This window comes from Sceloporus occidentalis, unplaced genomic scaffold (assembly GCF_023333645.1).
Source record: "Sceloporus occidentalis isolate IW3139 unplaced genomic scaffold, rSceOcc1.0.p SCAF_189, whole genome shotgun sequence".
Taxonomy (NCBI): domain Eukaryota; kingdom Metazoa; phylum Chordata; class Lepidosauria; order Squamata; family Phrynosomatidae; genus Sceloporus; species Sceloporus occidentalis.
In genome coordinates, this window is record NW_028317169.1 from 1,353,535 (window position 1) to 1,425,623 (window position 72,089).

Genomic DNA, 72,089 nt, shown 5'->3' on the forward strand with positions numbered 1-72,089 from the left:
CGCCGAGCGGTCGCTCATGACAAAGTTTTTTTTAGCAACCGTTCGAAGCTGCCCTGACTGCAGCAGTGAGAGCGCAAAGCCTCTTTGGTCGCGGTGCCGTCATTTCATGCTGAGCGCCGGAATATTATGTCATACCCTAGTGCTCAGCAGTGAAGTAGTGTGCAACACGGCAGAGCAGCGAGACAGAGGCCTCACGCTCCCACTGCTGGACTTCAGCAGGGTAAGTAAACTACAAAGAAGGGGGGTAGATAGTGAGAAGGGGGAGACAGGAGATATAGTGAAAAGGGGGAGAGGTCAATAGTGAAGAGGTAGCTACTGAGAAAGGGGGTTCATGCATTAATGAATATGTGTAAATGATTTATGTGAATGAAAGAGTGACTGTATAAGTGTTTGTGTGTATCATAGATGTATAAGTGATTTGGGGAAAGATTGCACAGACAGCGTGTTTATGGGACAAAGATGTCTTATGCTGGTCTGTTTGAGGGCAAATATGGTTTAGGCTGGGCAGTTTGGGGACAAAGATAGCAAGTCCTATGTGTGTTATCTGCGTGCTGGCCAGGTTCTATGTGGGCAGTGTGGACGCCAGGGCTGGCTTTTGGGGTGTGCAACCTGTGATTTATTCCTATAATTTAGGGGGTATCTATACATTTAATGCTGAGTTTACATGTGGTTTCCAATTGATCAATACCTGCAAAACTGGGTTTGTGTGTTATTCTGTTGATCTGTATCTGCTATGCTGTTTCCGTACATTATTTATGTATACCTGCAAATACAGGGTTTGTATGTCTAATTCAGTTGATCCAGGCCTGCAGAGCTGTTTCCAGGTGTCAGGTGCCTTTTAACTTGTCTTATACCATGAAATCATTTTATACTGGACAGAGGGCTCATCATCTATGCTTCTGATCACTGGCTGTGACTTCAATCATAGCCGTTTTGAAAACTCATTGAAGCCAATAAGAGGAAAGTTAGATTTCAGATGAGTCAGTTAGTTATGTTTTACCTTCTTCATATGTCTCTCTTTACTTTTTGTTCAGAAACAAATAGACAAGCCAAAAGGTTCAGTATCTGGAAAAAGGGAGTTAAAAAGGGTAAGATGGTAGATGTGGATGCAGTGTATCTACACCATTTTTTCTAAAATAAATAAATGAATATATATATATATATATATATATATATATATATACACACCTTTCAAACTGATGGAATCTGGTGTGTCACACGGGCCTTCCTAGTCAGATGAATTCCATTTGCGAATCTCTAACAACTGCATTAGGTTAGCAAAACAGGAAAGACAAGAAATGAGGGAGAACAAGGAGTTGATTACATCAGATTGCATGTCTCTATGGCGGTATGTCACGCTTGCAAGTTCATGTCTTCTGGTAATGAGACCAAAGCACAAAAGAATGCCAGCTGGACTTAAACAAGAGATGGACTTCACTGGAATTCTGAGTCTCTTGAATTTAGTAATATATAACATCCACTAGCCCTGGATGTCAATCAAGACATTAACCCCTTCAGTACCGGGACGTACCTGGTACTTCCTGGTTAACAGTCACCGGTAGACCGGTGATCGTGGGGGCGCTGCTGCTGCTGTCTGCCCAGGAGTCCTGGGCAGACAGCACAGCCTGTCTAAGCCCGCCCCCAAGCCCATGATCACTCCCACGGAGTGATTTTGTAGGCAGAAACAGCGATTGCAGAAAAATCTGCAATCGCGGTTTCAGCTGCCACAGGCAGCTTCAGGGAAGGGGGGGTATTGAATGGGTCCCCACACAAGTGTGGGGACCTGACCCAACACCCCCCTGCTGCCTGATCGCTCCATGAGAGCGTCGGTGCAGCGTTAACCCCTTCAATGCCGCGATCGCGGCATTGAAGGGGTTAATTCCCGTTTTTTTTGTGGGTTCTGCTGCTGGTGGTCTGCCTGGAAGCCCAGGCAGACCAGCAACAGCAAAAACGAGCCCCCAGAAGTCCTCTGATCAGTCCTGTAGGACTGATCAGAGAGACTCCTCCCCTACAATCTCCAGTCTATTGGAGATTGTGTCCCAGCTGCCAGAGGCAGCTTCAGGGACAGGGAGACAGGGTTCTTTGGTCTCCACATGAGTGTGGAGACCAGACCCCCCCAACCCCCACCCTTCCTCAGTTAACCCCTACCCCCCTCTTCCTCAATTAACCCCTTCAATGCTGCGATTGTGTATGACCCCCATCGCAGCATTGCAGGGGTTAATATTAGTCCCCACAAGCTTGTGGGGACTAAATATCAATCAATGCTGTGCTTCAATGGAGCATCAGCATTGAAAGAGTTAAAAAAAATAATGTAAAATAATAATAATAATAATAATAATAATAAAAAAAATGTAAAAAATAAATAAATTAAAAAAAATTAATAAAATAATAATAATAATAAAAAAAAAATAACAACACTGACCTGAAAGTCCAGGGTGCTTCCAGGTCAAATGCTGGGCTGATCAGATCGCTCCTGGCCAATAGGAGTGATCGGATCATTATGGCAGCCCACGGATGACCCTGCTCTACAAAGAGAGAGGGGTCATCTAGGGTAATTATGAAAAAACACAAATTATTAATAAATGAAAAAATCATAATTATTACCTGATCACTTGTCGGTGACATTTTAAGTCGCTGATTATTGATCGGTCTCCCTGATTGATGTCAGCGGCCTAAACCTGTCACTTACAAGTAATCTGATGAAAAAAAATATTAAAAAAAAAATGTAAATGCACATGTTCCAGTTTTGCCCTCATAGCTTCCTCAAAAAATACATGAACCATGCATGTGAGGTCTTGTTGGAACCGGGGGGTGTTGGTGAACAAAATGTGGTGTTTCTTTCCAGTGTTACACATATGCTGTGCAAGAAATAAATTGCAACATTGAAATGTATGCGTTAAAAACGCAATAAAATAATTTCCCTGTGAAGTTTGGCAGACATCAGTGAAGAAATGGCTGGCTGAAAACTGTCAAAACTACCCTAGTTGAACACCTTGACTCGTCTACTGTTCATAAATATATACTTTTATGGGGTAATTTACAGTGGGGGGCTTCCAAAATGTCCCAAATGGGATATGGGCCCAGGAAACCAATTTCTGAAAACTTGCGCATGTTCCAGCTATGGCCTCATGGCTTCCTCAAAAAATGCATGAACCATGCATGTGAGGCCTTGTTGGAACCGGGGGGTGTTGGTGAACAAAATGTGGTGCTTTCTTCCACTGTTGCACATATGCTGTGCAAGAAATACATTTTAACATTGAAATGTATTTGTTAAAAACACAATAAAATAAATTTTCCGTGAACTTTGGCAGACATCAGTAAAGAAAAGGCTAGCTGAAAACTACCCTAGTTGAACACCTTGACTTGTCTACTGTTCATAAATATATACTTTTATGGGGTAATTTACAGCAGGGGGCTTCCAAAATGTCCCAAATGGGATATGGGCCCAGGAAACCAATTTCTGAAAATTCCAAATGTGAAAACAAAAATGCGCATGTTCCAGTTTTGCCCTCATAGCTTCCTCAAAAAATGCATGAACCATGCATGTGAGGCCTTGTTGGAACCGGGGGATGTTGGTGAACACAATTTGGTGTTTTGTTCTGCAGTTGCACATATTCTATACAAAATATAATATAAAATCTAAAGCAACATTGCAACATATGCAAAAAAAACCCCAAAAATATAAAAATACCTCAAAATTTGGCAGCAATTGGCAATAAAATCCCTGTTTGAAAAGTGTCAAAATGACCCTAGTTGTACACCTTGACTTATCTACTGTTCATAAACATATAATTTGGGGGGGGGGGGTAATCAGTATCTGTGACAACTATTGCAGTTATTAGACTACCATGCCAAATTTGAAAAAAATTACATTTCAAAAACGTGATGCATGCCTTGCAATATTTGCCCTATACTGGTCAAAATAGATAAAAATCCTGGCCATGTTGGGTGGTTTCCAAATCAGGACAAGTTAATGAATATATTTGGGATCATTTTTTCCCATTGGTTTAATGTGTGTACAATTTGTATGTATACAAAACTGTAAAAAAATGGGTTTTTTTTCATTTTTTCCCCACTTTTTCCAGTTTTTTTCAAACAAAACAATGTACTACCCAGCTTACTATGGTTTCAAATGAAAGCCCTACTTGTGCTGAAAAAAAACAATATATGATTTGTGTGGGTGCACCAATTGATAAGAGAGAAATTACAGTTGAAGAAAGACATGGCAAAAACACAAAAACGGCTCCGGTCCTTTAGCGACACCTTAGTATCAAAATCCCGGTCCTGAAGGGGTTAAATCAGTATTTGCTTCAGTCCCCTGCAAGGAAACAGGGACAGAGAAGTGAGGGGCAACATAGCAGACTTAGAAATAACAAAGTATGCTTGCAAAAAAGCAGCCTGCTGCCTGGCATTCACGGTCTGATACTAAACTTGTGGAGGATATGGCCTGGTTACCACGATAAAGAAACAGGCGCAGCTGTCTCCATCTACCCCTTTCTTTCAATGTCAGACTACCACTGAACATGCAAGGACAGAATAGCAGAACAACTGAGTGCGGGCTAGCAGTCAACTACATGGACCTGGCCAGGCGACTGGCCTCAACTAGATTGTCAAAGCTGAGGGAGCTGATGCAGTAAGTACTGTGTGAGTATATATGTGTATTATATATATATGTGTAAACGTGTATTATATGTGTGTATGTGTGTGTATATATGTATGTATGTGAGGGGCTGAAAACAAGTTAAAGGAAGAAAAATTTAATAGGCAGATAAAGCAAGATAAAAGAAAAATTGAAACAGAGAGAAAAAAGGTGAGGAAAATATGTCAGCAAGTAAGGTGCAAAAAATAGATGGAACAGAAAAAACAAATTGAAAACAAGGAGCAAAGCATTGAACAGAAAGAAAAAAGAGAGCAAGGGACAGAAAGCATAGAAAAGGCTTGCTAAAGACAGAGAGTCTAGAGAAGGGGCCCTTCCTGTACACTTGCTCCAGAGCCCAAAGCTCCCTGGCAGTATCTCTTCCCTACACCATCACGTCCGCCGCAGGTCCAGAATGTGCAATGCATGCAGGGAAATGTAGTCCTCAGAGCTTCGTCCGCCGCGCACTGTATGTCGGGAAATGTAGTTCAGTGCGGACCAAAACATACAACTGGCGGGCTGTGCTGGCGGTAGATCCGTCGGGGTTTCTCCGGTGGAAGCACTCGTATAGTCGCTTGTATCGCCCACTCTTGGACATGATTCACGAGCTGCTCCTTGCCCTGAGCGGATACCCTGGGAGTATTTTCACCTGGAACAAGCGGACGGGCCTGCAGGTAAGAGGCCATATCGTGACAGCAGGACTGTCATGTCGTGACGTCCAGACCTGTCAGCGCAGCCTCAGGCATCGCCAATATCTATAGCCTTGGGCAACCTGTTATCTTCTTAATCAAACACAATTATCAGTTGTCAAATGCTCCAGCTTGCTTCCAGCTTCCAGCTTGTAGGTTTATTTTAGTGGCATACACGATTTTATATGTGTATATATATATATATATATATATGTGTGTATATATATATATATTTTATAATTTTTTATTTTTATTTACAAACATGAATATATAGACATAAACTTGATGGTGTGTTTGTTTGTTTGTTTGTCTTTTCAGGTATCACAAGATCTGCCTTTCCTCCATCCAGGGGAAACCAGCGTCCTTAATCGCCTTTGTAAGCTGGGAACCGACTATATCCGCTTCACAGAGTTTATTGAGCAGTACACGGGACATGTACAGCAACAGGTACACTCAAAGCAGGGAGATTCGCTCTACGGAAATATCATACACTGTAATGCACACTAGGTGGAAATCACATGCTTTACCATTATAGAGCGATGTGTGCGGTAAACTTTAAAACCTGCAGAATATATAAAAAGTAAAGGGGCAAATTAGACCTAAATGTGATCTTAAAATGACAGCATCTCAGATTTGGTGCTCAAACTCACCCAAAGTTTTGCTAGGTTTTAAAATCATTAAAACTTTACAGTTGGTGGATGTTACAGTGTTACTATTTCTTTTTCTTTTTTTTCTTTCTTAAAATGTTTTATGTTTTCAAAGCGGTCAAAGCCTGAAACTGGGGAAAGAATCTGTACGTTGGATGTTTATAAGGTGGTGCTTTGTTCTTTCCTATAGGATCACCACCCCTCCCAGCAGGGACAGATCGGTCTGCACGGAATATACTTAAGAGCATTTTGCCGAGGCCTTGATTCAGTACTTCAGCCATATAGACAGGCTTTACTAGACTTGGAGCAAGAGGTAACGTAAAGTCTCCAAAGTCTGGAGCATAACAAACTGTGAACGATTTTTATTTTTTTTGCGATGTGTGTTTATTAAAAAAAAACAAAAAACAGTAGTTTGTATATCACTCAGTAGTGTAGCTACATATCAATAGAGCATAAATGTGCGTACACACACGCACTAGTGTCTCAGATTTCTGATTTAATTAAAGTGTAAATCGTTTAGCACTAGCTTAAACATGAATGCTTTTTATTGTTTAAATTCCAGGGTTTTTTTTGTTTTTTTTTCTTGTTTTATCATAATTGCAGTTCTTGGCTGATCCCCATCTTTCAATTTCACACGTTAACTACTCCCTAGATCAGGTATGTTTTCATTCTTTCATCATATCCTATGTCATTCTGTTTCAGTTAAGACCGGATTCGTAAACATGGTTATATATATGTCTTGTAGTACATTTTGAGGCATTGTACTCTGTATCTCATCGGTGAATAAGCAAATATGTACATTGTTCTTCTCAGGCTGGACATCTGCAGCAGCATAAGAAAATGTATTTACAATATAAACTTTTGTCTTCTAGTTTCATCTACTCTTCCCTTCATTGATGATTGTGGTGGAGCAGATTAAGAGCCAGAAGGTGGTATTATTGTTATTGTCATCTTATTATAAGTATATGTTTATAAAGCACCACAACATACAAAATATGGTACAGTGGGTCAGTAGGTAAATATAGACGCTAAAGCCTAAAAATAAAATATAAGCAAACGTACCTATGGCTGGCTTATCTTTAGAAAACATATAAAAGGACATTTCAAGGTGTAACATACAGTCTGTTTCACTTATAAATGCTGGGTCTGCTCTGCGTGGGGTGTGACATGGTATAAATTATATTCTTCCTAACATCTCGGAAGTTTAATATATTGGTGGTACATGGAAATACAAGTCAACAAGTGCTATTTTTTGTATATGTCAGATTCATTTGGGGAGGAAATATTGATTAAAATGTCATGTCTTCCTAACCTCTTAGGGGGAAAATAGAAGGTCAGATTTCATTGCCCTTGTCTAATGTTACAATGTGGTGATGAAGAATGATCCATGATATTATTTGGAAACCTGTTTTGGCTTGAATATCATAGGTTCAACAAGGTGGCCAAAGGGAAACCTTTTAACATTATCAACGTAGCTCATGTGTTAATATCACTGCTTTATCTATGTGTCAGTCACTGGCATTTATAAAAGGATTGTTTTTGTGTGCAGATTCATGGCTGCCAGATGTTGGAAACGGTTTACAAGCATAGCTGCGGAGGACTGCCCCCTGTCCGCAGTGCCCTTGAAAAGTATGTATGTGTGTGGGGCGTGTATGTATGTGTGTATAGTTCGATCAGCCATAACATTATGACCGCCTGTCTAATATTGTTTAGGTTCCCCTTTTGCCTCCAAAACAGCCCTGACAGGTTGAGGCATGAACTCCACTAGACCTCTGAAGGTGCGCTGTCTTGTCTGGCACCAAGATGTTAGCAGCTGATCCTTTTAAGTCTTGTGAGGTGGGGCCTCCATGGATCAGACATGTTTGTCCAGCACATCCCACAGATGCTCAATTTGATTGAGATCTGGGGAATTTGGTGGCCAAGTCAACACCTTGAACTCCTTGTGTTCCTCAAACCATTCCTGAACCATTTTGCTTTGTAGCATGTGTTCTCCAGGTAAGCGATGCACCCGGCCATCCATGTGATGGAAAACAAAAGGTGATTCACCAGACCAGGCCATCTTCTCCCATTACTGTGTGATTCAGTTCTTATGCTCACGTGCCCATTGTAGGTGCTTTTGGCAGTGGGCAGGGGTCAGAATTGGCACTCTGACTGGTCTACGGCTACTCGACCCCACAGGCAAGAAACTGCAATGCACTGTGTTCAGACACCTTTGCATCAGAACCAGGATTCACTTTTTTCAGCAATTTGAGCTACAGTAGCTAGTCTGTTGGATTTGACCACACGGGCCAACCTTCTCCCCCCTACGTGCATCAATGAGCCTTGACTGCCCATGATACTGTCGCCGGTTCAGCGTTTTTTCTTTTGTTGGACCACTGCAGACCGGGATCAACTCACAAGAGCTGCAGTGTTGGAGATGCTCTGACCCAGTCGTCTAGCCATCACAATTTGGCCCTTGTCAAAGTCACTCAGATCCTTATGCTTGCCTGTTTTTTTCCTACTTCTAACACATCAACTTTTAGGATGAATTCTTCACTTGCTGCCTAATATATTCCACCCACTGATAGATGCCATGATAACAAGATGATCGGTGCTATTCACTTCACCCATCGGTGGTCATAATGTAATGGCTGCTTGTTTGTGTTTACTTTTTTTATTATACATTACACTTTTTAGTTATCTGGAACGAATATTTCAAGGTGACATAACTCTGTCTTGTCTGACAAAATATTAAATGAGCAGGATCTGTTTTTTTTGTTTTTGTTTTTTTATGATCTCCTTAGCGGCTTTACATGCATCCAGATACCAGCATTTGCCACTCCCATGGCAATAAGTGCTTTTTACCTGTCGGTACCCTCTGCTTAGGTCATATGACACTGGCACTTAGTCTAGTGGAGGCAAAATATAGTCTTTGCAATATGTAACATTGCAGCATTTCACCTTTCACATAGAATGGCTTTGATGTGTGTGATGTTTTAATGCAAATGTGAACATGTTGTGTGTTTTGTACAGGATCCTGGCAGTGTGTCACGGTGTGATGTACAAACAGCTTTCAGCCTGGATGCTACACGGGCTGCTCTTGGATCAGTATGAGGAGTTCTTTGTTAGACAAGGATCAGCTTCTGGGAGTACATCAGCCCAGCTTGAAGAAGATGATGATGACTTGGGTATTGGTGGTTTAACAGGAAAGCAACTGCGAGAGTTGCAGGATCTGGTGAGTCCTTGTAATGGAAATGTTTATGTGTATGTGTGTAACATAAAAAGGGAGTTTAGTAAATATAGTTCATATACAGTTGAAATGTACAAAAATGTACCATGTCACTCTAAAAATAATAATAAAACATGTAGTGGAAATGAGAAGGACAATAGTCTGTATTCTAAAAGAAAGGAAATAAACTTAACACGGTTAGTCCCCACCGAGCTCCATGTACTTTACGACATATAATTATACTCCAAGAGCACTCTACATGGTGCCTACTAGTATTGGGAGCTGCATTGCATATTACTTACTACAGTAACCCCCGTAGTGCTGCCTGCAGTCCCTCCCCTTCTTAAAAGTGCCGGTCAAGCATCGCCTGTCCCTCTCTGACTTAGTCTGCCAATCCAGTTGTAGAGGATCCCTAGTTTTACACTATAAATTCTGCAGCAAGTGGCAAACACTGTCAGTTTTTTTTCCCCCCTTCCTTATAATATAGACTATTGCAGTTGCGTACCTAGCGGGAGGGGGGGGCGCCCCGGGTGCCGCTCGTGCCGCTCGTCAGGGGGGTGCCACGGGCTAGGGCGACCACGTGTCCCGGATCCCCGGCATCCTCGTCACTAGCAACCGCTCGGCACCCCCCAGTCTAACTCCGTCGCGGTGCGGGCATGTCATGCTGAGCACCGAAATATTTCGGCGGTCAGCAGTGAAGCAGCGGCAAAGCAGGAAGGTAAGTACAAAAACCTTTAACTACAAAGGGGGAGAGGCGGGGTAGATAGTGGGGAGGGGGAGAGGCGGGGTAGATAGTGGGGAGGGGGAGAGGCGGGGTAGATAGTGGGGAGGGGGGTAGATAGTAGGGAGGGGGGTAGATAGTGGGAGGGGAGGGGGGGAGATAGTGATGAGGGGTATAATATCCCTTTTAATGCTTAGGTATCTAATTAGCATGTTGTCTGGTGCGTGGCAAGTTTCCAGACACAGTAACGTGTAATGAAGTAACTGTGCCAATAAGGGCGCTAAACCCCAGATAAGAAGCGCAAATATTTACGCTGTGGCGGGAACAAAAAAAAGCTTAAGAGCGTAGTACTAAGCCTTGGATATCAAGTGCTAACACCTAGACTTAGCCAAGGCTTAGTACTACTCTCCAAACATGTATATAGTGAGGAGGGAGGGTAGATTGTGAGGAGGGGGGTAGATGTGAGAAGGGGTAGATGTGAGAATGAATGTGTGGATGAATTGTCTGAATGAGGGAGATAATTAATGAGGTGGTGAGAATGCATTAATGAATGTGTAAACTTGTGTGAATGAGAGAGAATAAATGATTGTGTGAAATAATTATGTGAATGAAAGTGTGAATTAGTGAGTGACTGTTAAAAGTGTTTGTGTGTATGGTAGATGTAAAATTGAAGTAGGATGTTTGAGCCTTGGGGACCAAGATGACACAGGCAGGGTGTTTATGGGACAAAGATGGCACAGGCCGGGCTGTTTAGGGACGAAGTTGACTCATGCTGGGCTGTTTGGGGACAAAAATGGTAAATCCTATGTGTGTAATCTGGGTGCTGGTCAGGTTCTATGTGGGCAGTGTGTACGCCAGAGCTGGCTTTGCTTTGTGCAACCTGTGATCTATGCCTGTAGTTTTATCTCTTGCTATGTTTCCATACATTATTATTGTATATACGGGATTTGTATGTCTGATTCTATGCCTCCAGTGCTGAGTTCACATGTGAACAATAATAACAATTTATATATACATATATATATATATATATATATATATATATATCATTGCTAACAGCAATCACACTCCTATCATGCCAAGTCAGCTAGTACATGCTGGAATCTGGGTATGCCTGGGCATGATAGGAGTATGATTGCTGTTAACAATTTATATATATATATGTAATTTAATATTGTTATTGAATTTTTTGTCCTATTTTGCTGTGTTACTTACTTTAAATAAAAGTGCGAGATTTTTTTTCTTTCGGTGCATCCCTAAGCCAGACAATGAAGTGGTAGGCCTACACCACATCAATGTTTGGGTTAGTATATAGTGATAGGAGTTATGCTGCACTATTATCAGTGTCTGGCTCAATGTATAGTGATAGGGATTACGCTGTACTACCGTCAATGTCTGCCTCAGTATATAGTGTTAGGTGTTATGCTGTACCCCGTCAATGTCGGTCTCAGTATATAGTGATAGGTGTTATGCTCTACCCCCATCAATGTCTGCCTCAGTATATAGTGATAGGTGTAATGCTGTACCACCGTCAATGTCTGCCTCAGTATATAATGATAACAGTAATGCTGTACCACCTTCAATGTCTGCACCAGTATATAACCATAGAAGCTATGCAGTTTTAAAGTGTTGGGGGGTGCCACATACAGGATCCGCCCCAGGTGCCAAATACTCTAGGTACGCCCCTGGACTATTGTCCTAATTTCTACTACATTTATTATTGTTACTATTCTTTAACCCCTTCAATCCCAGGGGTTTTTGGTACCTCAAAGCCCGGAGCAATTTTGCCATTTTTGCGCTATGTCGGTTCAGCGATTATTCACTTTTCCTGTGAATAGTGTACCCATGTAAACTATATATTGTTTTTTCAAGGAAAGATAGAGCTTTCTTTTGATTCCATAGTTGGAGGATTAGCTGAAAATTTAGAATTCGAAATTTAGTAAAAACTAGCAAAAAATCGAAAGATTCACCTAATTTTTTTTTTAATTTTCCCTCTGAATCCTCACAAAATTAGGTAAAGTGACAGAAAATTCCATCCAAATGTATCAATTCAGGTGTCCTGATTTCAGAAATACCTAATTTATATAGAATTTTCATACTTTTCCAGCACATAAAGCCAACATACTATAAGGTGTACATTACTTTATTCAAAGCCGTAAAATTTTTACATTAGGTATGATGGGACTGTAACTCTAATTTTAAACAAATAACACAAAAACACCCACAAATGTATATATTTCTGTAAAGCAGACAACCCAGGCTATCCTATCAGGGGTATTTGGGCATTCTACATGCAGGTATTTGGCTACCAATCACTGTCAAAAGTGGCCAGAGAAATTAGTTCCTGCACTTTTTTCAACAACGCGTCTTAGTATTTTGTAGTATTCTTAGGATTTTTTGTACAGGGTATGTGTTACGGCAGAGAAATCTATCCTAAATTGTTCAGGCGCCTCTCCTGATTACGGAAATACCCCACATGCCTAGTTTTTGTGTGGTTTTCTGGACATTACAGGGCATAAGTTGTAACGTGCCGGCATACTGGATCACTGATTACGGAAATACCCCACACGCATTGGTTTTTTTATGCATATGGTTATTTATGTTTTTTGGTTTTTTTTAATTTGCAGGGAAAAAACTTATGGAATTGTGCCAATTGAAAATACCCCCCTGTGGCTCACCCTAACACACACAAAAAAAAAAAGTATAACGGAAATTTAATAATCTACCTTGGTGTGGTAGATCATGAAGCACTCATCGATGCAGAGTCCTGGCAAAGAGGGACAGGAAGGGCAGTGGTACCTGGAGTCCCTCCTAATACCCTTTTTGTAACAGACTCTGCATCTTTTCTAAGGCTTCTGTTTGGCACCAATGGTGGGGATTGTAGAAGGAAAATGCCTGCCGGTAAGACGCAGGACATTCTCATCCTGCACATTAGGGATTGACTGCTCAGAGGATATCCCTCAGGATTTTCAACTGGAACTCTAGGAAGGTGTAGATCTTCCCAGTGGCACATTCTTGTACAACACATATGTGTTGTACATGGCAACCTGGGTGAGGTAAATGGCCACCTTTTTGTACCAGGTACGGCTGCAGAGACTGGTCAGAAAGATCTACACCCCCATGTTCTTGTTGTAATTGCTGATGCACTGAGGATTGAGCCCCTGAGCATCACCTTCCCCATGTACACTGACAGGTACCTCCTTCTCGTTGTGTATAGTGGAGAGGATATACACATCCTTCCTGTCAGTGTACCTGAGGGCCAACAGCTCCTGATTGCGCAGAGCACTGGTAGTGCCGCGCCTCTGCTTTGGGTATGTAAGGTTTTTAGGATAACCCTTGCTGGTTGGCCTAACAGTGCCACATGCCGGGGTCTGCTGTAAAAATAAAAAATGAAACAAATCTGGGCTGGTATAAAAGTTATCCACCCAGAGGTGGTAGCCCTTATTCAAATAGGGGGACAGCAGGTCCCACACTATCTTCCCATTAGTACCCACAGATTGTGGGCAGCCAGGGGGATCAAGGTGACTGTCCTTCCCTTCGTAGATTCTGAAGGAAACGGTATATCCCGTCCCACTCTCGCAAAGTTTATATAACTTTACACCGTACCTCGAGCGCTTGGACGGGATATACTGTTTGAAGTTCAGTCTACCCTTGAATAGGACCAGGGACTCGTCTATAGCCACATTTTTATCGGGGGTATAAATTTCAGGGAATTTACTTGAAAAATAATTAATAATGGGCCTCAATTTATATAAACGGTCAAATTGGGGGTGCTCTCTAGGGGGGCATAGGGAATTGTCACTAAAATGTAAAAATTTTAGGAGCCCAAAGTACCTGTTCCGGGGCATTATTTGGGAAAAAGCAGGGGTGGATATTATGGGATCTGTGCTCCAATAGGAGCGTATCGTGGGCTTTTTCACAATGCCCATCATAAGGGTCAGGGCCCAAAATGTTCTAATTTCATGGGAGTCAGTGGGGTACCAGGTCTGGCTTCTGTCTCCTTGGTCAGCTGCCTGACACTGGGCTGCATAGATGTTTGTTTGAGCTGCTAGCAGCTCAAAAAACTCGGGGGCAAACATTAAATTGAAAAATGACTTTGGCTCACTAGCATCAATGTCACATCTGATGCCAGGAGTCCCAGTAAAAGCAGCGATTACTGGGTCTATCATATTTGGGGGCACCCAATTATATTTAGAGTCAGGCTCTCCACGCCTGGCTTTAGCAGATGGACCCTGGCCATCATCTTCTTCCACTGACTCGTCATTCTCTGACGCACAGCTAGATTCATCAGATATTGGATCAATATCTGATGCAGTCAGAGTGGCTTCGTCATCAGACTGAGTGAGGAAGTCATAAGCCTCCTCAGCGCTGAAGACACGTTGCGCCATTGTACACGACACCTACCTACCCAATTTCTAAAACACTACACTATCCCCAATTCCCTCTAACCACCCACCAAACTAAACCCAATTTTTTTTATTTTTTTTTTTTTTTTTTTGAGGATTGTGGGGAGGAAAGGGTGGGTTGATTTTGGGTAAAACAGGTATTTGGGGGTTTATATATGATGTGGTTTTGCACTAAACACTGCAGCTCTGCAAGATGATCTCTCTGTCCGATCACAATAATGGAAGAGAGAAGAAGAGCATCTGCAGTAACGGTCACACGATCGCTGTGATTAGTCATCACAGCGATCATGTGACATTACTGCCGCATCGCGATCGCGCATTTCCAACTGTAACAGTTTACAATTGGATTCGTGCCGGAAACTGTTACAGCTCCCTCATCGGAGTGATCGAGTAGCCCAGCAGGGTCTAGACAGACCCTGCAGGGATACCCGATCCTCCCGTGAACTTCCAGGTGACGTCACCTGGCAGGGAAAGCCCGATCGGGCATTTCTATCTGTAACAGTTTTCCAGCTTCGCGCTGGAAGCTGTTACAGGAGATCGGGCAGCAGAAAGGCAGCAACGCTGGCTTCTGCTGCCAGGGGGGAGTCCAGGCTGTCAAACGACAGCCTGGTCTCCCGTGCAGCGGCAGGGATGTGTCCCTGACACTGCATGAAGGGCTAGACGTACCGGTACGTCCATAGGGGTTTCTTAGTGGGCGTTTTTTGGACGTCCCGGTACGTCTATAGGGGATTGAAGGGGTTAAAATTATTTTTAGTTATGTTACTCTGGCTCCCCCCAGTGCCTAACAGGACAGTTGTGGCTACACTAACAGCATAAGTAGATTTCTCTTATCAGCAAGTCTTGTGTGTATGTATATGTAATCTACATATATTATATACACACACCTATAATATAACTGTGATAAATTACTGTGATATAGTATATCTGGGGTTTTTTTAGAGTGTTTCAGACACTGTATACTTTGTTTTGCATGAAAATTCTCAGCAATTATCATTGTGTTTTACCTATTACCAGTGGAAGTCATGTAAAAACTTTTGCAAGCCAGTGGCACTTGTTGTTATTAATGTTATTTTATTACCATTGTTATAAGACTTGTGCATTTATATAATGTTTTATGAAATGTTTATTTTGTTTAGATTTCTTACAAAGCTATTTTGACAGGGTAGACATAATTTATGGGCTCCTTTATTTCCTCCTCTTTTCTCCCTCTTTAGCTTACTTTTTCTCGGTATCTTTCTTTGGTAAGACTCCAGCTTGTTCTCTTTACACATTACCTCAGATGAAGCCATACGGCTTCTATATACATGTATTCCTACTGTATCGAACAAGCACAGGGAGATGCCAAAGTCACAGTTAACTCGTGTGTATAATAAACTGAACCCTAATTAGCCAAGATATCAAAGATATTCATTAGATCCTATTTTGTACTATTATTTTAACAATAAAGAAACATTTATGTAAGTTTTAACAAAAATGATTTAAAAAATTGGAACATTTTGGTAGTGTGATGAAAAAGCAACAAATTGTGTGTATCTGCTTCTAAGATGTGTTTTGGTCCCCCCCCATCCATAAATAAATATACATGTGTGTTTTATGTACTGAAACTGCCCTGTTTTTGACAGCGTCTCATTGAAGAGGAGAACATGCTAGCACCATCTCTCAAGCAGTTCTCATTACGAGTGGAAATGCTACCTTCTTATATTCCTGTAAGGGTTGCAGAGAAAATATTGTTTGTGGGTGAATCTGTACAAATGTTTGAAAATCAAAATGTAAACATGACCAGGACAGGTAAGACAAAGCCATTCTGTTATATCACCATACTCATACATGAACAGAATTTCAAAATTAATTATATATTGTCAAAACAAAGAAGGTCCCGCTTTATTCCTCTAATAATCTGATAGATGCCCTCTATTTTTCTGTTATATCATTATATATATATATATGAAATGATATGTGTGTCTGTGTATTGTATATGTATTTATAATATATATACACACATATACATTTGTGTGAAAAAAAGTACACTCTCTTTGAATTCTATGGTTTTTAGGACAGTAACAATCAGTTCCTTAGCAGGTATAAATATTAGGTTAATACAACACAAAACATATCACACCGTGTCATGATTTATTCAACAAAAATAAAGCCAGAATGGAGAAGCCATGTAGCTTGTAGAACCACCTTTAGCAGCAATAACTTGAAGTAATCGTTTTCTGTATTACTTTATCAGTCTCTCACATTTGTTGTTGAGGAATTTTAACCCGCTCTTCTTTACAATGTTGCATTTGTTTATGCAGAGCTCTCTTAAGGTCCCACCACAGCATTTCAGTTCACTTGAGGTCTGGACCTTGGGCCATTGCAACACCTTGCCATTCTGTTGTAGATTTGCAGATGTGCTTGGGATCATTGTCCTGTTGCATGACCACATTTCAGGCAAGCTTTAGCTCTCAGGCACATATATGGTATACAGAGGAGTTCATATTCAACTCAATAACTGCTAGGTTCCCACATCCTGCAGCTGCAAAACAAGCCCAAATCATCACCCCTACACCACCATGCTTGACAGCTGGTATGAGTTGTTTGTTCCGTTATGCTGTGTATGGTCTGCGCCAAACATGGCGAAGGGCATTATGGCTAAAGGTCTTGTCTGTCCAAAGGACATTGTTACAGAAGTTTGTGGTTTGTTCAGATGCAACTTTGCACACCTTAGCCGTGCTGACATGTACTGTCATGAACTCAGGCATGTAGAGTCTGAGATGTGCCTTGTTGGTTTTTCGCAATTTTTCTGTGCATTGCACAATCTGACCTTCGGGTGAATTTGCTGAGAAGATTGGCAACTTGAATTTTTTCCACTTTTGAATAATCTTTCTCACTGTAGAATGATGGGGTTTCAATTGTTTGGAAAAAATGCCTTAAAACCCTTCTCTAAGATCTTTGCTGATGTCTTCCCATCTTGAGATTGTGTTAACATACACCTGAATGCTCCAGACCAGCAAACTACTAAAACTTTGGCTTTTATAGAGGTGGCCACACTTGCTGATGATCACTTTAACAAGGTAATTTGATCAGCAGCACTTGTCCGGTACTTGGCATCTTAATTCCTATGGAAGCAGTAAAGATGTGCTTTAGTTTTTTCACACATGGGATCTCCGTTTCGGCTTTATTTTTGTTGAATAAATCATAACACGGTATAATATGTCATGTGTTTGTTGTTCATCTGAGGTTCTATTTATCTCATTTTTAGACCTGCTAAGGAACAGATGATTGTTATGCCCTAATGTGTAAAACCTTAGACTTTCACACAACTGTATATATAATTTCTTTCCTGCCAGGAAGTTATACATGATACAATCTAACGCTGTCTAGGCAGCTTTGCATGGAATGGTCCCTAATTGTATATTGTGGGTGAATAGGGAGCAATTATCCCGTGTGTTTCTACATTCAATCTGTCATGTCAACAGCTTCTATTTTAAAAAATCAAGAAGACATATTTGCAGCGGAACTTCACAGACTGAAACAACAACCACTCTTCAGCCTGGTAGATTTTGAATCAGTTCTTGATAAAATCCGAAGCACAGTGGCAGAGGTAAAAAGGCACTTTATTTCTCTTTTTCATAACAGCAGATTACTCCTTGATGACTTATATACTTTTCACAATACGTGATATGCGTTTGCGTAGTTTATGCGTTGAAACTGTCCTGTCTGTTACATATTGTTTGGTCTTTCGCTGTGTTTTAAAGAGGAAGAGATAATGCTAACACCATCTCTGTTTTTAACACACAATATTTTGTTTAAAAACATACTGTTTAAAATATACAGTGAGTTTTTAAATAGTCTAGGACTCTAGGTATATACTGTAAATCCTGTATCCTAATTTCAGTGAACCTTTCTAATCCTTGCCTTGAAAGATCTGCATTACTTTTAAGCATACTTAAAACGCCTGCAAATAATTAATGCTTATTAGATACATCACTCAGTGAGTATTATTCTTCATGTTTCTATGTGAGTTTCTTTTTAAAGATATAAAACTACACCTTTTATTGTGATCAGAACAGATTTTGCTTCCTAATTTGAACTTTATTTTAACAAGTAATACGTGGAAAGTTCCATTACCTTCTTGCACATGGAAAACCAAAAAGTCAGCGTCCGCTTTCTGAACAAAGTAGAAACAGAGTGGTCAGGTGGCTTGCTGATTCATAGAGAACATGAATCATTGGGTGAGAAAATTAAAATGCACCTTATTCTACCCTCATCAAAGGAAGCACATAATAAGAACTGTAGGCCAGGTGTAAGTCCTAATTATGATGTCCCATTCAGAACTAAGCAGGTAAATTAGTGAATTGAAGGCAATACCTACATGTAATATTTGCTCTTGCCTCATTAAAGTCCTATGGAAAAATATTTTTTCTGAGCATTAAAAAGAGCACTGTGTACACCACTGCAGTTTAATATCTCATTTTGTTGCAATAAACTGCCTTTCACTGCAGTCCTGGAGGCTTTCATTACTCCTTGCTTAAGCATCACATTAAGCTAGGTGATCAAGGAAAAAATGGTGGGAGCTCCCCTTCAACCAGACACATTGTTCTTGAGTCTTTACATAGGACTTGTGATTTTGTTTTCAGTTTATCTGTAAATGCATATTATTATTTTAGTATTTTATTAGATTTCTTTGGGTTTTTATAGCACTTGTGGAAACTTATGGTAGAAGAATCGGATCTCCTAGGACAGCTAAAGGTGAGATATTGGCATTTAATAAATAGTACAATATCAGCCGTAAAACATTGTGAACCATGGCAACCAAATGAAACATTCCTTGAAAAGATCTTTTTTTCAAACTTTGCTCTGGAATCCCTTTTTATACACAAACCTTATGTAGAAACCATTGAAATGGTGTAGCCACTGTTTAGTGAATATAGCACATTAATAAATATATACTCTTTTCTGTTTTCTTTCAGATCATTAAAGATTTCTACCTTCTAGGTAGAGGAGAGTTGTACCAAGCCTTTATCGATATTGCTCAGCACATGCTGAAAACTCCCCCCACTGCAGTAACGGAACATGGTACGTGTGAAAGGCACATACTTTGCAGCCGGATTACTTGATGCAAGTGTTATGGTATCTCTTCCTCGCAATGATACGTCTATGTATACATTTGTCACCATTTGCATCTTTCTTTTTTTTTTTTTCTTCTCTGCATCAGATGTGAATGTGGCATTCCAGTTATCGGCACATAAAGTATTACTTGATGATGACAACCTGCTTCCCCTGCTCCATCTGACTATTGACTACCATGGCAAAGACCATAAAGGTAATTTAGACAAATCTTATTACAAACATAATCAGTTTTAACTAATAACACACAATGTATTGTACTTAATATGGTCAAGAACAATACATCATTCAAACATAGACAGTGTAGGTTTTAAAACGTATGTGAACCGCTAGGCTAATCACAACAAAAGCTAATTGGAGTCAGAAGTTAGCAAACCTGGAGTCGAAGTAATTAAACAGGATTGGAGGCTGTTTTTGTGCTACTTTGACATTAAAAAAACAAAACATTGAGGTTGCGATTCCCAAGAAGCGTCTGCTGATGTGAACCATTCCTCACTAAAATTGAATTTCATTAAGCTGGAAAAGGTTGCAATATAATCTCAGAGAGTTTACGTAGTCAGCAGTCCACAGTTAGACAAATTGTTATAAATGGACACAATTCAGTACTATGGCTACTCTCCCTAGAAGTGGGCACCAAACCAAGATGGCCCCAAGGCCACAACTCAATGCTCAATGAGGTAAAAAAAAAGCTAAGATCTTGAATGAATCATTGGAACTGGCAGGACACCACAGAGGAAGCCCCCGCCTCTGGAAAAAGGGGAAAAAAAACATTACTGTGTGTGTGTGAAGCTTGCCAAAAAGCACCTTGACACTCCACGCCACCAGGTAAATGTTTTGTGGACTGATGAAACTAAGTTTGAATTGTTCGGGAAGAACACGCAGCACTAGTGCATACCAATATGAAAACATCACCCCAATGGTGAAGTATGTTGGAAGGAGCATCATGTGTTAGGGCTGCTTTGGTGCCTCAGGGAGTGGACAGCTTGCCATCATCAAGAGGACATTGAATTTGCGAGTTTGTTGAGGTATCATACAGGAAAATATCAAGATGGCTCTCTGCCAGCTTTCCCTGAAAAGTATCAATTGTTTTCTTAGACCATCATTCTGAATGAGAATTCCAGATTGTGGTGGTGTCCTGCTGCAGGTCTACTGCTGTTCAATTGTGGAATATCCCAATTTCACTGGAGCTTTATTACACACCACTTAGTGGTCAGACCTCCTTGACTTTTATATTCTCTACTTATTTGCATGTTAATAGGAGCTGGTACTGTTATCAGCTCATCTGCACCCGTTTCAGATTGGTGCCACCCCATATCCTCCTTTACTCCTCTAGGTACAGTCTCTATCTTAGATTAATAATGCCTAGTGTCTCGATGTGGCTTCCTGGTGAAGTGAAATCAGCAAAGTTGTGTACACTCAGAGATACAAAATACAAATTGTTTTTTTTTTTACCAGAACTCAGCCAGTTTATGCAGATCCCTTGCCTTAAAAATGAAATGGAATCAAATCCTATGTGCTTCTATGAGCTTGTGTTCTTCCACAGATGCATCCCAGCCCCGTGAGGCTCCATCAAAAGACACATCTCCGAGGGAAGCTCCTACCTCGGGCTGGGCAGCTCTGGGGCTTCTCTACAAAGTACAGTGGCCTCTACATATTCTTTTCACACCTGCCGTGTTAGAGAAGTGAGTACTACACTCTGTAAATAACTACAGTACATATTTAGTTGTGTATAATGTGTGGTGTTCTTAAAACTGTTTTTTGTTTTTTTTTCCACTTCACATATACAAAATATACCCGTTATGAGATTTTTATAACCTTGTGTTTATATAATATAAAGATATCATTTATTTAAAGCAAAGACCAAATGTTTGCCCTTAATTCACCTTAACACTTTTCTATACTTGCTAGGTACAACGTAGTGTTCAAGTACTTGCTGAGCGTCCGACGAGTACAATCAGAGCTACAGCACTGCTGGGCTCTCCAGATGCAGAGAAAACACTTGGAATCCAATCGAACGGATGCTATAAAGTGGCGGCTACGGAACCACATGGCATTTTTAGTGGATAATCTCCAGTATTACCTGCAGGTGTGCAAGAGTGCATTATAACAAACCAATCATTAAAAATAAAAGGCGATCCGCTATAGATGAATCAGTTTACTGTTTACGCCCGGGTAAAATTCATTGAACTCCCTAGATGTGAACTCTTGCCTTTTCACTTGGTAAAAAAACTGAACCACTGTAATGTATTTTTTTTTTTTTTTTTTTTTTAGGTCGATGTTCTTGAGTCCCAGTTTTCACAGCTTTTACAGCAAATAAACTCCACACGGGATTTTGAGAGCATTCGGCTGGCCCACGACCATTTCCTGAGCAATCTCCTGGCCCAGTCTTTTATTTTGCTAAAACCTGTAAGTGGGAACACACAGTCCTGTACCATGAATAGAAACATCTGCTACATTTCTAAGTGTTTTTTTTCTATCTAGGTTTTCCACTGTCTGAATGAAATCTTAGATTTGTGTCACAGCTTCTGTTCATTAGTCAGCCAAAACCTGGGTCCTCTAGATGAACGAGGAGCTGGTCAGCTTGATATCCTTGTGAAGGTAAGTAAACTTCTAGATGGCTTAACATAATGAATATAATTCATTGAAAAGAAAGATATTTCGCAAGTAACTTGGTCTTGGCCTTTCTGTTACATTTTCAGGGATTTAGTTGCCAGTCCGCCCTACTTTTCAAGATTCTTTCCAGTGTCCGGAACCATCAGATCAATCCTGACCTGGCTCAGTTGCTGCTTCGGTTAGACTACAATAAGTACTACACGCAAGCGGGAGGGACGCTGGGCAGGTAGGACTGTGACTTACGAGCATTTATAACACTTCCACCATTCTAGATACTACAAGAAAATACAAATTATCTGTAATGGAACTGTTTGTTAGTAGCATATAGTTTATGTAAAAAGTGATCACACTCACAAGTGTGAAAGAGCACAGAGGATTGGAATTAAAATCTTTGTTCCTTACTTTTACATATTCTTGATAAGGAGAGCTACTTAAGTGAAAGTTTCTATTAAACAAAAATATATATATATTTCTAACCTTAATATACCTTAGCAAAATGTTTATGCTGACTCAACAAAGTAGGAGCCTTGTTATAAGCAGCTATTATGAAATTTTGTTTAATATACTCATACATTTTGTGCCTTTCTAGTATGTTTTGTCTAATTAAGGCTATTGTGTTTTCTTCTTCAAGTTTTGGGTTATGAGCTGATGACTTTCCAGTGCAGGGACATTGCTGTCGTCTGTCTGCAGTGAGGCGTCTCTCCGTGGCTGTACTGGCACCATCTGTACGCTGCGCCAGGAAGAGCAGGGTCCATAGGACGAATACGGAATCATTGTTGGAGCAAGATAATGACAAAAACTGGACTAAAATGTATTTTCAAGGGATGGATGATCTGGCAGCAGTGAGCCCAGCCCACCATAAACATTGGACTAGCTGTTAATATTAACCCCAGTGACCTTAATGTTAAACTTTACAAATACAGTACCTGTCCAAATGTATGGTGTATTCTCCATAAGGAAGGGCAAAGCAAGTTAGCCCCCTTGGGAGAGATGGAGCAGCTAAAATAGATGTGCTCTATTTACTGGGAATGTAAACTGTATGCGTGATCTGCAGGCTTCGCATTCAAAGGAACTTTAGAAACACATTTACTATAAAAATTATACTCTTCAGAATTTCAGTGCTGGATTTACAATAAACGATCCCCTTTGGGGTTTTCTTCTTGTCATAAAGGGGAACTGTGAACACCCCCCCCCCCCATATTTACATTGTCAATTGGTTATCTTGCAATATATGCTGAGGAGGAAAAATCATGAAAGTCTTGCATGTGTCACCCTTCATTCCTCTCTTGCCATTGTTTTTAAGCCAGACTTCAGACACCATGGGGCAGTAGTAGCTTGAGCAGATATATGCAAAAGCAGTTTTGTTGTTGCAAATAGATACTTTTTGGAACACTAAGGTGTTGGTGTAAATATGTTTGCCATAACAATATTAATACTTACAAGATGTTAAGGGGTTAACGACAATCCACGTACATGTACAGGATGACGATGCAATGCGTTAGTGACAATGCCCGTACATGTACGTGGTCGCGATATTTGCCGGTGATCGCGGTTTTCCTGGAAGCCTCACAAGTGAGGCTGTCCAAGCAAACAAAAAAAAAAAAAAAGTCTTTCAAACCTTCAGATCACCGAGATCGACCGGTACTTATTGCCCCATAACGTGCAGAAAAAAGCAAAAAAACATTGGGTATTTCTAAACTCAGGACAAATAGTAGTATCTATGTAGCAGGTTTTTTCATTAGTTTTTGCAGATGAGTAAAAGTTTTTTTTTGTTTAAAAAGTGAGAAAGTAATTTAACAAAAAAAATCACCATATTTTTTTTTTTTATAGTAAATTAGATATGATAAAAATAATGGTATCTAAAGAAAGCCCTGTTTGTCCTGAAAAAAACTATATATAATATGTGAGAGCACGAAATGAGAAAGAAGAAAATCACAGCAACACAAAAATGTTAAGAGCCATTGTCCCACAATATACTACGAGTAATAACCCCTATTGTCCTTAAGGGGTTAGGAGTGATGCAACTGCTAGCTTCTCAAATGATGGGTAAGTGTGAAGTCACGTGAAACCAGCTAACTTTATACATGTTTCTCATAACTATAGAACAATACCTAAAGGAGATAAAAAGGTATGGTGGGAGTTAACCCCCTCTCTTTAGGATAGTCTGTTCTCAAACATCTGCAGTATTATATTCTTACCCTACATGTTATTGTTTAGCAATTTTTTTAACTGTAATATGAAGAAGATAGTATAACCCACAAATCATTTCTGGAAAACAGACACTCCAGGGTATATTACTAGGAGCTCTTCTGCACTAATTTTTCCAAAGATAAGCATAATATTAATTACATGTAACTGCTGAGAAATCCAATGAAATATATATTCAGCAACATCTACAGAAATAGTTTTTGGAAGGTACAGGGATGTAAGCAGAAGACGCTCATTACTGTTGAAGTTTCTGGGTGGCGATTTTATATACATAGAATTATAATACACACATTTATATATTAACATTAATCCACTTGCAAACACTTTTGTTGACAGTTGTGATTAACAGTTTTTTGGTTTTGTTTACCTGAACATCCTATTAACTATTTTCTTTGTATATCCTTTGATATCACGTACTACGGCAAGTATTCCCCCCCCCTTGAAATGTCATACCTGTGAACAGTATCACCACCCTGATTGTTAAATTCATTAAAATGAACACAATAGAACAGGACAAAAGATCCTCAAAACAAGGAGAATGCAATTTATTTATCATAAAAGTCCAACAGATAAAAGTATGTACAGTAGGAACATGCTCATGTTGATTCAACACAAAACATTTAAAACTATCTAAAACTTCATTAAAACACAGTATGCACAATGCACTGAGCAGCAAAAAAAAGAGAAGGCAAATAAAAAGGATGATCGCATCAGGATGGACACTTAGCACTGAATGTAATCGTGTTTGTATTTCGGATGTGTCTGATAACCCAGCTTTTCCCCAGTGATCAGACACTGGATGATCCACTCTTGGGAGACAACTGGAAGATCCAGGGCTTGGGCGCATTTTAAGATAGATTCTGGACATGAACGGTCCGTGACCACCACATCAAAAATACCCAATGCAACATCTGAAGACAGAATAGAAAACCAAACAAGATATTAATACTAATATCCACCTGCACTTTTGCAACATGATTTCAGCACAGTAAAAAAACATATAAAAGACACACTGGCTAAGCTAAATAGATACACTTCCTATAGAGCAACACATCCTAACTCCAGAATAACCAGTAGTCTGTGCTATCCAAGTAGTGTCTCTTAAAAGAGTCACTCCAGCTATCGTATGCACTTTAATGCATATGAAAAGTGTGAGAGAGAGTGAGTGAGACGCGTGTGTGGGGATTCTGCATATGATGGCTGGTATGTCTTTTAAAGACCAAAGTTTCTTGTTTGGAATCACCTGCTGAATTCCACCCTTAAGACTTACAGAGCCTTGTTTTATGGGTATGTACGGTACTATTTGTTTAAGTTACAGAGGTATGTGTACCGAGATGCAAACACGTTTTTGTACTTTTCAGCTTTACCTTTGTTTGTATCTGAAGAATTGTGCTGTTTTGCGGAAGCTGCACCTCCAGTCATTAAAATCTCTGTCCACATTTCTAAAAAGTTCTCTTTCAGGTCAGACACCACAAGAAAACGCACATCTTTAAAAGGGTGCCGAGAATCGTGCCTGTAAATTCAGAGGATTCTTAGTAGACATGCATGAAAATGGTTTAATCGTAGGGGTAGTAGAAGAAAAAAAAATAACTTTCTGCTAGGAATTTGAAGAGGAGATGAACATTTACAATGCATTTTGAATGACAAATGAAAAGCATTTCTTATGGCTGCCATAAAGCAGCTAAATGTCGGTTTTACAGAAACATCAATAACTATACATCTCAGCCCTTGATGCAGATGTTTTTCCAATCGGAATGACCCTTGATAATGTTTAGTGAAATGCGTGGGTTACAAGAATCAACTGCAATGTCACAGTAAGGGCAAAACTCAGTGTATGCAAAACGTGTCCCTAATTCTACCATACTACTATGCCCCCTTAACAGCTCAGGACTACTCCCAAGAGAATGGTAGGAATAGACCCAAGTATTATTACTTTTCATACTATCATATGCTACACTACACATACCATTCTAGGATCCTTTGCTCTTGCAGGCTGTATCCAGCAGGAAGGAGATAATCCCGAAAGTTTAGCAGCTCATTGGCATGGCAGCTTTCACGGACCCAGGTGTGGGATACGCACGGCACCCCACCGGCAAGGCACAGGAAATACTTCCGAGTCCGGCAGTGCTGGTCGGCTATTAACAGACACTGGTAGGCTGCATTACACTGGAGAGCAAAGTAGTCATAACGGTGAATCAATTACACTTATAAAGCACACACCGTCATGGACGATGCCCTTAGAATTCTGTGCGTCTTAAAAAAATATTATTTATTTTTTAAAGTGTTCAGTTTCTGAACTAACATTTAGTAGACCAAGCAGGTTAGCGATATAAATGAATCAAGAAACACTCCTATACTGGATTTACATAGTGCCATATATTATATATAACCGGAAACTGTAGTATATTGTATACAAATATTTTATTGACAGAGATGAGCATGCAGAATCAACAAATCAGAAATTGGAAAAGAGCACCATTTACTTAAATTTGTTGTTTTTTCTTTTTTATTATTGTAACCCTGATTAATCCAGCTATATAAAACCACACGCGTTATACTCAGATTACTCTATAGAATGTATATGTTAATACTCAGACAACACTCACCTGTGCTTCATTAAAACTGTCCAAAACGTATCCTCCCCCTGCCCGGAGCTGTGCCTCGGTATATCTCCTGTCATAAGGTGTGCTCTCAATATACTCTAAAAAAGATGAAATACACCAAGATCATGTGAACTGATTAAAACTGTTATGAATATAGGGGGTGCCAAATGACACGTTGGCCAGACCAGGTCTGTTATTAAAAACAAGTTCTGCCAAAGACGGAAGACGCACCGGGCAGATTTAAAAGGCAAATGGCTTGTTTCCAAAGAATTCACAGTAATTACTGTTGCAGTTGTTGCAAGTAGTGAGGTCTGCACCAGACCTATATATATATATATATATATATATATATATATATATACACACATATACATACATACATATATATATATACATACATACATACATACATATACACACACACACACACCATAGTATACTACTATATAATAGTATACTACTATATATGACTTCAGATAGGAACCAATATAGGCGGATCAGATTAATTAAATACATATGCTTGTACTGTTTTCCTTCCAGGCAGCAACCACCAGTAGGTCCCTAGGGTGTTTGAGCTATGCCAAATGGCATAACATAAAATATGCAGCTGCCTTAAAACAGCACCATGTTTTTCAAAACATAACTAATACTCCTAGTAAAAAAACGGTGGGAGCTCCCATTCAAAAACTCTGAAGATTGCAACTAGGAATATTCCATTTATTATAATATATATTTTTCTATTTCAAGTAATAAGCTTACCTTCATCTTCTTCACTGCTGATTGAGGGAATCTCTTGTGATTTGACACGATTGTTAAGCTTATCACTAGACGTGGCTTTAGTAAGAAGGAAAGCGTAACCGAGAAAGAGAGTTTTGCTGTGAGGTAACGGTCCATGGGTCTCTTCCACAGCCGACTGATCTGTAGCGTTATCGCCGCTTTCACCCGGGCTCACAAAGTCACCTCCTTTAGCTGCACCTTTGGAAAAAGAGACTGTTCCCAAGTAGCACCTTATTAGACATTCATTAAGTCTTCATTATTTCATACATTTTGAAAATTGTGCATTGCTACCATGAATATATACTGTATTGGCTTGGATATAGGCCGCCCCCGTATATAGGCCGCACCCTAAAAGTTTGGTGCTTTTTTAAAGAAAAAGTTTTTTTCTTTAAAAAAGCACCAAAAAAACATGCTGCCACTCTGTGTCCCCCCCCCCCCGAGATATGCTGCCACTGTCCTCCCTCCCCGAGATATGCTGCCACTGTCCTCCTCCCTGCCCGAGATATGCTGCCACTGTCCCCCCCCCGAGATATGCTGCCACTGTCCTCCTCCCTGCCCGAGATATGCTGCCACTGTCCTCCTCCCTGCCCGAGATATGCTGCCACTGTCCTCCCTCCCCGAGATATGCTGCCACTGTCCTCCTCCCTGCCCGAGATATGCTGCCACTGTCCTCCTCACTTACCGGAGCAGACTCCCGGGTGTCTTGCGGGGCCGGCGGGGGACATCTACGCAATACGCGTATACAACTTCCGGTGCCGGCACATCCAGTGCCGGCACCGGAAGTTGTATACGCGTATTGCGTAGATGTCCCCCGCCGGCCCCGCAAGACACCCGGGAGTCTGCTCCGGTAAGTCGGGGGGGGGGCAAAGGTAAAATGCGGAGGACCGTCCGGACGATGCACTTAGACAACCTCCCGTGCCGGCAACCCCCCCCCCCCCCCCGTGGGAAGTGCTGGCAGGGGAGGCTGTCTGAGCGTATCGGGGATTAGGATGCGGGTCCCCTGCACCGCTGCAGGGGATCTGTATCCAAACCCCGCTGCCTGCCCGGTGCCCGGGACTGCATGTCCCGGGCGTCGGGCGCTAGACCCCGAATATAGGCCGCACCCCCACTTTAAAAACTTAAAGTGGGGGAAAAAAGTGCGGCCTATATTCGAGCCAATACGGTACTTTGTTGTAATACACCAGAGAAGAACACTTGTTCGATAGCTCCTGGGAGTACATGACCTCAACCTAAGACCTCTAAAAAGTCTAGATAAAGCTTATGTTCTTAGTTCTTGCTGCTCTGTTATAAATCAAGGTGTTGGTGAAGTAGCAACTAATCATAATCCACAGTCTCTCACACTTGTCTGCAATTGTTTCCTCCATAGTGATGTCAACTGTGGTAGATCCCATCAGAAGGAAAAACATTAGCACCTAACCAACCAAAACAACAAGATATTCTTACTGGATTTCACCACCGCAGATTTCCGGCCACGTTTTGCTGGAGATTTCTCATCATCCGAGCTGATGAGTTTACGTTTCCCAGAGAGCGGGGCCAGAGAGCTACGCGGATTCTCCGAGCCCTTCCTGGTCGGGGTGCTTGTGCCAGACGAACTTGAAGTGGTTGGGGTGACGGCTGCACTTACGTTAGTCCTCCGTTTTCTCTTTCCCTCCACCAGGTTATCTGCAAAAGATATCATCACCCTGCTTTACAGCAAAATAGAAGAAAAAGCAATGGCAGCTACTGTCCTTCAGTAGCCAAACGAATGCTGTTGCGTTGCTATCGCTCATGTATACATATATGCACCAATAATTTAATGTAAAATGTGTTATTTAATGTTATTTAAAATAAGTTTGGTTCTAATTTTTTTTATTTTAGTTAAACGATACTGGGAACAGATAGCCAGCAGGAAGCTTACACAAACCGTTCGGTTCCAGTTATACTGGCTGGTAACCGTATCACCTGCATAAGCCAGAATAAAAATGAAGTCTTAGGTGTATGAACAAATAACCGATAGTTTATCACCATTAGCTCTCACATTGAGAACTGTGTTACCTAGACTTATGTCCGATGCCTTGGTGAGTGGCGTTGAAGGTTCATATGGACCAAGACCAAACTGTTCTCTAAGACGATTTCCTTGTTCAAGGGACAAGATGACCGCCATTCTTTTGTACCATTTCCGTTGTCCTTCCTTCTCAATACAGTAATAGAGTTCTCCAAATTCTTTTTTGTGCGCCTTTACCACTCCTGGAAATGAAGAGACCTGTCATTTCTATGGACTTTAACACATTGAAATGCAATTTACTAGAATGAAAACCTGATTTTAATAGACAATATTCCTACAAAGTTATGCTTGCCTTCACGTGGCAAAGTCTAATACAACATGCTGAGAATTCCTCTGATCAAATTGGTTACAACGCAGAAAAGCAAGGAATTGTTGCTGGAACTTTATACACATTTTTAAGGCTAATTGTTTCAATGTATTTTTCTTGGAACAGAAACTTTTAGCTTATTTAGTTTAATCTGATCAGATTGTAGATTAATTACTGGTATAATAATTATATTACTATACTAGATTGCCATAATGTATTGTTAAATTACATTAAATCAGGGCCATCCGTCCATATTGCATTATTTAGTGTGGGGGGGGCGTTCTACAACATACCTGCACTAAAGTATTCATCTTCAGACAGAGCTGTCACCTCTGTGTCCACAGGGATTGGATCGCATAACAAGATATCTTTTCCTAAAACATCACACTCGTAGCCATCATCAAAAAGTAGTTTGTATTTCCCGCCACCAACATCCCGAGTAATCGTGCCTGAATAAAAGTAACCATTTGAGGACCATTTGGCTACCACTTTAAGCCCAACAAAACTACTGCCTGACAAAGAGTCTGAAGTCTCACTCTTTGAGTGAGTCAGATATGGGATTTCGGGGGAGTCACTTCGACGTACTACTGGTGTTCCCGGGTCACTTTTATCATACGCTTCTTGATGACGTATTCGTGTAAATGCTTCCTCGTCCTGGGCAGCAGTGCTATCACCATGGGCAGCCATGTTTGTTTCCCTAGAACAGCAATAATGTACATCAAAACAAAATTTATCCATACAACGGCTATGTGAAAAAACGTCCAAAATAAAGCCTAGATGGTAAAGACACATGTAAAAATCACTACCCGATCCTAAAGATGGCAGTAACTAATCAGCAGTGCATGTAATTAGGAAAACATCATGTCAGTCTGCCTCTCCTTTATTCAGAGAGACAGACTATATTACCTTGAGCCACCACGAGAAGGAGGACGTCCCCTCTTCCCTCTGCCACGGGGTGTAAGAGGTGCTTTGGCCCCAGGCCTGTTGTCAAGTGATGCGTCCGCTTCATCTTCGCTCACTTGTATCATTGTCTGTCCTCCATGCCTATGTGGAGACCCTGGCTGGCTAGGAACCTTCCTAGGACTAGAAAATGATACAAGAATAGTTTAAGGCTCTAACCATCTGCATAAGAACAGCCTAGGAAAACATACTCAACAACCGACAGCCTACTAGTGCTTAGCATACCAATACAGATTAATATTCATAGAGCAGGGCCCTCTCCACCTAATGTATCAGTTTGTCTTAGTCTGCCAATTCTAGCCTTGTCATAGCCCTTGAAGTTATGTATTGTTAGAAGCGCTTCGTAACTTGTTGGTGCTATATAAATAAAAGAAAATATAAATATTTTCTAAGCACCTTAGTTTTCCCATTGCTCCACGAGCACTAGGAACAGCAAACTCTCTAGATTCCAGAGGTCCAAATTTATGAGAAGTGGATATCCTGGCCTTGTCTGAGCTTCTGCCACTAACGCTCTGTGCTGCTGAAAGCCCACTGCTTGCCCCGCTAGATGTCCGCTGAAGACTCGAAGCCTTTGAAGAAAATGAACTAATATCTGCAAGGTCACCAGAGGTCAGGGATGAGGCACCAGTTCTGGACGGAGATAGATCATTCTCAAATTCATGGCATTCAATAATTGGCTCTTCAGCTTCCTAGGAAAATAATAAATATGGTTACTGTTAGAAAAAATGCTTATGTTATCGTAAATATTATTGCTGACAAAGACATAAGAAAGCAGGGAATGTCTAGTCCAGGGGTTCTCAAACTGCGGCCCTCCAGCTGCTGCAGGACTACATCTCCCATACTCCTCAGCCAGCCCCTTAGCTGAAGGAGCATTATGGGAGATGTAGTCCTGCAGCAGCTGGAGGGCCGCAGTTTGAGAACCCCTGGTCTAGTCTGATATATGCACGAGTTCACGCCAACACGTCTACTCTATGTTGTTCTATATATATATATATATATATATATATATATATATGTGCAAAGGGTCAAGTCTAGGCCATTCTTAATTATGCAGTTTAAAGAGGCGTAACCTGCTTGAAAAGTAACCAATCAGAATGATGCATGCTATTAGAAGTAGATAAGAGGTTATATAAACCATGTAATTCAAACATGTAATCAGACGCTTCGACTTTTGTGTGTTGTGTGCCTTGTCTCGATTATGCGCATGATCTAAATAAAGGAAAACTCTTTCTGAGGAGAATTCGACCATTAATTCAACCAACAGTTACATTATAACTGTAACAAAAAAAAAAAAAAAAAAGGCTTGGATGAGGACTAACTAGTGACCTCACTCCCGTGGGTTACAGCTAGGTAGAGGTTCAATTGGATATGATTTTATCAATACATTTTATGTGACTTTAGTTCTTAGAAGAATAAATGTATTTTATTTACACAACTTAATTTATAAATATTATTGTAACTTTTAAGGCTGGAGAACACCTATACCCACCAAGCATCTTGAGATAATAAAAAAGAAGGGACTCCGGGAGAGGGAATGGGGATTTAGGACCAAAACAGAAACTTCCCCTGATTACGAGGGACTTGTAACCATACTTTATCTGCTGTCGGCAACATGGAGATTTTGAAATTGTACAAGCACTAACCTCAACCACCTTGCGCTCCACTTCTGCCCCATTCACGTAATAGACATCTGTGATGACCCGAGTCACCACAGTACGCACCTCCCGAATTGTGCGCACATGTCGATGAAGATGACGGCCAGGACGTAGACGATGTAATTCAAAGTCATCCTCTTCCTTATACATAAAAGAACATATACAGTCAGCGTACCTGAAAAACTAGGCTGTAATACAATACAATGGAAACTCAAGGTTACGCAAGGTTAGCACAAATCCATAGATCAGACCACTACAAGATTTTCCATTAGAAATCAGGTTTGACATACCAAATTCAAATATTACCACTCTACACCAAAAGATTTTGATTTATTCACTAGACAACACTAAAATGATACAAAATACATATAAGCCTGCCCAGATATAATACTAGGTGATAGTAGACATCACTAAATCTTAAATATATGTACATTTTCTATTCCTTTGATATTCAATTTGCTCAGATTGGCAACTTTGCCCATCTACCAGGCAACACATGTTGTAAAGGGGTATATGGAAGAGTCTGCAAATGGTTATGGAACAATGTAATGTGTGCATCTGTTATGGAATAATGCTTTCCTGGAGAGGAACATATATAAAAAACGGGGACGTGGGAGGTAGTGAAGGGAGTTTGCCACAGACTCCCTGTTCCGCATTACCTGGCTATGCACAGAATCCGTGTCATCTCCGTGTGCAGTTCCTGATTTCTCAGGGTCCTTCTCAGTTGGTTGATTGGCATCTGGCCTTAGGCTTCCTTGCCTTGTATTAGTGCTAATCCTTCCTAGCCGTGGGCCAGGATCCACATCAGTCTGAGTGGCTGATGACACCACCAAGTTGGAAGGTTTTAAGACAGTCACAGTTTGAACTTCTTTATTTCTATGTCCTGGTAGTACATGTTCTGACTGCTGTGAAGCAGAATCTGGAGTGATTATTTTATGACCATTTGTCTCATTATCATGTTGAACATGCAATTCATTTTGTTCTTGGCTACTTTCTATTTCCATAACTTCCTCTTCTGCATTACAGGACAAGGCCTGAAGAGAATCTTTCGGTATGTCCTGGGATGCCACATCCAGCTCTTTAGTGTCCTTAACACGCTCTAAAGTTTGTCCAATAAACACAGACTCCCCCTTCTCTGAACTGGGACACTGGAACAGATTTTCCCTGTCAAGAACATAACAGACAACTATGACAGAAGAAAACAGAGACATATGATACAGATTAGTCACATTTAAAGACATTAGCTGGGTTAAGGATCATATTCAGGGACATTTTCCTATAATAAGAATTTTCTTGATCACTATACAGTGCCTATACAATTAATTTCCACTGAGGTCTGTCAAAGTGGTTCTCATAAGGTGACTGAACGCATGGTTATCTTGTTACCAGAATTTTTAAAAGCACCTTCTGATGCCAAGGATTACATATCATTTAAGCATTTGTCAATCTTTCCTCCTTTTCAGAAACTACCACTTACTTTGCACAAATTTGTTGGTGCAAGTTCTATTTTAAATTGTATTTATGAGGAAGAGGCTAACAGTCATGTGATCACTTTTACATGATTAACAGACATTGCCAAATCACTTTGGTAAATATGAACAACTGATACCGGACAGGAGCGGCTGGACAATTGTGACCTCCGGTCTCCTCTTCTCGACGGACTTCACATACTCGTACAAATACTGATGGGGAGTTCTCTGTGCTGCAGAACAGTAAAACAGCAGTCATTAATACCATCAACTCTAACCTGACCCAACAGTGAGCAGCTCCCTTTGATCTAAGTGGGTAAATGGGATCATAACTAAAACCACTCTACCAAAACAAGTGTTCCTCACTGCAAGAACTGTGACCAATTAAATAGGGTCCGGTTTAAGGTGATCACAGAGTCCATCACCTTTTCCCAATGCCAGCGTCTATCTTCTGCCCCCATTCCCATCAGATTGATTTCTAAGGTGGCCCCTCTCTATAATTGTGGTCCGTCTCCATCTGTCTAATAAGTAGTAAATCTCTCAAACACATATGACTTTGTACACATAATCCTAAACTATATGTCAAATTTAGTGTGGATTTCAACATCTGTGCCATGAACCTGCGTTAGAGCGCCCCTGCAATGCCTTAATCAACAATATGTATTTTGCTTGAAAGGCATGTGGTGTTTTCTTATGTGCAAACGTTTAAAACAAATAAGCAAATAAAATCTGAGTTTCTATTAAATGTCTGACACGGGAATAAACGCATCAGATATTTATAAAATAAACATGCCCAATTGTAGCAAAAACTATTATTCAGTTCTTAATCTGCAGATATGTTATTTGAACAAAATGCACAGCCTCTTTTGCTTCATAAATTACCCGGATTAAAAGCACACAGAGCTCTCATGAGAATGTCCTCTGCGCATGATGTTAGTGGATACAGCAACAAACATTTATTACCTGGCAACAACTCCAGCAACTCCGGCTGTTCCATTTGTCTTCCCATCAATCTCAGGCTCTGAGAAAAAGTGGCAAACTTTGTAAACATCACGTTATCACTGAAGGTGTTTCGTCAAAGCCTTCTAAGAAGGCCAACACTGCTTTCTGCCAACGTTGAGCTAATGGCACATGCTGGACATTTTCCGATTACAAAGGGAATTAAACATGATGTGTCTTTCATCTGCTGCACTAAGATTCCTTGGCCGACCACAGCATCTACGGTCCTCAATATTAACTTAACTGAAAGCAAGCTTAGAGCTACACTACATTAAACCTGAACCGGGAGACCACAATACCAGGTGATCACGTGGGACCGACTGCTGCAGAGAAAGAAAAGCAGCAACACTTCAATTAGAAACAACACTCAGTGCTCACTCAACTGCTTCACTGGCTGTGTCATAAACTTGCAAGAAAAATAAGTCTAATTAAAGCTTATGCCATATGGAAAAGTTCTGGGTTTCACTTAATTGTGTTTAATAGATTTATCTGGAGAGCTGTATCTCGCCTTTGTATGCCAACACCACACTTGGCTGATTGTTCATGGCAAGGCTAATGAAGTCTTCTCCCTCTTAGTGGTCTGCTAGATATTTTACTTGAGACCAATCCACTATCACAGATTTAAATTAGTTCAATTCAAAACACTTTGTTTTGAAAGAAAACAGGAGGGACATTTTATAGAACTTGGGTCAGCAATGTTGAGAAGCTGGCAGCTTGTCAGTTCATGGTTAATTGTAAGGTAGCTCTCTCTTGATGACCAAACAAGATAGGGTTAGGGTTATTGTACAAGTGTCCAAAACTTGTATGTCTAAGTATGTAATCTTACTTTCCAGGTTAAACTGTGATGCACCTTCACTCTCCTCACTGACAGGTGTTGTGAGTTTCATCCTCAAGCACAGCTTGCCACTGGGATCAGGGACAGGGCAGGGGTCCGCTCGCTCACTTTCCTGCGATACATCAGTCGTAACCATGGCACTCTCAACCGTAATATCATTGGCTGCCATCGTGTTCTCAGCAGTGACATCACTGGTTGCTAAGGTGCTCTCTGGACAGCTTCCAACTACTGAAATAGCAGAAATCAAATGACAATGCAAACAATGCAACATGTGGTCCTGAAGGGTCACTGCAACAAAATGGCATGCTGTGAAGAACCTACCGGCGTGCCAATGCACACATGTCAATCAGTATACTAGTTGTGCTGACTTGTATAATAGATGTCCGAGGCCTTTAGTTTTAGGTTGGGAGTTTTTAACATGTGATTTCGTGGGGGGGGGGGGCAAGGTGGGTTGTAGCACTTTATTATAGACATACTTTACAGGTTCTTTAATTGCCAAAACAGTTGAAATCCTATACAGATGATGGATTTTAAGGAAACAAAAATGTCCCCACCTAACTGGGTATGAATCCACCAAGTAAGTGTAACTTTTACTTTCAAATATAGGGTCACTAAGTTTTCTAGCAGTAGTTGCGGATAACACAAACGATTTCTACACTTTACAGAGACGTACAGCTAGGTAAGGATTTTCACAGACTGAATGTGATCAAGATCTGAGTAAGCAAGTTACCAGACTCACCAATCGGAGTGCTGTGTCTCCTTGGGCCATGTTTTAACTGGCCAATCATGGGTGGCGTTACAGTGCTCATTGGTTGAATTAAGTCTCCTTCTTTGGGCAAACTGAAGTGAAAAGGTGTATCTGCAATAAAGACAACAGTCATAATAACAAAAGGCAAAAAAGTCTCCATCGGGGTAGATCTCAAACTGGATATAGAACCCAGATGATGCTTGTGAACTGCATTATGTGCATTTCCAAAGATATATTGAGAACAATTTATAAAAAGGAGGATATTGTTTTCTTACATATGATCAAGCAGTCAGGCTCAGGTATGGAATCGTGCATGATGTTTGTGGTTCTTTGTTTTTTTTTACATTCTAATGAACATGTAGGTCTTACATGCAATGATTGAAATTAAATTGCTTATACCACTATCATAGACAAAGTTTGAAACACAGCTTGTCTTATTCTGCACCCAGTGCATCCAATTTACTCCCCTTTCAACAAAAATTGTTTTGGTACCGCCAACATCTCTCGCTGAAATAGTATGCTGCTGGGTTCAAACAATGTGGGAGGAAACATAAAAAAAGCAAGCATCTAACAACTGAAACAAGTATTTTATGCATTTTTTTTCTCTTACCGCTAGAACTCTCACAAAGGCTTCGGGTGCCATGTCCGGCTCTCTTTTCTTGTAGATCTGGATCCAAACGATGTGCCTCTTCTCCAGAAGTATCCATCGATAAATCAGCTCCTGGAAGTTGTGGCTCTTCTTTTTGCATCAGTGTATCCAATTTCTCGTTCTGGCTCTTCTTGATATCGCACACTTCTACAAGCGCATCTTTTGTGCCCCCTGCAAGCGGAGATCCTTGCAGAACATCAGCTTCCTTGCTTTCGCTCTCCGCCTGCTCCTGCCTTCCATGCTGCTTCTGAGATAGAGACACTTCTGGCACCGACAGCTTCAGTGGTATGATCTGTTCTAGCTCAGGCATATCATTAGCCATGCTTGGATGGAAAGGATGTGTTTGATGGCTTGCAACAATGGCTACAGAAAAATCCTTACTACTGTCGGCTGCGGTAAGGTCAGGTGCCTGATTTTCGGGATAACCAGTAGACATATCACTTGATTTCTGACATATTTGCAGATTCGTTCTCACATTTTCGAGCTTGCCAGCAGCGGAAAGCTCTGAATGACTTCCGGTTTTATGTACAGACATAGTTTCATCCACAGGATGAGCAGAAATTAAGGGTTCCTCAAGTGTTTTACTATTACATTCTTTTTTTTCATGAGGCACTAGTAGTTTTCGAGGATCTGTTTTCAATACATCTGAAACAGTGGCATTTTCTGGACATTCATCTTGTGGCTGTCCTTTCTCTAGTACAGGCATCTGAGGTACACTGGCATATTTCACAGACACAGAATGGGCCTGTATGTTTTTAGTCACTCTCTCTTCATCGACAATATTCTTATCCATTTTCTTTAACCCTTGTGGCAAAACAGTATGATCACGCTGAAGAACTGGAATCTCTGGCAAAGACTCCATCGGGATCACTGGTTTGCTACAATCACTTAGTGCAGGCACGGCATAGTCAGTCTTCTCTCTAGTGCTGGTCTTCAAGTCCGCCCTTTCACATTTCTGATTTGGTTCCTCTAAAGTTCTTACAGAGTTGTCTTTTTTCAGTGCGGCTTGCAGATCTCCTTTAATGGGTTCTTTCTCTGTGTCTACTAAAGGCTCATGTGCTACAATTGGATCAGCCTGTATGGAAGCAACAGACACTTTAGCTATGGTCTCTTTCGGCTGATGTTCATGGTTTTCAAAGACGCTGCTTTTTTCAGATTCTTCCTCCTTTTTGTCACCGCAAACCTCCTTTACAGTTTCTTCACAAACAGGCTGTAACTCAGTTACCTTAGAAGCTGAACATAATTCAACTTCCATTGCCTCCTCTTCCATCTGAGACGGTTCCACATCTGCAGCACACAAACTCTGAGTTTGTGTCTCTGACAGAGCAAGATTCACATTAGTACTTTCCTCCATTGGTTGTCCATCCTCTGCTTCACGGTCTTCAGATTCCTTCTCACATGGAGTTTCAGGGACTTCTTCTAAAGATGATGCGTCATCTGACAGGTTTTCAACAGCTATGTGTACTTTAGCCTGAGGCTCAGACTGATCTAATACACTTAAAGACGCATCTGAATTTAAGGACATGCTTATGAGATTTTGGCTTTCAGAGTCGGTCATGAAAGCAGTACGCTGCGTTTCCGTAAGTTTTATTTCTGTTTTGCTAGCAGTACAATCAGTTGGGCATTTTTCATTACCAGGAGTAGCTTCTCCTGTAACCACCATGGACGTTGCACAATTTACTTCTTTATCTCCTTGCAAGGGAAGTTTTTCCTGTGCAAGAATTTCCACTGCGTCGTCTGAAATTTGGCCCGATTGTTCCATTTCGTCAGTTTCAATTTGCGTGTCTCCACTGTTGTCCTCTGCAGATTTTGTATTTGTACAGTCCGTTTCCATCAACTCACTCGGTTCACTTGTAGACAGTGCCAAATTACACTCATCTACATTTATTTGCGAAGTTGTGGTATCTAATTCTGCGCCTTCTTGTATCGATTCTGGGGCCTTTTGACTTTCAATATCTTTTGTATGATCTGTTTCGGATTTGGACTCCTCAAGGCTTGGAGTTGGCATAAATACATCCTAAATATTAAAGAAAAGTGGGAAAAAAACTAATTTAGCATTGTATATGATGTGGTGTAATTTCCACTTCATAACAAAACACATTTGGGAAAATCCAACGTTTGGTAATCCATCCATGCCCATATCTGCTCTGAGATCCATTTACAATGACCAGTATAATAAGCAAATGTTGGAGTGTAAAGGGGAAACATTTATTAATTTCTCACCACACTGTATTAAGTTTGTATTCATACAACCCTAGGACTACAGCATGTGGCTGCTAATGTTTATATTGATAATTGCAGCATAGCTCTCATCTAAAAACTCAAAATCCAATGTCCCCGTTCTGAAAAGAAAAAAAAAGAAAAAAAAAAAAATAAGAAGAAAAGAAACCAAAAGTATTCTCCAGCAATTCATGGAAAACCTACAATAGAAGAAGAAAAAAAACTACATGGACCATAGGTTAAGGCTTGCACAACTCACATGGGAAAACTGAGGCTGTGAAGGTACAATCAGTGTCCGTGGTGCAAATGCTGGGGCAGTCTGGCACACTGGGGTAGAAGCCTGAGGCACTAGTAGGAAAGGACTATCCTTGGGCTCCTCTTGAGCATCAACTGGGTGATCAGCCTTTTCTGACAGCCCAGCATGTTCCGAGACCTCAACTATATTAACGAGAAACATTCATCAGGTCATCATAACGTTTTGGAGGAGTTTACAGAACATAGCTTCTCCATAGCTTTTACATACATAGACCCATGCCATCTCAAGACAAATTTCGAAATGGCTTCACGCAGCATTCTATTGATCATCAAAATAGAAGTGGCAAGTGGAGTCATCAAGAACAATTCAAATGGCAAAATACCAAAGCAATTTGGTGTACAGCTCTAGAACACACACAGACCAGCATGGATCCTTCACGGGTTTTGATTAATAATGATGTAATCTTTTCCCTGGGAAGCAGGGAAATAAGCAAGATAGAAAAGGATTTACCGTCTTTTGCCTCCTGTTCAGTGGGGGAGCTGGGGATGATGATAGGGGTAGGTTGGATAGCATCTGGGGAAGGACAAACCAGGTCTGAGGAGCTTCTATACAAGGAGAGGAAAAGATGCAGATACTAGTTACCCAGACGTGCATTCCTAATAATCTGCATATTTTGTGAATATATTGTAAGCCTACTCATAATTACAGACAACAGCAATCAATTTTTCCAAATATTGCTGGAACTTTGGAGGGGGAAAAAAAGCAAAGTATGAGTCAAGGCTAACAGTATCCCAAAAACACAATCAGCATCTTCCAGAACAAAATTTAAGGAGAACAGGAAACATCTATTTCATGAACGGCAAATAAAGTATGTACACGTTTTATACTTCACACCCACGTAACAAATCTAAATAGATGTCAACTTTAGCAGTCAAACAGCAAAATAGCAGTCATTTGCAAGATAGGATGCATCATCGCAGCATTCCAGCAAGAGACATGAAATACAACTGCTTATATTTTATTAGGCAGAGATTAAAAACTGCCATATGGGGAGTTACTATTACCAGTTATAAACGGTCACAATTCTCTCTCTCCCTCCTACCATATATGACGACATCTTAAAGAGACTGTCTGATGTCCCGGACACCCCCCTCTAAAGAAGAATGCATTTTAGAGTACTCTGTAGGAGATTTGTTTTATTATTTGTTTTAAAAAGAACTGGAAGGTGATTCCTTAGCAAACCTTCTAAGTGTAAACTTAGAAGTCTTAACTGGCAAATTAGGAGTTAATGGTCAGTAAGGAGGGGAATGTACATGTGTTAACTTTTGTTTTAATATCAGTGCTGCCATGTGGCAGAAATATCACTCAGTGCACATCACACCACATATATGCACTCCTGGAGTAGGTGCCACAGGGGCTGTATTGCTGTGACGAGTGTTAGCAAGTTGCCTACTTGGAATACTGAGCAACACTGAGGGACATTGATAATACGGAGAGGAGCTTACTTTTTACGGAGCAGGCACCAGCTGCTATAATAAATCGTCCGCACGGGCCCTGCTTACCTGCGCGTTGCTCGCACAGTGTGCAAGTAGTCTCTTGCACCGGCCAGGGGAAGCAGGAACCCAGTATAGTGACGTGACTGCATGTCACATTACTGCTCCGTTCCTTCTTCCTCTCGAGGGCGGGACAAGAGAAGTTGTTCACACAGTGCGAGCAACACAGAGGGAAGCAGCAAGGCCCCTCCAAAAGTCTGCGAGTGAGAGATCTGCAGTTTAGGTAAGGGGGTGAGGGAGTGTGAATGAATATCTGAATGATTAGTATCTGTGAATGAATGAGTGAATGAATGAGTGTGTGTGATAGCATAGATGTGTAAGTGGAGGGGGGATAGCATGGCATAGGGAGGCTATAATCACACTCTTATCATGCCCAGGTTCCTGTAGGGCATTTAGCAGGGGAAATTCTCCAGGTTCCCCCATGAATTTGCAAAATGGACCACAAGGGACAACATATGCATGAAAGTGCATATGATGGCTGGAGTGCCCCGTTAACACTCTACCCTGCCTCCTCTCCTAGTCTTGCCAATAACCAACCATCACACAAGTCTTAAACCTTCCCCTGAATCACATGAGTTGTTATTAATTCTAATAATTCTGTGGTCTTTACAATGATGTTGCAATGCTTTATTTTGGCTACACTCCCACTTGATATCCGTAAAACAAAGATAATGCGAGTGTCTTACTTTGAGATATTCTGTGCTGTAAGGCTGACATGTCCAGAAAGATGTAGTAGATGCAACGTGTCTGCAGGGGTGGATACCACCTTAGTCGATACAGGACTGTTCTGTGAATCTGCTTAATAAACCACGGAGAGAGGGAAAAAATAAATAAGTCAAAAACAAGTTTCCCAAGTTCACCTTAACTCAGACTGTAAGATTATTTTGTTTACTAAACATTACGTGCGGCATTGATTACTGCATTGGCCCTTAGTTCAAATAAAAATACTGTTCATAGTTTCTAACCTAGCAGTACAAATTAATGTAGTATGAACCAACTTTATTTTTTGTTTTATGATCTATGCATGCATCAATAGAAGTAAATTTATTAGAAATCAATATTAGTCATGGCTGGCTCCTTGGATTGACCTAGCTACAATCACATCATCATTACTAAAGGAGGAGTAGATTTTTAAAAATCTTTTCAATATGCGCTCATGGTGTTTTAAGTGATCTAGAGGCTATCTAGAATGATCTAAGATGGCCATTGTTAGGGATACTTCTTACTCCTTTAAGATACAGGGGGGTTTATATCTCCTGTTGGCAACAAAGTATTCTCTTAATGGAGTTAAAAAAAAAATACCAAAAGAAATCCCCAGTCTAAAAAAATAAAAAAAACTCAAGAAGAAATGAAGACATCACCATTTGAAATTAATAAAAATACTGCCTTAATCAGTGCATATCTAGGTCTGGCCTATCTGCACCACTAAATGACTGGAACGTTATTCAATGCTAATACCCCACTAGTTTTTAAGGTTCTTAAAAATATTCAGTCCCACATATAAGCAGTTTAGGAATTATGCACCACCGCAATCTCTCCAAAACCAACGTTGCTCGCTACAGAAACTACTGGATTCCATTAAAATGAAATTCCATTTCATTAAAAGCCCAGCACTACTTACAATAAAGCATAACTGTAAACTTAGAAATACATTCCTAACCTGTTATACTGGTCTGTCCAAAAAGGTCTTCTTGAGTTGAGACAATATCAGAATTATCCATGTCTCGCCCGGCTAATTTTGGACTGCATGATGAATTCCCGGATTGACCATCTTTGTTTTCTGGCTTCTCGACAAAAGACTGCTTTTGTAAGCATTCACCAAGATTATCTCCAAGTTTTTTACCAGTACAAGTTTCTCCACCTGACAAAATCTCTTCCTTGCTGGCTTGTTCCGGTTTCCTGAAAAGGCCAAGTACAGGTCAACAGATCTAAACTTCTAATCAACAAGACTACAGTGCTCTACAACCTTGGGCGTACATTGCAAAGATGTAAGCAAAGGTACTCTACAGATTTAAAATGTTAGTTCTTTCTTGGATCTTATTGGTATGCAATTCAGAAACATATGATCTACGGCTGGGAACTCACCATTTGGACTCTTCATTTAAACATTGCTCTGTAGGTTTCACATTTTCACAAGTCTCCACAGCAAGTTGCTGGTGTTCTGAAATGAAAAACGTAATTCAATCACTAAAAATGCATTTAGTGAAGATTGAATATAATTGAACTTCATTATTCAACAAAAATCTATACAAGACTAATACCTAATACTCCAAGATCATGTATTTCCTGAACTCAGCAGTTGCCAGTTAGAAGCTTGTTTGCTTTCATTATCAAAAAGGGGCCATTTCTGCAGTCAAAACATTGAGCAAGAATCAATACTGACCTAACAAGCTATAAAGCTACCCTCTGTACACAAAACAGTTTATACGATGTTAATTGTGATTTATCTGAACATTGTTCTCTCCTAGACACAGAACTCCAAAGACCTTGAAAGGCCATAGGCGGCAGCCAGTGAAATCACAAGCCTGCTAGATATTTGGTATGTGGACACCCCCATAAAAAAATCACTGGCACACCTTTTGGGGAAACACTGATACAGGCTTCTATGTTTTCAGCTCCTTTACCACTGGAGCTTTGGCAAGCTGAGAATGTATTTACTTATCCTTCTTATGCTGAATCAAGTTGTCACACAAATATAAATTAGCGCAATATCAAAACTTGAATACAAAGTCTGGAGCCATTTCACCAACAGGACAGTCAAGGAATTAATTTATAAATATGTTGATTTAGGTAATAATTCAGTAGCAAATGTGATGAGCAACTAATTTGAACCCCTTAAGGACTATGGGCAGTCCCTAAACCCATTGAAAACAATGCATTTTGAGCCCGTACATGTACAGGCTGTCATTAAGGGGTTAATGGAAAAACAGAAATAAAAATAAATAATACACAAGCGTGTACACACACCTGATGAATGTAAACATGCCTGGTACCCCAGGTACATTTTACACATATCGTAAAGTTTAAAAAAGGATGTGTTTTTAACGACATGCTATAGCTTTGTTAACCTTATTGAAGTGAGGCAACCTGTTAGTATGAATTACGCATGGTCTTTTCTCCCTTCACAGTGCATATTGAAAATCTGATTTATGATGTTTGACTTGTCAGAACTCTCCTTCGGTAGTGAACACAGTTTGTACCCAAGTCCCGCTATTTGGTGGCATTGACTGCCAGCCTATCTAGCAGGATACTTTGCCACTTTTAAAATTCCAGCCACAAAAGAACACATTTGGAGGCCATGTAGAGACCCTTTAAACGTGCTTCAGAAGATGGCAAGCTAAAATGTTTAATTTCCCAGGAATATACAGTTTGGTGCTATAAACCTATACCTCTCTGCCAAACAAGAAAACCCGAAGCATTATGCACCTGCTCGCAATTTAGCGAGATAAAACATTGTCTTTTAAATACAAAATTATACCAAAAGCATTAGCAAGGCTTAACTTTTTAACATTTATTACATGTAGCAACATGTATGCATACATAGGAAGGTTACTGAACTAAAGCAACATAAAAACATAATGTTCTTCAACTGTATCGTAAATAAATTGTATCAAAAAAAGGACAATTTTACCTGGTCTTCCAGTATTGCATTCAGGAGTCTGAGGTTCTGTTATCTCTGGATGGGAACCCTTGCTTTGGTCTTCACTGTTAAGACCTTCCAAATCTTGGCTCTGTGAGAGTTCTAAGAGCCCAAATGCAAGCTGTGATGTGCTGGAATCTGGAACAAAGGAACTAATGAGATGATGTTTAATTGTTAAATTACAGAAAGCATGCATGTCCTAAAAGGCACCTTTTAACCCCTTCAATCCCAGGGGTTTTTGGTACCTCAAAGCCCAGAGCAATTTTGCCATTTTTGGGGTATGTCGTTTTAGCGATGATTCTCTCTTCCTGTGAATAGTGTACCCATGTAAACTATATATTGTTTTTTCAAGGAGAGATAGAGCTTTCGTTTGATACCATAGTTGGATGATTAGCTGAAAATTTAGAATGAGAAATTTAGTAAAAACTAGCGAAGATTAGAAAAATAAACTAATTTTTTGTTACATTTTCCCTCTGAATCCTCACAAAATTAGGTAAAGTGATGGAAAATCCCATCCAAGTTTATTAATTCAGGTGTCCTGATTTCAGAAATACCTAATTTATATAGATTTACAATCTATAGGTGTACAATTTTGTATAATTTTTATGCCTATGGCTTAACGGGTTTGGGGGTTGTGAACAGGGGCAGAAGGGTTATACTGGCTAGATGTTATGCTAGGGCAATGGGAAGTAAGGTTTTTTAATAATTTTTTTACATTTTTTTTTATATATTATTTTTACACAGAAATGGTTAGAGGTCCTCCTAGGGACCTCCTGAACATGCCAGTGATGTCACAATGACATCACAGCTCCCATTATAATTTTTTTTTAATTATTTATATTATTTTAATGATTTTTTTAATATTTTTTAAATGAATAAACTTTTTTTTTTTTTTTAGCTTTTCTGTTACAGGACGGGAGGGGGAGTGAGAGAAATGGTTTCTCACTCCCCTCCCCGCGATCCCCCTGCACCGATCACACTGTGATCTCTATGCAGGTCCTCACAGACCTGCATAGAGATCGCAGCGTCTCTGTGCCTCACCGGAGGTTACGTCAGCAGTCACGCAACTGCGCGATCGGGCACTTTCAACTGTAACAGCTTACCGGCTTTCATGTCAAACGACAGCCTGGTCTCCCGTGCAGCGGCAGGGATGTGTCCCTGACGCTGCATGAAGGGCTTGACATACCGGGACGTCCATAGGGGTTTCTTTGTGGGCATTTTTTGGACGTCCCGGTACGTCTATAGGGGAATGAAGGGGTTAAAATAGATTCTCTATATTTATTTTTATAAAGTTCACAGTATGTAATAAACATTAGCTAGGAGTAATAGCAGATGCTATGCTGAATGTTACCTTCAGCAGGCAGCGATTGTGTTGTACATTCTGCAGCCTTTTCCCGTCCACCTTCTTCAAAGTTGAAAGCACTTTGGGATACAGCACAGTTTTCAAATACAACATATTAAGATTTCATTTATGTATATTGGCAAAGATTAAGTCAAGTGAAACATGAGACACATGTACTAACGTAAGAAGTCAGAAGATTTCCAGAATGACCCTGTACTTAAAGCAGGCCAAGTGAAAATGACATGTCACACACCACCGAAACGATTGGATTTTAGGCATAAACTTGTATGCACACTGTGCGTAACATTCTATTTTTTATAATGGCAAGTAGTACAATGTACAAATTCTTAATGGATATTTTAATGGTGGGGGGCAACATTACATTTAATTCTATAATTTCACAGTTACGGAAAAGTCAGACAAAAGCTCCATGCAAGTGTACCGACATTGTCTATGGTCTCACTAAATTACACAGCATCAGTAATAAGGACATTATGGAAATCGGTAATGAAGGTACATTTACATTAGGATGTCTCTACAGAAACGGCAAGAGCAAAGCATAATTATCAGATAGTAAGAATAAACATGTTTTTTTTTGTTTGTTTGTTTTTTTATAAAAGAATAAAAAGAAAAGAATGGTTGGTGCCTCAACCTTGACATCTGAAAACTGGTATTTTTAGTTTAGATAAATGTACCTGCATATTTTGCTTGGACAAGGTATCGGTTGTATAACTTGGCTGAGAGGACCATCCCCATCTGATGTGCTTAATGTTTCCATAGACTCTATTGGAAAAGAATCATTTGGAATTTCTCTATATACACACACATTATATATATATATATATATATATATATATATACACACATATATATATATATATATATATACACACACACACACACACACACATATACATATTTGACTTTAAAGAAAAATCTACATTGTTTGCAAAGCCATACCCATATAAAAAAAATATATATATACAAACTAATGTTCAGAACTAAAACACCATATGGATGGCCAAAGTGCACTTAAATAAAATATGATGGGAAGTAAAAAGAAGCTTCAGCAAGTCCAAACATCATAGTTTATGGAGGCCCTTGATAGCCAAAAATACTAAATAAAGTGTACATTAGAAGTACAGATTACTGGCCATAACAAAAATAATAGTGGTCACTAATCATGTGATAGCTGCCTTATAGTCAGAAAGTTAAATGATAGGAATGAGATACAAACAAATCAGAAACCATCTAACGATGGAGCAAAGAGTGAACTTTTTTTCTTTTAGTGTTGCATTTCACGTCAATCTCTTTTGCTCCTGTTTACATTATTGCAAAAAAAAATGTGAAAAAAATATTTACCTATACGGTTTTCTTTTGAAGCTTCACTTATTAAAATGTTTTCTCCTTCACCAATGAGAGGTTTGTGGCTCTGCGGCACAAGTTCCTACAACAATAAACACAGCGATGAAAAACACCCTTACTTAAGGAATAAGATAACCCCTAAATAACATTCTATAGTGCTACATAATTCAAAGAACCATACAGCAGCTTTCAGCTTCTGACTGTTAAGCGAGTATACGACCATTCTTTTTGGACACAGAGGGCTCCTGTAGGATATGAGACCAGCTCAACAGTGAATACAGTGGATGGTAGTATTGGCAGGTAAGACTGTTTAAGGGCTTTTATTTTTGCTTTACTAACAATTTGCCATAGTTTTCACAAATCTGAATGTTCATGTATAGCAGCCTACCAGAACAGGACTTTGCACCTGACCCTGCAGATTAGGCAGATGCTGTGCTAGCAATCCAAAGCGCGCCCGGTCCAAATCATCTTCCGTCCCGGTGCTTTCAGGTTGAGAGTCCTCTACAATAAGACATGGCGTCCCCTGCTGTGAGAAGTCTGGGTCCAGCTGACTGCTAGTGGGGTCCATGCGCTAATCTAGAAACGAGACAACAGAAGAAAACAAATCAACTGGTAGCTGCAGATATTGTTTAAAGTGTTCTTCCCTTGCACAGAGTATAACTTTTAGTATAAAGGGAGCACAGAAGGCAGAGGCTGGAAGGGAAAGTTACATCAAATTCCAATAGAACCATGGCTTCATTCACCAAAGGGAACAGTGCAGTCAAACAATGACATATAGCATAACAAACGACAACGACGACGTATAACAAACAATAATCACATTAACAGTCACATTATATTTAAACACTGACAGTTATCATAGAATGTAATCTTGCAATCACATTGTACGCTTGTATGAGCTCCTCACCTCTTTCTAAAAGCGCAATTGTGTTTAGCACGGTGTCCTGTTTAAATATTGTACAGTACTGCAGAAAATGATGGCGCTATATAAAACAAAGAGCACGGCCCACTTCTTATGTACTAGTCTATCTTAACGTGCGTTACTCTGTCATTTTCACCTCCCTATTGCAAAATGGCTATAGAATCTGCTTGCGCTCTATAAATAAATGAAAAGATTGAAACGACCATCTGTGCCTCACGATCTATCATCTAAACAATAATATTTCATGCCTCGTAACCCCACAGACTGCATGCTGCCTTTTCTCCACCATGAAACATCAAATGATCATCTCTATGCTAGACATGCAGCTCTGTGCACATAAACACAGCATGATCTGCTCAATAAATGGGTTACGGTAACGTTTCTAGTGTGAGAGGAGATGTGGGAGGGAGGATAGAGCCTGGTCTATGGAGTCAGACTTCAAAACAAAGCCGCCATGCTTTTTCATATTTACATCAGAAGCACCCATGATCGACTTGCCACCTTGTAGCTAATGAGGCTACTCCACAAACGTGCCACTATATGTACTATGTGTAAAGCGCGTATACGCAGTGTTTCTAATCGCTGCAGCATACATGCCCGTCCATTTAAACTAGCCCTTTAAATCCTTTGTTTGATTAGTGCACCACGCAAAGGAGGCCATATTCACTAAACTCCCCACCGACTCACAGTTTGATCACCCCCGACCCCTTCAGGGGAAGGCAGCCTCGTCGTCGTGGACTACTACGAAACGACAATCAGTCCTTAAAAAAACGGGGACACCAGGTCCTAGATGCGGCTGCCAAAACACGCTGCGTCCTGCCCGCGAACACGTCAGGAAAGCCTACCCTGATTGGCCGACTGAATATGACGTAATCGATTTCCGGCTGCATTATTTGATAGCTACGGAGGAAATCCCGCCTTCTTGAACAAGCACGTCCTCACCATGGTTACTGTTGCTAGGGGCACAGCAGTGCAGGCCTCCCACCAGCCTGCTGTCTGCAAGGAGACAGTAGTTCAGACCTTTAACCCTTTAAATAGTGCAAGGAATGTATCCGCAGAGCTATGCCCCGGTCGGTTTCTTTTGTTTGTCAGCGGTTACTTTTATCATTAGGCATTAGGCACCTGGGCGAGATTTCTGTATTTCAATATAACTTTGGCGAGATAGTCCTTTAAAAACATACTGGGTGATACAGGTCAGCCTTCTGCACCCAGGGATAATACTGATTCTTATCATTCTCACCTTAAATAATAAAAGTCATAATAACATTTAACCCTTTAAACTCCATCTCATAAAAATAACATGTGTACCGCCACACTGTGCCATCTATTTTGACGCAGATCTATAAAAGCTGCTTTAGCAAAACCTTTTAGGGACTTTAATTGCCATCATCGCACACTAAGGACACAGCTAACAGTGTGATAATGCATAGATCTCTGCAGTGTCACAGCCGTTAAGCTGCCGCCTTTTATGATCAGTATATTCCTTATTGATTATTAAATAAATAATTTGTTAAATAATCAAATATCAATCATATTTTAATACACAAAGTGCACAGAGAAGTTTAGTTAGGTATGCAAAAGTTTGGGGACTTCTCTACGGCCTGGTATTGCTGCATCAAATTGTTATTAAATGTAAGATTCATTCATTGATAAATTTAAAAAAAGGCAGCTCCATCAAGCAATAATCCTGGTTTTAAAAAAAAAAAAAAAAAATCCCCATAAACTGCATATAACATTGTGTGTATTTTAAACTACTTGTACTATGACCTCTATGATAAAGCTCTGCAGAAAAAATTGTATTATGTGTTTGAATTTTATCTTGAATGACCATCACAGAGGGGGGGAATAATACAGGCCAATCGAATGTATTGTCTAAGAGCTCATCACATGCCATTTAAGGAATAAGTGAGCATTTATCATTAAAATAATAATATTTAACTGTTAAAAAGTATTTGTTCTTTTTTTAAGGTGCTTATTGTTCACATATTAGTAAATGAATGTTGTTTTTTCACAACAGTTCCTTTTAAAGAATAACAGTCACAATAGTAAAATGCATAGAAACAGCAGAAAATGTGCTTAAAGTTTTAAAATTGGAAATAAAATGCATCATTCCACTGAATTCCTTAATAACATGATATTAAAATCACATATACCAACTCTGTAATGCTAGCCCCCTAACCATGCTTTCATCATATCCCTAAAACACAAGTGTCCTTAAGAAACTTTAAATCTTAGGATGTATGAAATGAACCACAGTTTAACCCCTTACCATCTGAGGTACTCTATTATTAGTTATGATAGGGGTGATTGGTGATCACACCATACAAATTATGTTACTGGTATCAGGAATCAGCAGGTAGATGACTTGTGCATGATGTCACTGTAGGTAATAAAGCCCCTAGGTTTTCATGATGAGATGAGATGTCATGAAAGCAGTAAAGAAAACGTTGAACTGAGAATGATGTGAGCTCATTCAACAAATTTCAGGACTCATATGGCATATATGCTACCACATTTCAGTGATAAAAAAATGTTAATTAAAATGATACATTTTTAAAGGAAATGCTTTAATAAAAATAACAATACAGGAAAAAAAAAGATGAAGAGAAAAAAAAGGTGAAGAATTATGTGTTACCAGGGCTCCTGCAGAAAACACTATTAGTTTGTGGGGTTGCAACATTAACACACAGAATTAAAATCTACCCATCTTCTGTAATTTGGTTTTATAGCATCACGTTGCAAGGCCTAGGCATATGCACCCATACTCATTTTACATACTGATTCTGCTTCTCCAACAGTAGTTAAATACTACGGTGCTCTTTTCTAATTTAATAGCAGTGACAAAAGTGTGTTACCATGCGTGTTCAATTTCATAACTCTGCAATCAAATAAACCCATAAGCAGAGAGGGAATTATTCACTAAATGGAGTTCCTCATAGAGCAATTTCCATTCATTCATATAATAAAATATAGAATTCTGCATTTCACATGCATAGTGATATTGGGCAAGGCTTTCAATGGACTCACGGTAGAAAACGAAACATTATCGCGCTAATTATCCATAACAAAATGCATACACCTGTCCTTTAAACCATTAGGCTCCAATTATGTCCCCAGGTTATATACATATATATTGTTTGTGCTACCCCTTAATGGATCATAATGGCTTTTGGGGATCAGTTACTAGGTACAAAGTAGCAGAGGGAAGTTTATTTCAAAGGAGGAGAGTTGTAAGAATAAGAGGTCATAGTCTAAAACTAGATGGCCAGATGCTTACATATAATGTAAGGAAGTTTTACTTTACTGAGAGAGTAGTAGATACATGGAACAGCCTCCCAGCAAACGTAATAGAGGCTAATACATTGAGTGAATTTAAACAAGCATTTGATAGGCATATGGTTATCCTGAACCTAAGACGAGACCAAGGACTGGTTAAGTTCTCAGTCTTTTCAACAAGAAAAATGGGTAGACTACATGGGTTGAATGGTTCAAATCAGCTGTCAAATTCTATGTTTTAACACTAAATCATGGTGATCTGTGAAATATCATACAATTTGAGACCAGCAATGTGACACATTTTTGGATTTCGCAGATTATCTATGCTTTTTGTTTGGAGCAACAAAATAAACAATAAATAATATATAAAAATATAATAAATAAAACACTGTTTTTTTTTCTTTCAAAAATAAACATTGTCCTTCCATAGAAATTCACATGAGTAAATTGCTTGGGTAAACAAAGGGTTAACATTAAACACTCCTATGCAATTGGTTAAATTGTGTGACTATATCAGTGTGCCCTTCTAGAAAACAGCAATATGTGCATGATGTATACATATACACACATATATATATACATACACACATGCAATATCACAGACAATATATATATATAATATCAGAGACAAATTCTACCCTTAAAATTTAAATAATGTATATATGTTCCTTTAATGCATTTCTTAAAAAAAAAACAAAAAAACATACATCTATGTATATATATTCTCATTAAAATATTTTGCAATCAATATATTAATCCTATATATATATATATATATATATATATATATATATATATATATAATATATAGTATGCAGATAACAGACACACCTGCCACTCACACAGCAACACAACAAAGACCAGTAAGGAGAAGCAGAGAAATGACACAATGTTACTGGTTAATAATGGCCAATTTCATTACCCAACCTGCTGCAAGGCTGCATGGGATGAAGAAAGGGGCTGCCTGGTGACACTTCACTCTTTCTGGGAGAACAAAGAGGATCTTGTGGACAAAGCAGAACACAGCTCTGATTTCTAATTGCCCCTAGAGGTGTGATGTCAGGGGTATTTTGACCTTCCATATGGGATTTCCAGCTGCTGTGACATGACAAGCGTCATAGCATCTCTTCAAATAGGAGAATGAATTACAAAGCTACGCAGCAAACCTGCCATTGTGACCTGCCACTGGAGCTGGAGAATAATCCATTAGATTTAGTAGCAGTTAGCGGAATGTGATCAGATGCACCCACGGACATCGTGTCAATAGGTGATCTATGGCAACTTTACCTCCGTGGGCTCAGCAGGTGCAGACAGGATCGCAGGTGACGGCGGCACGGACGCGGCTGGAAGGCTCTCCGCAGCTCTTGGAAGCTGCACGGATCAGCTTGTAGGATGCCAATGCGCCGATAGGGGCGCTGCAGCTGCAGATCACAAGAGGAGGAGCTCCTCCAGTAACATCACGGATAGCTCTGTGCCATTGAGCAACTTACCTGAATTACCGGTACTACTACTATCAATCTGAGTCGCCACACTGTGGAACGTTGTATGTACAGAATCACTTTTTTAAAGGAACAAGGAGTCAAAGAGTTACATTCCTTTTCATGCATGTCAATGTGTGCATAGCTGAGGCATGTCCATCTAATGCTAGGGTGACCACACTTTCTGCCATCCAGGGACACACTTTGAAGCGCATGAGACCACACACACAGGTTTATATATACTGTATATGCGGTAGACATGCATTTTTAACTACATGATATGTACATATCTCTTTGAAATTTATTATTAGACCCTGCTGCTCGATTATAAGACGACCCCCCAAATCTGAATATTAATTTAGGAAAAAAAAAGAAAAAGCCTGAATATAAGACGACCCTATAGGAAAACAGTTTTACCAGTAAATATTAATTCATGTAAACATTTTTTTTTAAATAAAAGCTATAATTGAGAAAAATATTTTGGTTTTATTTTTTCTATTTTCCAACCTGCCTCCCCAGTTATGCACATCTGCCCCAGAAATGCCTTATACCCCCTATATGCCACTGTGCCCCATGATATGCCTTTTAACCCTATATGGCACTGTGCCCCATGATATGCCTTTTGACCCCCTATCTGCCACTCTGCCTCCAGAAATGCCTTATACCCCTATATGCCACTCTGGCATGTCAGATATTTTATGATAGAAAACATGTATTTTATATATTCTGTATTTTACATGAGCACAAAATGGAGTCAGAGCCATTTTATTTTACTTAATCATATAATGATTATTTCTTTCTATCTTTGTTCCCTCTATAATTGAGAACAAAGAAGTATTCGTGTATATAGATGATCCAATTAACGTTATCTTCCATGAGAAAGTTAAGGAGTAGATACTACATATCCTTAGGAATGTAAATTGGAATGGGGATACGTTGTAAGAACACCAAAACCTAATTTACTACCTAGGAGGCAACGTCTGGAGATATGAGTGACTACAAAGACCTGATTTACTATATAGGAGGTAACATCTAAAGATAAGGTGACCAAGGATAAATTCCTAACACATATGTAATGGTCTTAAGTTATTTCTTAGACCAGAGCGTCTCTCGCAGGTAAATTAAGAAATTACAACGATGTAAATACGAGTAAAAGTCCTAATTATAATGGGTAAAACCCACCGTTATGATTGGAGAATTCCAATCAAGAGGTGGAGGCTATGATAATAAGCTCTGTCTTTAAAAGCTTATGTTTTTAATAATTAAGGGTCGGACCTTACAAAAAGAGACGGACCTGAAACAGACAGACCCTGACGGACTCATTTAAATTTACCCCAGAGAATTGGAATCTTAAGATCCTGGCACCATAATCTTACTCTTAGAATTACTTTGAGTCCCAACCTATATAACTTTTAGTAAGTTATATTTCTTTCCACTTAATTTCTTGCCACTGAACCTGGATTAACTTCTACAAGGACCAGTTGGACAACAGCAACAAGTGGTGGTAAATATAATTGTTTTATTATTCTCACTAGAGGTGAATTTTGTCTTCTTCGTATAGAATTCCCTGTTTCTGGGAAATAGTATATTGCATTATTGTATATGACGGCTTGTGAGACTGCAGCTTATAACCCGTGATAATAACAATAATGAAAAGGTATTTTTACCTGTAGATGAAGTTTGACATTATTTGCATCTATTAGGAATGTCACTGAATACTCTTGGACATTATTAAATTATTTTAAATTGTCATATTAGTTAAACTAATATAATAGAGTTAGTGATCTTTTTATTACCGCCCTGATTATCATTTTTGGTTGCTGAGTGGGATGGAAATTAATGCTGTGTTAGACTCTTAAAGTACTAATTCATATTGATAACTTCCGATAATATACCGTATTTGGATATACTGCAATTTGACATGTTTTAAGAACTTTGTGTTTATATTATGCACTGTTTGACTCATATATAGATTTTATAAATTGTATTCACAATAAATAAATATTTTTGATTGATTATTATTGTGATATATATCTGATTTGAATTATAATTTTCGGCGATCTGAAAGGATTTAGGATCGGAGATAAAATATAGGGTATCTCCTTAAATTAATATTGTGGAACTACAATCTTTGGTAGCGTCGTTATTTTGCGTGTGTGATAAAATATTGGTTTTGCCTATTTTGTCTCATTAATATCCCTAACAGGCATTAAGCGGGTTAAAAGGCATATTATGGGGCAGAGTGGCATATAGGGAGGTTTAAGGCATTTCAGGAGGCAGAGTGGCATATAAAGCGTTAAAAAGGCATTTCTGGAGGCAGAGTGGCATTAAGCCATTTCATAGAACACTCTGCCTCCAGAAATGCCTTATGCCCCCCATTTAACACTAACCTGCCCCCCCAAAAAAATTTACCGGAGCTTCCGACTCCCCTGTCATGCAGCCGGGGCACCGGTGCGGGGAACTCTGATCTCTGACAGCTGGGGAAGGTCTGCGCAATGGACGCAGACAACCCCCGCTGCTAGCCACACCTCCTTCCGGCTGCAGCGTAAGTTGTCTACGCGAGTCGCGTAGACATCTACACACTGCCCCGGCTGCACACCGGGGACTCAGAAGCACCGGTAAGTAGGGCGGGGGGGGGGGGGAGACAGGAGGATCCAGGTCCCCTGCAGCTGTGGGGGATCTGGATCTTAGTCGTCTCATAGTCAGACCTTTTTTTGCTCTGAAAAAAACCTCGTCTTATAATCGAGCAAATACGGTATATTAATATTAGACCCTGCTGCCAATATATATAAATATTAGCCCCTGATGCCAATATATATAAATATTAGACCCTACTGCTAATATATATTAATATTAGACCCTGCTGCCAATATAGATAGATATATATATATATATATATATATATATATAAATATTATAATTAGCCCCTGTTGCCAATACATTTTATACCGAAAAAATTGGGCCCGGCTCCACGCTCCCTAGCATGCAATCACTCCCTTCGCTCCCGCACCAAAAAAATATTTGCCACACTGAATCAGAATCAGACACACAAATCCTGTATTTGCAGGAATACAATAATAATGTATGGAAACATAGCATAGCAGGTACAGATCTACAGAACACACAAAGCCAGCATTGCAGATACATATCAACTGGAAATCACATGTAAACGTAGCACTGAGGGTATAGATCAAATAAACAACACATGGAAACAACACTGCAGGTATTGATCAACTGAATAAGACAAACCCTGTATTTGCAGGTATACATAAATAATGTATAGAAACATAGCATAGCAGATATGGATCAACAGAATAAAACACAAACCCAGCTTTGCAGGTATAGATCAATTGGAATTCACATAAAAACTCAGCATTAAAGGTATAGGTAAAACCCCCTAAATTAAAGGCAGAGATCACAGGTTGCACACCCCAAAGCCAGCCCTGGCGTCCACATTGCCCAGCACCCAAATTACACACATAGACTTGCCATCTTTGTCCTCAAACAGCACAGCATGAGTCAACTTTGTCCCCAAACAGCCCATCCTATGCCGTCTTTGTCCCATAAACACCCTGCCTGTGCCATCTTGGTCCCCAAAGCTCAAACACTCTGCTTGTGCCATCTTTGCCTTTCCACAAATCAATTATACATCTATGATACATACAAACACTTTAAGTCACTCACAAATTCACACTTTCATACACATAATTCATTCACACAATGATTTATTCACTCACTCATTCGCACAAATCATTTACACACCTACCCCCTCTCCCCTTCTCACTATCTACCCCCTCTCTCCTTCTAACTATCTATCCCCCTCTCCCCCTTCTCACTATCTACCCCATCTCTCCTTTCTCACAGTCTACCCCCTCTCCTCCTTTCTTACTATTTACCCCCTCTTCCTCCTGTCTCACTATTTACCCCCTCTCCCTCCCTTTTACTATCTACCCCCTCTCAGGTTTATTTACTAAAAACTTTAAACATTAAAAGATGTTAATATTTCAACTCCCCTATAGAACTATGCATTATGAAGGGATGAATTTGGTGAGCTTGTTTGGCCCTGTATAATGCATATTTAAAGTGATGGGAGTTCATGAAATTTGTAACACTTAGTCAACTATGCATTGTGCAGGGCTCCATACAGTATTTTGAAATCCGTGAGTTGATACAGTAACTTTCTTGCTAACTGTCACGCTCTACCCAGGCTGCAGAGCTTCATTTCTTTTGTTTCCCTCTCTTGTTGTGGTCCATTTCTGGATTTCTGTATGTTCTGTCCTGAACCTCTGATTCCTTGATTCCAGTCTTGCTCTTTGCTTCAGCTCTATTTCCTTTATAAGGTGTGCCCCACCCGTGTGTTCTGTTTGTTTCTGTCAGCAGTCTATAGGTATGTCCTTCTTGGTTTTGTGTATAGCTTCAATGTTCAGTTTATTAGTACTTTTGTATTCAGGGTTTAGCGTTAGGACCCACCGTCACTGGAGTACTTTGGCGTAGTGGTGGGCTAAGCATACTGTGGCCATAAGATGTGACGGAATCTCCAATAGTTATCATACTGTCCTAGGCTAGTTCCTGTATTTAGGTGTGTCAGTCTGTGATGTAACCTGTGGGGTGTCCTGTCGTGTATCCCCGGTAGAGGGGTGTCCTGTCTTGTAACCCCGGTAGAGGGGTGTCCTGTCTTGTAACCCCGGTAGAGGGGTGTCCTGTCCTGTTCGTGTCGGATCTTGAGTATTCCTTGTCCTTTGTTGTGCCCTGTATCATGTATGTCTTGTCTGTTATGTCCCTTGCTCGGTCTCCCTGTTCCTTGCTCTGTCCTCCTTGCTTGTTACGTTTCTGTTGATACTCTGCTTAGCTTCCATATTCCCAGCCTGCAGCACCCTGACATGATTCCAGTGTTATGTCTCATGCCTGCTCCAGGGTGCCTGCAGGATATCTCCAAGTTTTGTTCGTTTTGTCAGATCCAAGTTTTGTTCGGATTTCCACATCCAGCCAAGTTTAGTTCTGCTTCGTTCTGGACATCATCCACTGCTATGTCGAGGTGCTAGTATGTGGCTGCTCAACCCTATATGCCCACCTGGGAGAGTGCAGTTGCCCTGCATCAGGCCCTGTCCAACTCCACTACTGCTCAATACCTCCTGAACTCCATCTTTGGGCACTCTGGGTCTTTACAGTCGTCTGTATGGACCCAGTTCCTGACACTAACTTCCTTTTTAGTGAATAAAGCCCATTATACATTTGCACACACTCACTAAAATACACCCTTATTTTTTATAAATATATTTTTCTTTAATAAAATATATATATATATATATATATATATATATATATTATTTTTACTGTGGGCTATTTGTAAATTGACCAAGGACACAATAAATTTTTTTTTAAAGTGAATGCTTACCGCCCTAAATTTTAGTCACACATAGAGGGACACATTTTTTTAGGGGTTGTGTTAAGTATTGTGGTTAATGGTCGGGTAATAGTTATGTTCTGAAAGTGTTACTCAATTACCTAATAGTTTTATTTTTCTGAGTTACTTTATTGACAAATCAAGTACTTGAATGCATCTGGATTATATTTTGTGACACCCCTTCTTCACTGGGGTAATTTGTACTAAAACATTTTCAACATTTTTCGATTGTTTGTTTAACCACAATTCTCATAGATCTTTCCTTTGGTTTTTAGATGCATGGTCTAACATTTACTGTAGAATGACTAATACATTAAAATAAAGAAAATATATTAGGATTTTTTTAGTTGACCAAAATACCACAAAATATATTAATATAAGTGTCTTGATTTTTAAATACCCATCATCTGTAGGTTATTTATGTTTTTTTAAAGTTATTGGGGGATAAAATGGAACATGCCCTTTCCTTATTCCATGTATCATTTGGGACTTTTTCGCAGCCCACTAGCTCAAAATGCCCCCACAAAGTTATAAATCTTTGGAGAGAAGACAAGCCAGTATATCTCAATAGGAGCATTTGGGCACTTATCATGCAACCATCTGGCCACCAATCCCTGGCAAAGGGAGCCATAAAATTTACTTTACTTGTTGCTTTTTTTCATCAACCTTTCCATGTTTCATTGGATTGTTTGCACAGATTACATGCAACTGCAGAGAAACCGACCAAAATGTATTCAGCTGCATCTCCAGATTAAAGAAATACCCTACCTGCGTAGGTGTTTCATGAGTTTTGGAAGTTATGGGCATACCTGGGAACTGCTGGGCGCTGCTCCTCTGGTTCTCCGGGTCAAGACCCGAATCCTCTGGGTCGCAGGAGCAGGGTCTTGACATGCCCAGCTCCCCGCCCATTTATTTCTTTTAAATGAGGGTGTTTCCCGCTGTCGTCAGCGGGAACTCCCCCCGACGTCAGCGGAAACTCCCCCCGACGTCAGTGGGAATGCCCCCGACATCAGCGGGACCGCCCACCTACGTCAGCGAAACCGCCCCATTTGTGAATGAATGTGTGTAAATGCATATTTGTGAATGAGTATCTGTGAATTAGCGAATAAGTGTTTGTGAATGAGTATCTGTGAATGAATGAGTATGCATGAATGGGTATGGGTAAATGAGTATCTGAATGAGTGAATTAACATCTGTGAATGAGTGAATTAATGAGTATATGTGAATGAGCAGCTGTGAATAAGTGAATAAATGAGTATCTGTGAATGAATGTATGAGTGAATGAATATCTGTGAATGAGTGAATGAGTATCTGTGAATGAGTTAATATCTGTGAATGAGTGAATATCTATGAATGAGTGAATGAATGAGTATGTGTGTGATAGCATGGATGTGTAAGTGGGTGGGAGAGATGGCAGAGGCAGGCTGTTTGGAGCAAAGATGACACAGGCAGGCTGTTTGGGGAAAGGCTAACACAGGCAGTCTGTTTGTGGCAGAGATGGCACAGGCAGGCTGTTTAGCGCAAAGATGGCACAGGGAGATTGTTTGGGGCAAAGATGGCACAGCAGGCTGTTTGCAAATCCTGTGCGCCCAATCTGGGTGCTAGGCAGGTCCTGTGGATGCAATCTGGGTGCATTTTTCAGTCGATCTATACCTACAAGTCTGGGTTTGTGTTATTTACTTGCTCTGTACCTGCAATGCTATGTTTCATGTGTTATTTATTAATACCTGCAAATACAAGGTTTGTTTTTTTTCAGTTGATGTATACCTGCAAAGGAACCCTGGGGGTGGCCCACACCTAAACCCAGCCCTGATCATGACTTGCACTCTTTTTCAGGTCATTAATTTACTGTGCAATCTGCATGGTATTGTGCTCCTCCCCTGGCAAGCATCTGTGGAGGAGGGAAAACCAAACTAACTCTTTGTTTTTTGTGGGGGTTTTTTGGTGTTGGAGTGAGGATGTGATTGTATGCCAGGAAGTGGGGGGGGGGGTGCAAGTAAATGCTCGCCCAGGGTCCAATAGATATTAAAGGCGGCCCTGAGTTAATCCAATTCAAGTGAATTGACTAAAAATGAAACCCTCACGTCAACTCTGATCTTAGTGAAAACACCCAAATGTCAGCAGACGTTCACTGAATAAAACCAGGTCAGTAAAATGTGACAAAATGATTTTATCTTTGGGCTCTTTATGTCTCAGTTGTGGATCATATGTACAGTCTACAATGGCAATAAAGCATGAGAACTCCAGCCTTTGTGGCAAAGTTTGATTTATTTAACAAAGTCAACCCCAATTATAGCATGGAAATAAAGCCTTGTTCCTGTTGGAGCTTTTCTGGTCCTAGCTGACCAGGCTAAAGGCCACTCTAACTTTACCTCCGTTCCAGACCCACGAAAACCTTGACTACATTCTCTTGTAAAGGCTGGTAATCCGGGCCGGGATGCAATGCCTCTCCTTGTCCTAGGAGCACAAGGGAGCTTCCAATCCCCTCATCAGTGTACCCTTCTGTGTTTTTGTCAAAGTGCAAATCCTGCAGTGGTTGGTTGGCTACATCAGAACTCTCAACAGGATCTTAAAATCTGGACATGGAATACTTACTGGAAATATTTCCTCCACATTGAAGTGAGTTGGAGCATTGGCTTACCCTGCTATCCATATGATCCACACGGGAGCGTTATGATGCAACACCTGTGAACAAGATCCAGACAAAACGATCTCCCTGGAGCATTACAATATCACAATATCTTTTTACTTATTTCAGTGCAATGCATAGCTTAACTTTTATAGCGGGAGTAGAACTTGCCTTCCACACACTTGTAAATGATATATTTAGTTTTAACAAAAAGCAAAAAATACTCCTTCTTAATTGGTATTGAAATAGATTTATGATATTATGCACATTTATTTTGGTTTCATTATCACAAACCAGACCATTACGTGATATAAATCTCACCATGCAATTTCAATCTATTTCTTGCATCTCATGACAGCTTGTGACATAAATGAAACCTATAATTTTTCAGGTGCTGATTTGTAATCACTAATTTGCATCTTATAAAACATACATATTATATTGTCGGTGCTAAGTATTAAATAAGCAGCAATTTTAGAAGCCTGGAAATGCAGAGAATGAGATGTACTTGTGGGAATATGTACCAAGCTGTTTCCCATGAGAAAGAAGCATGTTGTCCTTCTCCATGGCAGATTCAGATTAACGGGGGGGGGACAAAACAAGAATAACAGATAATTTAAATGAGTTTTAAAAAAACACCCATTCTTCGAAATGCTGATTCAGACCACGGAACAGAATTGTATCTCAATCTGTCAGCTGCAATGGAACTTACATTGTCTAGAAGCAAGGGTGGGCCAAAGCTTGTGGATGTATGTGGCCGAGGAGACACTGATTAAGATTGTAAGGACATTTTCCTTTTTCATTGTATAAGATCCCCATGCAAAAAAACATGCAGATGTGAATTTTATAGGACTTGTCTTGGGAGGGGGTGTAAAAGAGAGAGAGACAGTGAGGATGCACTTGTTAGATGATCTGACCCTGGCACAACCCCAAATACACTATATGATCAAAAACATGTGGACACCTGGCCATCACAGCTATATGAGGTTATTAGACATCCGATTACAAAAACCATTTAATATGGAGTTGCCCTCCACCCCTCTGTGGTTATAGCAGCCTCACTCTTCTGGACAAATTTACACCAGATTTTGGTGTGGCTGTAGTAACTTGTGCCCATTCAGCCAAAAGAGCATTTGTGAGGTCAGGCACTGGTGTTGGACAAGAAGGCCTGGCACACAATCGTCGTTGTACTTCATCACAAAGGTATTCAATGTGGTTAAGGTCAGGGCCCTGTGCGGGCCACTCAAGTTCCTCCACACCAAACTCATGTCACTATTGACCTTGCTTTGTGCACTGGGGCACAATCATGCTGCAACAGGAAAATGCCTTCCCCAAACTGGTGCCACAAAGTTAGAAGCATACAATTGTCTAAAATGTCTTTGTACGCTGTAGCATTAACATTGACCTTTACTGGAACTAAGGGGCCCAAAGCCTGAAAAAGAGCCAAAGACCATTATTCCTCTGTGTCTAAACATTTAACTTTACACTGATAAAAATAAGATGCAAACAGGGTGCCACATATTATTTGTTGCCTCTAGAGGATGCTGTGGTCCAGGATTTCCAATATATTTGTAATGGCTGATCCACAACAAACACAACAAAGTCAACGTCATTAGGTGGGAGTAGGAAGCTTTGAGATAAGTATCATTGAATTTCCATACTGCAAAGGGATTTCTAGATCAGTCACAGTCTGCTAAAGTGACAGTAATACTTTGCCAAGTCTATGTCATCTATTTATAAGGGCTGAACACTGCCAATAGTACACTTGCCTATGATGAGTACGAAAAGGGATGGATGAAACACGTCAGATGCTTTGAGGTGTTTTTTTGCTGACCTGTTATGCATGGCACAATGTTTTTTTGGCTTTTACACTGGAGAACTAAAAGCCATATTTCAACTTTAGGACCTTTGCCTCTGTCTCTTGTGTAAAGTGGATGCGCACTAACTTCTTTCTTATGTTGTTACTGAGTTTACCCGTAGGCAGCTTCTACAACCTGCAATGCATTTATGCAATTCTACACTAAATCTTCAATAACAGGGAATGTTTTTATTAAGACACAAGGTTGTAAATTACACAAAAATGTTGAACTTTATTCATTATAAAGAAATGTTAATTATATGCTGGATAATATAATTTACTCACAATAAATACTTTTATTAGCTGTGTTCTTACATATGACCCTATGGTATCTGAGCTCTCACCACCCAAGTAGGATTGTGTCAGGGACAGAGATGGCACAGGCAGACTGTCTAGGGGGTGGCGACAAGTTGTTTGGGGACAAAGTTGGCACAAACAAATTGGGGCAAAGGTGGCACAGGCAAGCTGTTTGTGGCAAAGGTGGCACAGACAAGATGTGTGGGGGCAAAGATGGCACAGTGGGACATGTTGCTTGTGAAGTTGGGGGTGCCCTGGGGTAATTTGCCCTACAGGGCCCTGTGGTTACTAGCTAGGACCCTTATGTGGCGTGTGGGCACATGACCTCGACCTCGACCTGTTTTTGCCAGTTATTGGAGCTATCCCCATTGCCAAGATGTCCTCCATGTTTGACAATGCGGTCAGGTGTACATCTTGCTCAATGTATGCAATCCTTGAGCAGCGCTTCGAGGGTGCATATTGCTGTGCGAGATGTGTGCGGGTTGCTCATTTGGAAGCACAAATCCTGAGTCTAGAGGAGCAACTGGCAACACTGAGATCTATTGACAACTTGGAGAGGAGTCTGCTGCTCACTGAGCAAGCTCTCTCGCAGGTAGAGGTGGTGGAGGATAGTGGGATGGAGGTACAGGACAGTCAGGCAGCTAGCTGGGTTACAGTTAGAAGGCGGGGTAGGGGGAAAAGCGCCAGGGAGGCTAGTCCTGATCTAGCACACCCCAACAAGTTTGCCCGGTTGGCAGATGAGGGGGATGTTAGTTCAGAGTTAGCAGTACTGCAGCAAGTCACTGCCTCTGACCACCAGAGGGGTGTCTGCTCCAGTAAGGAGGGAAGGAGGAGTGCAGGGCAGGCCAGACAGGTGCTGGTAGTGGGGGACTCAATTATTAGGGGGACAGACAGGGCGATCTGTCACAAAGACCGGGATCGCCGAACAGTGTGTTGTCTGCCTGGCGCTCGAGTTCGGCACATCGCGGATCGGGTTGACAGATTACTGGGAGGGGCTGGAGAAGACCCAGCAGTCATGGTGCACATTGGCACCAATGACAAAGTGAGAGGGAGGCGGAGTGTCCTTAAAAATGATTTCAGGGACTTAGGTAGCAAGCTTAAGGCAAGGACCTCCAAGGTAGTATTTTCTGAAATATTACCTGTACCACGTGCCACACCAGAGAGGCAGCGGGAGATTAGGGAGCTAAACAAGTGGCTCAGAAGCTGGTGTAGGAAGGAGGGGTTTGGGTTCATGGAGAACTGGGCCGACTTCTCTGTCGGATACAGGCTCTACGGTAGGGACGGGCTGCACCTCAATGGGGAGGGTGCAGCTGTGCTTGGGGAGAAGATGGTCAGAAGGGTGGAGGAGTGTTTAAACTAGGGAAAGGGGGGGAGGGAAACTACAATATAGAAGGGGAAGATAGTGTAGATAGAGAGCTGGGGCTTATAAATGTACCTGGGGGTGGAGCAGAGGGAGGGGTTAGAATAGTTAATAGGGATAGGCTTCATAGGGAAAAAAACCATACACCTCTAAATTGTATGCTTACTAATGCCAGAAGTCTGACCAATAAAACTGACGAACTGGAGTTAATAATGTCTGAAGAAAATTATGACATAGTGGGTATAACAGAGACATGGTTGGATGATAGCTATGACTGGGCGGTTAACATACAGGGGTATAGTCTATTCAGGAAGGATCGGAAAAAACGAAAAGGGGGAGGAGTTTGCCTTTATGTAAAGTCCAGCCTAAAGGCCACACTGCGGGAGAATATATGTGAGGGAAATGATAATGTGGAGTCATTATGGGTAGAAATATATGGAAAGAAAAATAATAAAATACTGATCGGGGTTTGCTATAAGCCACCAAATATAATGGAAGCAGCAGAAGATCAATTATTAAAGCAAATAAACAAGGCAGCTAATCACAATGAGGTGGTTATTATGGGGGACTTTAACTATCCCGACATAAACTGGGAAACCGAGACCTGTGAATCTCATAAAGGAAACCGGTTTCTGACTATAAGTAAGGATAATTATCTGTCCCAAATGGTACAGGACCCGACCAGAGGGGGCGCCCTACTGGACTTAATATTAACCAACAGACCTGACAGAGTAACTAATGTGCAGGTCAGGGGGCATCTAGGAAATAGTGATCACAATATGATGCATTATAACTTGTCCTTCAATAAGGGAACTCTTAGAGGAGCCACAAGAACTATGCACTTTAGGAGGGCAAAGTTTGATCAACTAAGAGAAGCCCTTAACACTGTAAATTGGGAAAATGTCCTCAAAAACAAGAGTACAGACGCTCAATGGGAGATTTTTAAGAATATCTTAAATTCTCACTGTGAAAGGTACATACCGTATGGGAATAAAAGAGTCAGGAACAAGAGAAAACCAATGTGGATAAATAAAAATGTAAAGGGGGCAATAAATGGCAAAAAAAAGGCATTTAAGCTACTAAAACAGGAAGGCAGTGAGGAAGCACTAAAAAGCTATCGGGAAAAAAATAAAATATGTAAAAATCAGATAAAAGCAGCAAAATTGGAGACAGAAAGACTCATTGCCAAAGAGAGTAAAACAAACCCCAAAATGTTCTTTAACTATATAAATAGTAAAAAGGTTAACAATGAAAGCGTTGGCCCCTTAAAAAGTAATGAGGGAGAAGTTATAGACGGGGATCAGGAAAAAGCTAATCTATTAAATATATTCTTCTCTGCTGTATTCACAGAGGAAAATGAAATGCCAGGTAATATACAGCAGGATGAGATAAATGCCCCAGTACATGTCGCCTGTCTAACCCAGGAAGAAGTGCAGTGCCGCCTAAAAAAAATCAAAATAGACAAATCACCAGGTCCAGATGGCATTCACCCCCGCGTTCTAAGGGAGTTAAGTAATGTAATAGACAGACCCCTATTTCTAATATTCAAGGACTCTATAGTGACAGGGTCTGTTCCCCAGGACTGGCGCATAGCAAATGTTGTGCCAATATTCAAAAAGGGGACAAAAAGTGACCCGGGGAATTATAGGCCTGTTAGTTTAACTTCTGTTGTGTGTAAACTGTTTGAGGGTTTCCTAAGAGATGCTATTTTGGAGTATCTCAATGAAAATAAGTGTATGACTCCATATCAGCATGGGTTTACAAGGGATCGGTCCTGTCAAACTAACCTGATCAGCTTTTATGAGGAGGTGAGCTCAAGACTGGATCGGGGTGAATCGCTGGATGTCGTATATCTTGATTTTTCCAAAGCATTTGATACGGTGCCACATAAAAGGCTCGTACATAAAATGAGAATGCTTGGGCTGGGGGAGAATGTGTGTATGTGGGTAAGTAACTGGCTCAGTGATAGGAAACAGAGGGTGGTTATTAATGGTACATACTCTGAGTGGGTGACTGTTGCTAGTGGGGTACCACAGGGGTCAGTTTTGGGTCCTATTCTTTTTAATATATTTATTAATGACCTTGTAGAGGGATTGCATAGTAAAGTATCAATCTTTGCAGACGATACTAAGCTCTGTAACGTGGTTAACACAATAGAGGACAGCGCACGATTACAAATGGATCTGCATAGGTTGGAGGCTTGGGCTGGGATGTGGCAGATGAGGTTCAACACAGATAAATGTAAGGTTATGCACATGGGGAAGAAAAATCCAGGCTGGGAATATGTATTAAATGGGAAAACACTGGGGACGACTGACATGGAAAAGGACTTAGGAGTTTTAGTTAACAGTAAATTTACCTGTAGCGACCAGTGTCAGGCAGCTGCTGCTAAGGCAAATAAAATCATGGGGTGCATCAAAAGGGGCATAGATGCCCACGACAAGGAAATAATTCTACCCCTGTACAAGTCACTAGTCAGACCACACATGGAATACTGTGTACAGTACTGGGCACCAGTGTACAAGAAAGATATAGTGGAGCTGGAGAGGGTTCAAAGACGGGCAACCAGAGTAATAAGGGGAATGGGAGGACTACAGTACCCAGAAAGATTATCAGAATTGGGGTTATTTAGTTTGGAAAAAAGACGGCTTAGGGGGGACTTAATAACTATGTATAAATATATAAGGGGACAGTACAGAGATCACTCCCAGGACCTATTTATACCCAGGACTGTATCTATAACAAGGGGACATCCTCTACGGCTGGAGGAAAGAAGGTTTCTACACCAGCACAGACGGGGGTTCTTTACAGTAAGAGCGGTGAGATTATGGAACTCTCTGCCAGAGGAAGTGGTGATGGTAAACTCAATAAAAGAGTTCAAAAGGAGCCTGGACGTGTTTCTTGAAAGCAATAATATTACAAGTTATGGATATTAGATTAATAGGGACAGAACGTTGATCCAGGGATTTATTCTGATTGCCATATTTGGAGTCGGGAAGGAATTTTCCCCCTGGTATGGGGCAATTGGCATCTGCTTCATAAGGGTTTTTTGCCTTCCTCTGGATCAACACAGTAGGGACACAATATGTATATAGGTTGAACTTGATGGACTTTGGTCTTTTTTCAACCTTATGAACTATGTTACTATGTTACTATGTTACACAATAAAATATACGGGGCTGGTGTCCAAATATCTCCAGGGCTGCTTTTCATTCCCATTCTGGCCCTAGTTTTGATGAGTCAAATACGATGGAAGGCAACTAAATCTGTCAATACATGTGCATAATGTTTTCATATTTGTTGTACCTTTTTTGTTCTTTCATCTCTCTTTAAGCCTCCCAGTGTCGAGCAGGCATGGAAGTAAATATTCTTCTTCACAGAGACTTCCTACAATGATACAAAAAAAATGTAGGCTTATACGTGAATGACTTTACCATTGTTAATGATATTATCGTCAACATTATTGGATGGCCTACTGATTATGAGCATATAGGCAGAGTTAGCAGTCCAAAATGGCTATGGCCATAAATAAAAATATTTAAAAGGTAAACTAGGAGTATCAGTCACACAGCCGTCACACATGCAGATAGGATGGTTACATTTCACATGTGTGCATTCATTATTGGATTAGGCATGTGCTAGTAAATGCATTCCCGCAAGAAGAAATGCTCGCATTATCCATCTTCCTTATGCTAAGAGACCTCTAAGGTGATGGCTTATTTATCTTTGGTGCTTTCGTAAGCCTGATCCAGGGCAGTGGCTCCAGCCTCTACCTCCATGGCCACTGTCCTCACCGTTGAGCAACCGGATGCAAGATCACATGTTTGTGCTCCATGTTTTAGAAGCGGACGATACCCTTTACAGCCTACTATAAACCTCCATAGTGTAAATGATGATATCTCCCTTGTAATGCAGCAGTGCACCACACAGAGAGGCTACTGCTAACCAGCCTAGGCCAGAATGAATCACTGGTGTGTGTTACAGGGTCACCGTACCCAAGGCTGGGTACCCCTGTTTGAGGGCTGAGGAATCACCAATCACTCCCTCATACGGATAGCACTCAGCTATCCACGGATCATCCAGACCACCATTCGTAGCAAACCAAGAAGAACTCTCTTTATTACAAACACACAGAATTTATATACAATCTCAATGCAATGTGTACCGAACCCAACCCCCAATCCCATCAGCCACATCCCATCACAAATCCCATCAGTATACAGGGGATGTATCAGGTGAGGGGATTACAGAATACAATGGGTTCCCCCACCTGTGTTATCCCCCCTGTAGTGCGGGTGCAGGCTGGGCAGACAGGGCTGTGTTGGCTGATTAAGAGCCCCAGCCAGATTATAGGATCGTCTCCTTGAAGGCTGGAGCTGAAGCCACATCAGTCTCTGGGCCGGTTACACAATAAAACACAATATAATATATTACCGGGTCACGGGATACGGAACCGGACACAAAAGTGCTCTGTGACCCGGCTAAACTTCATATGACATAAGAGCCAGCTAGCCTGGCCCTGTCACAGTGTGGGGTCCCAAAAGTTTGTGGTTCTACATCTTTTTGTATGTTAGCCTCATTAAAGGTACCACCCTCAACTAACGCACCCATCTATAATTTTCATCATCATCCTGATAAAGAAATAAGAGAGATTTCAAAGAGGAAGGAAACTGTAGAGAATTGTTGTTCACTTTGTTAATGCTTACTTTATCTATCTGTTTAGATTGATTACTCGTCTTCATCTATATTGATTTTATTCATATTAGAGAAGTGGTTGGCTTAAATTTGTCCTCTATTATTTATAAATGTCCTTGTCAATTATGATCATAAGAGTAGTCATCATGAATGTTTATCCTTTTTTGTGTGATGCATGACCAAAGTAAAAATAACATTGTGGTATTGTTTTAAATAAAATGAAACACATTTAAATGTATCTTTTAATTTATTCATTTGATTTACACAATTTATATATTGCAAATAGGCACATATTCCATTGAAATTCTGATGCAGCACATGTTTGGAGACCCACCATTAAACTTCAATTCTATTTTACCGCAGGCAAATCCGTACATCCATTTTTTTATTATTATTTTTAATACAGTTGGGGAAGTAGACATATATCTTCTCTCTGTGCTTGATTCTACCATAACAGGTGCTTACTTAAATATGTTGTCATGCCTGACCATATATGCAATTGGAGCATCCATTGAAAACAACAGTAATTCAACGTGCTTGCAAGTTGAGTGGCAGATACCCAGAGTGGCGGTAGGGTTTGCTCGTGAGGAGGGTGTTATGGCTGAGGAGAATGTTTTCCTACAGATATTTTAAGTCTATGCACTTAGTTTAAATAAATGATGAATGTACTTCTTGTTCATAGGGAGAACTGTTATTTCAAGCTATGTCCACTAGCTTGAATGCAACTAAACTGTGTGGAACTTGGTACAACGTAGCTCACACTACAGTGCATTCAATTGTTACCAGAGAACCAGGCAGAGCTACCATCAGTGGGGTATAACATGTAACTGTGTGTGGGGGCCCCCAAGGAGAAGAGGGTCCTGCCCTCCCCCTAAACTATCACAGGCCCCTTACACAAGATTGGGCTTCCATAGCCCTCTACCCAGGACTTGGCCTCTAGCAGCTCAGCAACCGTGTGGAAGAATCTTGGAGTAAGATGGGGCCTGTCTTTACTTTGGTACTTGGCTCCAAAATTTCTAATGGCAGCCATGGAATCAAATGTGCTATGGTTTTACACCAGCCACCTTTAATGAACATAGAAGTGTAGCATACAGCCACATGTATTTGGGCTGGTGGCCACATGCTACAGCATTTCATTGGCCAGTCTCAGCAGTCCTATGTATTGATGGTGGGGTTATTGGGTAATGGGCATTGGCCCAAGGCCTGTTGAGAACTATTGCCTATTGACACATGGTCATCTCCAGCTTTTGAGCATTTAGTAAAGAAACACTAGTTTCTTTACTAAATCGCGCTGTAATAGATTGTGCTATTCACTAGTTAAGAGTTTGTTGTGATGTAGAGGATGTTGGTGGCCAGGACCTTGTGTATTTATTCAATTTAAGTGTAAAGCAGCTCTAATTACAATGTTCAGCCATTAATGTGGATTCTCTTAATAGCCATTTATTCAGCACCATGGACAGAGGACAACGGATGAATTTAAGGATCATAGGAATAAAACTCCTGTTTAGCCCATACCAAATAGGTACTGTCTTTTTACTGTACTGCGTGACCCTTGTATGAAAGTAATTGTTAAACTGGAGTAAATTAGGGTTTTTTTTTATACTATTTTCTCCAAATCCAGAAAGAGGCTTGGATCACACTATGGGTCTTTGGCTCATAACAAGTCTACAGACATTTTCATCAGGAAACATTAATTATGAATACCTTGGGAGAGGAGGCCCCTGCCCAATAGAGCTTGCAGTCTGTTTTTAAAAAAAGACCTGGGTTAAGGGGCACAGTTTGGTTTAAATGGAAACACAAGCACAGCAGACAAACCTTACAAATAACATATCCTTTAACTTTATGAGTGATACCTATATATATATATATATATATAGGGTGCCTTACCTTAGTTAAGGGTTATAGACACTTCACAACAATTAGAAATTCAGAGTAGCAAATCTTAATTATGTAAGGCATAAATATTGGGGATTGTGTCACACTATATGGCTAATATCGTTTAGCCCACCAGTACATCAAAGTACCTCAAGTTTGGCGAGTCCTATCTAATTTTTTATGGCTAAATTACTTACAGAGGAGCTGAATCAGTGGGACTGCAATGCATTTTAACCCACAGAGACTCTCAACCAATTTAAAGCCTTCTCTGGACACCATTAATGAAGCACCTGTGTGTCAGGAGGAGTGCTTAACCTCTACAAAAATAGAGTGTACAAGGCATGAAAATTCAGATTACGGGGTAGCTGCTAGGTGTTTTTTGAATGGTGTTGACTGGGCATGCGCTGAATTCTTGCTTTGTGCTGTGTACTTATTGGTTATTCTAGCAGCAAACCAGGAATTTGAATTTTCATGCATTTTATCCTTTTTAGGTTCCGCTGTCCTCTATTTTTAAACAAAAGTAAATCTTCATAGCCTGTGGGAATTCATGGCCTAGGTGTTTCAATAATAGCTGTGAGGTCCCTTCAAATTTCAGTGGTGTCCATTTTGCAAATGCATTTGCAGACTCCC

At 40.3% G+C, this 72,089-nt stretch overlaps 2 protein-coding genes across 2 annotated transcripts; one reads left to right on the plus strand and one right to left on the minus strand.

The window, feature by feature from the left end:
- Positions 1–5,232: 5,232 nt before the first annotated feature.
- LOC149278441 (gamma-tubulin complex component 4) lies at positions 5,233–22,265 on the plus strand. Its single transcript, XM_089501971.1, has 18 exons — positions 5,233–5,310; positions 5,644–5,772; positions 6,163–6,285; positions 6,576–6,629; positions 6,845–6,901; positions 7,522–7,601; positions 8,985–9,186; positions 15,930–16,095; positions 17,772–17,896; positions 18,994–19,044; positions 19,266–19,371; positions 19,511–19,618; positions 20,684–20,686; positions 20,966–21,104; positions 21,331–21,508; positions 21,694–21,828; positions 21,904–22,020; positions 22,122–22,265. The coding sequence occupies exons 1-18, from the start codon at positions 5,233–5,235 to the stop codon at positions 22,263–22,265; spliced, it is 1,995 nt and encodes a 664-aa protein (XP_089358097.1).
- A 2,701-nt stretch (positions 22,266–24,966) lies between these two features.
- Positions 24,967–48,233, minus strand: LOC149278442 (TP53-binding protein 1-like). Its single transcript, XM_089501988.1, is given in 23 exon segments — positions 24,967–25,154; positions 25,611–25,756; positions 26,210–26,409; positions 26,850–26,944; positions 27,606–27,821; positions 29,067–29,285; positions 29,658–29,849; positions 30,268–30,671; positions 30,869–31,057; positions 31,331–31,623; positions 32,578–32,730; positions 33,249–33,753; positions 34,199–34,291; positions 35,022–35,079; positions 35,884–36,120; positions 36,632–36,751; positions 37,251–39,306; positions 39,769–39,947; positions 42,979–43,217; positions 43,404–43,479; positions 44,950–45,096; positions 47,663–47,747; positions 48,054–48,233. Coding segments are annotated over 23 exon segments (6,270 nt in total).
- Between the last annotated feature and the right edge of the window lie 23,856 nt (positions 48,234–72,089).

Excerpts from the sequence above, each read along its gene's own strand:
- LOC149278441 (XM_089501971.1), top strand. The coding sequence starts at position 5,233 with ATGATTCACGAGCTGCTCCTTGCCCTGAGCGGATACCCTGGGAGTATT. Across the intron at positions 17,897-18,993 it reads TCCGAAGCACAGTGGCAGAG|CACTTGTGGAAACTTATGGT; the intron begins GTAAAAAGGCAC and ends GGGTTTTTATAG. Across the intron at positions 22,021-22,121 it reads AGCTTGATATCCTTGTGAAG|GGATTTAGTTGCCAGTCCGC; the intron begins GTAAGTAAACTT and ends TTACATTTTCAG.